Raw genomic sequence first — 67,614 nt, 5'->3', positions numbered from 1 at the left:
CCCAACAGCCATCCCTGCTCAACCACCTCCTCTGCACCACCACCACCACACCATTCCTCTAACCCTCCACATACAACCTCCCCCCACAACACCCACCACACCCACCCCAACACCTAACACACTCTCCCCATCACTCCCCTGCCACCACGCACCTGCGGCTGCTCCCTGCGCTTGACCGATCCATGCGCTGGGCTGTGCTGGCTGACGACACCCCAGCGCTCTTCACCACCTGCACAACACAAGCACCCATTTCACACAAAGGCACAAGCAAAGCCCCACCAACACACGCTGCCTCTTCCCTCCCATGTCCTGCCACACCACAACGCCAGCAAACACGTTCCCACACCTGCCCGCAACTAACACACTTCACACCTCCTACACTGCACAAATACACCGAATAGCCATCCCTGCTCAACCACCTCCTCTGCACCACTACCACACCATTCCTCTAACCCTCCACATACAACCTCCCCCTGCAACACCCACCGCACCCACCCCAACACCTAACACATTCTCCCCATCACTCCCCTGCCACCACGCACCTGCGAGCTGCTCCCTGCGCTCGACCAATCCATCGGCTGGGCTGTTCTAGATGACGACAGCCTAGCTCTCTTCGCCGCCTGCACAACACAAGCACCCATTTCCACACAAAGGCACATGCAAAGCCCCACCAACACACGCTGCCTCTTCCCTCCCACGTCCTGCCACACCACAACGCCAACAAACACATTCCCACACCTGCCCGCAACAAACCCTCTCCTCTTCTCCTCCACTCCATGCAACCAAAGGCACACAAGCCTCCACACACTACACCCTCCCCACCTCTCTCTCCCAACACCACCTCCCACCAGGGCCTCTTTCCTCACCCTCACACACCCTGCACCAGCCACCCTTCCCCGGGTCCTGCCCACCACAAAGCCCTCCTCCCACCTCCACCAGGCCTGCCCACGGGGCCCCCACCTCACCCCACCCACCTCTCACCCCATTGCCCTTCAGGCCTCCTACACTACCTAGCCTACACACACCTCCTCACCTCTCTTCTCCCTCCTCCTCCTCCTCCAACAACCAGGACCCACCCACCTTCCCGCATCCTCACCTGCTCTCCACCAACTCCGCACACAGACACTCCCCTTCCCACTCACCCTCCACACCCTCCAACACCCTCCCCCCACAAACCCTCCGCCCCACACCCCTCACAACCCGCCCCACACACCACCAGCACAACACCCAACAACAATCCCCACAGCCACAACAACAAAACACACCCCACTACACACACAGCCCCACTCCACAACACCCCCTCCAACCCTATCACCCTCCCATCACACCTTGCCCCACACACCCACACTCTTTCCTACACCTACACCTCCCCTTCCTCCACTCACACACCCTTCCCAGTCTCTACTCTCCCCTGACCCATGCACACACTCACCTCACAACCTCCCACACACTTCACACCTCCTACGCTGCACAAACACACCCAACAGCCATCCCTGCTCAACCACCTCCTCTGCACCACCACCACCACAACCTTCCTCTAACCCTCCACATACAACCTCCCCCCACAACATCCACTGCAGCCGCCTCAACACCTCACACACTCTCCACACCCCTCCCCAAACAAAACCCTCACACCACCCACCTGCCAGCTGCTCCCTGCGCTTGTCCACTCCATCGGCTGGGCTGTGCTGGCTGACGACACTCCAGCGCTCTTCGCCGCCTGCACAACACAAGCACCCATTTCCACACAAAGGCACATGCAAAGCCCCACCAACACACGCTGCCTCTTCCCTCCCATGTCCTGCCACACCACAATGCCAACAAACACATTCCCACACCTGCCCGCAACAGACACACTTCACACCTCCTATGCTGCACAAACACACCCAACAGCCATCCCTGCTCAACCACCTCCTCTGCACCACCACCACCACACTCTTCCTCTAACCCTCCACATACAACCTCCCCCCACAACATCCACTGCAGCCGCCTCAACACCTCACACACTCTCCACACCCCTCCCCAAACCAAACCCTCACACCACCCACCTGCGAGCTGCTGCCTGCGCTTGTCCACTCCATCGGCTGGGCTGTGCTGGCTGACGACAGCCTAGCTCTCTTTGCCGCCTGCACAACACAAGCACCCATTTCCACACCAAGGCACACGCAAAGCCCCACCAACACACGCTGCCTCTTCCCTCCCACGTCCTGCCACACCACAACACCAACAAACACATTCCCATGCCTTTCCCTTTATGGACTCATCAACTCTCATCCCAGTGTCTCTTACTGTCAGCAGACAAGGATCAGCACACGACACCTAGTCTCGCTTTCTCTTCTAATGTTCACTCCTCCTCAGGACTACACACTTTTATCACATCCCTCTAGATACATCACCTCTCTGCCACCATCCCTTCTCCCTCCTCTGCAATCTACTCCAACAAGTTTCAGGTCAGAAATGTTAGTAGCCACAGCCCAAATCCCTCCTTTTCCCCAGAAGCTCCTTTTTTGTGCATAGCTGCAAGCTTCAATAGCCCAACAGGAAAGCCGTTATTGCTTCTCACTTCTCGCAATGCCACTAACTGTTTCTTGTAGACACCAGCATTTCATCTAGCCCACAGCTTGCCCTCAGTGTAATGGCGTCCCCTGAAATAGCCGCTCTTGCAATTGGTCTTTTTGTGGAAATCTCCTCTGCAGTGTTGGCAGTGAAGGACAATGGAGAGAAGAGAGAGGTCACCAAGTTCCTCTCCCCACATGGTCACTTATGAGCTGTGTCCTCAGGCAGTCCTTCCCCTTCCCTCACTCCCCTCGCCCTTTGGCTGCATTGCAATAACTTCTGTACCAGGAACCTGAGCCCCTTCTCCAAAGCTCAGCCCAAGCTCTCTTGAAGGCCTGAGCCTAGCTGGTCTTACATGCTGCCCTGCTCTCCTCACCTTGACTAACTCTCCAGGACTCCCAGGACAGCCTTTCCCTGCTCTAGGCTCTCTCCTTTGTTTTGGTAGGCAACCGGACAAGGGGTTTACTGGGCCCCTTCATCTTTTCCTCTTGAGTGTAAGAAACAGGCTGCTTGTTCTCCTCATGCTCAGTTTTGCAGCCTGCACGCTCCTGGCTCTGGGGGTTCCTCCTAGGCAGTCCTCTCTAGTGTTTTACTAATTGCCTCTTCTTTACAGCGCTCCCTGTCTTGAAATGAGCTAGGTACAGCCCAGCTCTGGTTGCTTCCCACTCTGCTAGTCTCCTGTTAAGCCCAGCTGTGCTCACCACCCCAGAGTGACTCTCCCCACTACCTCTCCCACTAGAGCCTGTGCAACCATCCAGACCAAGGCCACCACTGTGTCTTTTCTCACTGCTTCCCCAACCACCTGGTGGAGGAAGCAGCCCTTTACAAGCGGCACACACACCACCTCTGAAGGCACCGGCTCCTGACAGGGCCTCTCGCCTACTAGCCAAGAATCACAAGACGTCAGTGCTGCCTCCGGGCCTCCTCCCCTCCGGCCTGCACAAGCCCTTTGCATTAGGCGGCCCAACTGGGACCTCAGCCAGCCCTGCCAGGCCCTGGTCAGGCTCTCCCCCTCCTCCTCAGCCCAGGAGGAAGGCCAGTGCACAAAAGCCTGCCGCCTGCCCTGTCTGCTGGCAAAGGGCAGAGAGGCACGCCTGCCTCTGCTTCGCTCAGCACCTACAACTGCGTCACCACTGAGCAATGCGCCCACACTCCCCTGTGTCTCTCCCTTCACCTGCAGGTCAGGCGTGGCTATCAGCCCACAGGCTTTGTCTCCCTTGGCCAGGGCAGTTGCAAGCAGTTCGGGATCGAATGCCAAGGTCTTTTGCCTCTGCATCTCCAAGAGCCCCTGCCCTAAGTACCTTCTCCCAAAACTCCCCCACACCAGCTGACCATCTGCAGTGCAGCCTCTCTCCAACACCCCCAGAACATCAGGCAACGGTTCACCTTCAGGATTTTAACCCACAAAAGACTCCAGGCTCTCACCCACACATTCCCCTCCAGGCTGGAGGCTCCCCGGGGGCCGGGACCAGCTCCCCAGCAGCCACAACCCCTCCCTAGTCCCATCCCCCAGGGTTCAGTGGAGACTGCCCAGGCCAGGCCAGCTCCTCCTTCGCCTCCACCACATCCACCCTGGGAGCTGCTCCCCAAGGCCGTGGGGAAAGTAGAAAGGTTCACAGGGAAACGAGCAGCCCAACCTCGGCTCTCCCCACCTCACCTCCATCACCCCCTGCCCCAACAGCCCCCTCTTGCGGGCCTGCCTCCCCTCTCACCCACCCCACAGGCCTCCCCCACGCCAGCCCCAGGCCTACCTGCCCGAGCTGGCCGGCCTTGCTGCGCACCCGGCCCCTTCTCCCCTGGCCAACGCCAGGGAGGCGACGGGCCTTCGCCTTCCCTCCTCGACGCCTGGGCATCCTGAGCAGCGCACACTGATAGCCACCGACCGCGGGGAGAACCGCTCTGGCACAGAGACCCAACGGCCAGAGCCCTGGGTGCATCTGTGTTCCCACGGCGATAACGGTCCCTCGGGATGGAAGCGGAAGGGGGAGCAGAAGGGGGCCGCCACGGGGGCTGGGGGAGATGGCCCTGCTGGACTCACCCCAGCACTGCCCACCCCACCTGCAGGCACCAACCCTGGTGGCAGCCAGCACTTGCTGGGAGGGCGTTCACGTCTCCCCCTTGTTTCCCCGCTGCTCTCCCAAACCTGTTTTCTTCTGGGTGCAGCGGTTTGGCCCTGAGTTCTGCAGGAGGACAGGGGTGCCCCCAGTGCTGCCCTCATGCTCAGACAGCAGGAGGCTGGGCTACAACGGGGCCCATCTTTCTCTCTCCCCACCAAAGCCCCCGGGCTGGGACCTCACCTGGGCACGTGTTGGCACTCCCGAACCAGCCTGGGTTACTGATACTGTGCACTGGAGCCACAGCTTTAAGGGGCACCGTGCAAGGCAGCTGGACGCTTGGTGCTGCCCGTGCAGGCAGGCCCCTCTGCGCTGCTCCCACCGGGCCTCCTGGGCAGCAGCGCTGCGCTCAAGCCCAGAGGCGGCAAAACAAGGCAGAGCCCCAGCACTGAGCCTGGCCACAGCTGGTCTCTGCTGGCCCCTCTCCTCAGCCCTGGCCCTCGGCTTTGCAGCAGCACAGTGCTGCCCCTCAGGCTCCTGCAGGGGCTGGGGACCCCCTGCCGCGGGCCAGGCCCCGGCTGCTGGAGCCAGCCTGCGGCCAGAGCCGGTCGGTGCCTCCTGGCCGGCAGGCAGGACCCTGGGCCAGCACGGCCACAGCCAAGGCCCGGCCCTGCCGGCCACAGCGGGAGGGCTGTCGAGCCTTGGGACAGCCACGGGGCCGGGGCAGAGGGCGCGAGAGGACGCTGCCCTGCCCTGGGCGCAGCAGGATGCTGCCGCCGGCTCCGGCACCCCGGCCGTCCCCAGGGCCCCCAGGCCGGCGCCAGGGCCGGCGCCAGCACAGGCCCCGGGGCTGCTCCCCCGCGCCCGACCCGGCCCCCGGGCGCAGGGCACCCAGGAGCCCCGGCCCCTGCGGCAGAGCCCAGCCCCTGCCGGCAGCCGCCCAGCCCCGCGGCCCCGCACTGCCCGGGCCCTCGGGGCCCCGGGCTGCCCCCAGGCCCACAACATGGCGCCCCAGAGGGGAACTGCCCAGGCCTCACATGGCCCAAGGGTTGCCACAGCAACGCGCCAGTGCTGCCCTCCTGGTGGCTGAGGAGAGCAGGAGGGCGGGGCTGGGTGTGACAGATGGCTCTGCCAGCCAATCCGAGTCCAGCACGGGGTGGGGGTGGGGGGGTCCTGCGGGGAGGGGAGGAAGCGGTGGGGCCTGGTGTGGGGGAGAGAAGAGGGAGGAGAGAGAGGGAGCGAGGGGGGCGAGAGGGAAGAAGGGTGCAAGAGAGAAGGGGAAGAGGCGAGGGAGAGCAGCAGGAGAGAGGGAGCGGGAGGGAGAGCGGGTGCGAGCGGGTCGGGGGGGTGGCGGGTGCATGGAAATGCCGGTGGGTGCCCTGGCGCTGGGGTGGGGGCAGTGGGGCTGGCGGCGGGGCTGCTTTGGCCCAGGAGCTGCCGACGGGGCTGGTGGGGCTGTGACCACGGGACCGAGCGGCCTGGGCCAGAGGGGAGCTGGCCGCCAGTCAGACCTGCCACCCTGCCCCAGCCCGGTCCGCTTGGGCGGCTCACTGGGGTGTTGGGTGCAGGAAACTTTGCCCCTGTGGCAGCTCTGAGACCCATTGGAAAGCATTTCCCTGAGCTGCTGCTGCCCCCGCAGCCCCCAGGTGCTGCCCAGAGCTGCGTTTGGGAGCTCCTGGGCAAAGGCTGACCGGGTGGCTGGTGTGCTCGCGAGGTGCCCTTCCCCATGTTCTCTTTTGTTTGGAAAATTGCATTTTGGCATGGCTCTGAGAGAGGCTGTCCCCATACGTCACGCCGTGCCCCAGCTGTTGTTCTTGCTCTATGCCTCTTGCTTTGCCCTGAGACCTGGGACGCTGGAAGCAGCCTGCAGGGTGTTTCCAGAACAGCTCTGTAGGTGAAAGCAGTTTTGGTTTTGGTGGGACAGGAGGCCCTGCTGCCTTCAGTTTCATGATCACTGCTCCCACACAGTCACAGAATCACTGAATCACAGAACTGCTGAGGCTGGCAGGGACCTCTGGAGACCATCTAGTCCAACCCCCCTGCTCAAGCAAGGTCATCTAGAGCCCGTTGCCCAGGATTGTGTCCAGATGGCTTTTGAGTATCTCCAGGGAAGGAGACTGCATAGCCTCTCTGGGCAACCTGTGCCAGTGCTCCGTCACCCTCCCAGCCCAGAAGGTTTTTCCTCCTGTGCACATGGAACTGCCTGTGGTTCAGTTTGTGCCCGTTGCCTCTTGTCCTGTTGCCGGGACCACTGAGAAGAGTCTGGCCCCATCCCCTCGACACCCTCCCTTCACATACTTGTACGCATTGATGAGATCCCCTCTCAGTCTTCTCTTCTCCAGGCTCTACAGGCCCGGCTCTCACAGCCTTTCTTCACAGGAGACGTGCTCCAGGCAGCCCCTCATCCTCTTTGTAGCCCTCCGCTGGACTCTCTCCAGTAGGGCCATGTCTCTCTTGTCCTGGGGAGCCCAGAATTGGACACAGTGCTCCAGGTGAGGCCTCCCCAGGGCTGAGGAGAGGGGGAGCACTTTGGTCATGGTGAAACCTGTTACCAAGAGGCAAGGACACCATGTGTGCACTTCAGACTAGAGACATGCTGGCATAGATAGCAGGGGGCAGTGCAATGGTGAAATGGGCTTCCCACTCACAGAGCAAACCCTGCAGAGCCCAGGGCCAGCAGGAACCAGAGGTGGGCTGTGCAGGAATGGCAGGAGAGGGCTTTGCTGAGCAAGTGACCTCTGCAGCACCTTGTTCCCTGTGAGAGACTTGAAGCGATCTCTGGGAAGGCCAAGGTGTGCCTGAGGAAGTCCCTGGGCCTGGACAGCCTGCAAGCCAGCTGCCCTGTGGATGTCATTAGCACAGTCCCTGATGATATCATCTGGGTCTGAGAAGAGGTTCAGGGGAAGGAAAGCTGGAAGATTTATTTAAGAGTGCAGGGACATGAGTTGGAGAGCTTGGTGTGCTGTGCTTTGCATTGATGAAGCACACTTGGCTGTAGATGGGGTGGACTTGGCCTAAAGGCAGAGGTGGGATTAAGTTGTTTGGGCCCAGGTAGGAAATCTGAGATGCCCTGGGCACTTCCCCAGCAGCCACTCCAAAAGGGCATGGTTTTTCTGTAGGTCCCACGCTGTATCTGCTCGAAACGTGTGGTTGTGCTGGACACCCCAGGCAGTCAACATGGCCCCTTCCAGCCTCTTTTTATGTCGTTAAGGCAAGTGTCTGCACTGAATTACATTAGCTGTTTGCTCTGTAGGGATCTGCATGTGTCTGAGCTTCATAGTAAGTGGCGAGAGCTCTCGCAGTAGTAGGCATCGAGGGTCATTTCAGATGAGCACCTAGCCCCCACTTGATGCTCTAGAAGGATGTGGTCTCACAGTTGCTCCATCAGAGCAAGCAGGCACCGGCACATGCCTTGGACCACCTCTGTCTCTTCTCATGTCACTAGGTGCTTGTGTGCGGGCAGTGAGACCCACTGCCCATTGCCATTGATTGTAAAGGGAGCTTAGACAAGGAGCGCGCCTGCAGACATCTCTGTTGTGCACATGTCAGCTTTGGCAGAGGGAATCTCACCTCCTGTGAATTTGTGGAGTTCATGGGACTACACACCTGCAGGTCGTGCCATGCAGCTTTGTCCGTGCCCCTGAGGTGCCCAAGTCCCTCTCTGTAACTTCTGGGGCTCTGGGCAATGCAGTGTCAGGGCTTGGAATGAGCCAAGCTGGGCTGCAAGCTGCTCTCCAGAAGGGCACAGGTCTCCCATTGCATCTCTGTATCATCTAGGAGCATCGTGGAAAAGCCACCTAGGTATTAAGGCCATGAAAATGCTGCTGGGCAGTGGGATGTGGGCAGCTGAAAGGAGCCCAGTGTCTCCCTGACTAGAAGGGGAACGTTGAGACTTGCCTCAGATGCTCGGAGGAAGGGTGCTGAGTGTGTTGATCTGCACTTTGGAAGGGGATTCCTCTGCTCTCAGCAGTGTCATTCCTTTTTAGGGCAACATGGGTGCAATTGTCCTCCACCTCAGAGGTGTGAGCACAGGACAGCTGGGAACAAGACAGATGGACAGGCCAGCTCTCCGCACTCTGCACTAAAGCCAGAGTGAATCCTTTTGCCTCTCAGGAATCCCAGCTGTTCGCTCTGAGTGCAGGAGCAATGCTGAGAATGTCTGTCTCCTCGTGGCAAACTCAGCTGGCACAAACTGGAGCTCAAGCCATGGAGCTCAATGACAGTCCTTCCGAGATGGGTGTGTTATAAAGGTCCGCAGGCATTCACCACTAAGCCAGAGTCAGACTCTTATACGATCGTTTGTTTCAGCTGGAGCTGGGTGCCTCCAAAGAGGGACCCAGAACAAAGACATTCTGGGCTAATTATACTCCTTCCAGTCTTATTTCCCCGCCTGCCAGTGACAGTCTCTTCCAGTCTTCTTTCCTGAGTTGCTGGTCTCTTTCCTTGTAAATGGATTGTGTCTACATCCCAGGACGGTTGCTGTGTTCCTGCTTCAAAGTGCCTTATCTTATCCGGAGGCTAACCGTGACCTCTGTCCATTGTGTTCTGTATGTTGGAGGGCTGATTCTGGCTGCTTCTGCAGTTGTTGCGTCAGCAGCAGCCCACAGGTTCGGTAAAAGCTTCGGCCTGCAGGCTTCAGGGCATTATTTTAAATAAAATAATTACTTATTTAAATGATTTTACAGCATAGAAACAGCTCGAAGTGGGTGCCTCTGGAGAAGGACACCGGACAAAGAGATATGGGGATAATTAGACCCCTTACAATTTTACTTTCCCATCGGCCAGTGAAGGCCTCCTCAAATCTTCTTTACTGAGTCGGTGGTCTCTCCCCTTCTGATTGGTGTCTCTCTCCTTCTGACAGCTCCTGGCCTACAGCCCAGGCTGGATGCCATGTCCTTGTTTCTCCCAGGCCCTTATCTCCTCCAAGGTCAACCCCAACCCACGTGCATCCCATCTTGTCTCCTGCAGTCTACTTTGTAGCCTCATGAGCTAGTTTTGTATCTTTGTCAGCTAGTTTTAACTGGTTTGGCAGTTACAGCACTGGCAACGTCACATCCTTCGCAATGTTTCTGGAGTTCAAGGACAGTTCAGCCTTGAGGCCTGCAGGCTTCATCTACTTTAGGCACTGATGCTAAGCAAGAGTGAGACTTATGCGAAGCGGAAGCTAAATCGGCTACAATTTCCTCCAACAGTCCTCCCTTGGTTTCTATGAGCACACCTGCTGGATACATATATTGGGGTAGAGTATTTGTGCACATCATAGAGGAGAATGTGAGGCACTTTTTCTCCTTTTTTTTTTTTTGTGAAGTTTACCTTAGATTAAATGATAGGTTTTTTGACCTCTGTTCATGGAGTGTGCGGGATCTTTCAACTTTAAGAGATGTCCCCAGTCGAGGGGAGATCGCGGTGTAGAGGCGCGTTGTTCCTCAGGAGAGTTCAAATGGCTGTCCTGAGTGATGTCTATTTATACTACGTCCATGATTTGTACCATTAGCCAAATCAGGTGTGATCTAGCCACGGTGTGTCATATTGGAAGTCACGTACCTTTCAAATTTCAGGAGGAAGTTTCTCGTTTGCTCCCCAGCGAGGACTTCTCAGCCGGGCTTTCTGCTAGTGACTTTACCACTAGTTGTTTGTATGTGCCGAGGTCATGGTCGATCACTTGGGAAAGTGGAGGGCGAAGGTCCTGCCACCTTCCCCCCCACAACTAGAGTCAAACCCTCCACCTCACAAAGTGGCCGTACAGGAGCCTCTTGCCTTGTGGTATAAATAGACCTCAGTGTCTACTGATCAGCATATATTAATTCAGTATATAACAGCAGGGCTTGTGTCTTTCGCAATAACTACCACACACACAGAGGTGTAGGAGGATTATGAGCAGTAAAGAGAACAATGTTGATGCTAGCAATATCACTACCGGGTGAAGGTTAAAAATTCCTGTTGCTGTTAGTGACCATTCAAAAAGAGTTGATGTTCTTTTGATTTTTCTTTTGTACTGGTTTAGTGTAGAATTGGACTGCAGCTGCTGTTGAGATGTAATAGGAGCTGAGGAATTCCAGTTGCATCCCAGGATCCCAGTAAAGTTACAGATAGAAATCTTTGGGTGATTGCTTGCAGCTACAGCAATAGTATTTATGATTATAAAATGACAAAGGGTTCTCATACAAACACATCAGACAAGGCAATCGAGTTAAATTACAAATTAATGATGTTTCAGAAAACCAAATAGAGAGAAGCAAAAGCTTTAATCATTATGCCACAAATCACAAGTCACTTGAAAAGGCGCCCAGGTGTTGCTGGGTTGTTAAGAAAGCCTTACTGCACGGATTTGGTTTGGAGACTCAAGAACAGAGATGCAGCTGTGCTTTTGCAGCCGGGCACTAATTCGTGAAGCACAAAGTATAGGCATTCCTCTTTTTCGATTGTAATCCCGTTCCCAATAGTGCATTATGACAAACAAGAAGTTATGTTACCATTTTTAGTTATTGAAGGCAGAACACTGAAGGAGATAAGCCCGCCTTAACTAGGATAATCCTTCTGTTAAGCAAACATGAAGATGGTACTGCTCTTTTGGAAGTTTGTCTGCAGCTCTTGAAAAAGCAGGTATCTCCCTAAGAGACAGCATCTCGAAGATGTACACAATATGCTAAACATTTCTCTCTCCTCAGAGTTTCTGGATTCCCCTGTCTCTAGTCATTGTGAATACTGTCCACCCTCCCAAGCTGATCCGCTTCCCTGGGGGCTCCTTACTCCTGGGGGCCTTCTTGGACAAAGGGGACATTCTCTCTGCATACGTCCTACATTGCCACAGAAATAACATTCCGGTCCCTCACTGTCTCCCCGTCTTCTCCTGTCCCCTTCTCGTCCTTGCCCTTGGCATTGCCCTAGCCTTCCTCGGCCTCCTCTGTCTCTTCCTCTACCCCTTCCTCTAATTTGCAAGTTCCGTCCTGAAGCTGCTGCTAAGAGATTAGCCTCTTCTTGGTTTTCCTTCTTCCGTTCCTTTGCTTGCTTCCCTTGCTGTTTCTCCTCTCTCCCGTCATAGACCAATACTGCCACGCTTAAAATCCTTTGTGAAGTTTCTCCTTGCCACCCTGGCATGTGCTCCTTCAACTCTTTTGGGCTATCCGGAGCGGCCTGATGGACAAAGACACTAATGGCTAGTGCATCATTCCAATTCTGGAAAGTCCTTCCCCCATAGTTCAACAAGGCTTGCCCTAGTCGTCCCCCAAAATCCCTGGCCTCTTTGTCCAAGCTCTGTCTACGCTCCTGCACTCTAGTCCAATCCACTCCTAGTTTGCTACATGCTCTAATAGCTTCTACCGAGTTCCGGAGTCCTGTCTGGCAAGCGACTCTGTCCCCTGCGTTATTGTAATCCCAATTTGGATCGTTTGCTGGCTAACGATTTGTGTTTCCCCCAGTCTGTTGTACAAACTTTGCCTCTTTATTAACTATTTTATCATCTCGCTCGTTTGGTCAGAACAACTCTCTCAAGAGTACTTGGGTATCCCGCCAGTTTGGTCAGAACAACTCTCTCAAGAGTACTTGGGTATCCCGCCAGTTTGGATTATACCCAGTGCATATATATTAGAAAACAGCTGAGCGCTCCTTTCCGCATCCTCCCTCAACCTGGGCATTTTGCTTGCCCACAATGCTCAATCACTCGGACTCCAGGGTTGGCCAGTAAATACATGCAGTACCACGTGAGGGGGGTTAGCTCCCCCAACCGCTGCACTCGGTTGTAATGCTGCTGCATTAGGTAAAACATTAGCAACCATAGGATGGAGTCCTGCCACGGGAGGAGGGGAAGTCTGAGTAAGAGGAGGAGAGGGACAGATAGACAGATCTTCAGGAGGCACCACCGGAGGAGTGTAAGGCGGAGCAGTAGCTCCTGGGGCGTTATTTGGGACACCTATATCTGCTGCAGCAAGAGTAGTTTTACAGAGGGTGCCGTTTGTCCTCCTTGGATCTCGCCGGTCCCACATCCAATTATCCCACACATACCAATAATCCATTCAGTGAGGCTTTTCATCTTCCAATATAAGCTGTAGCAGAGCACATTTCTTAGAATCGAAGGATCCTTCCTTGGGTTAACCCCCACATTAATTGTAAGATGGACAATCATCCTGACATAAAGGGACAGCTAACTAGCTAGGGATCGATTTGACTGTAACGGCTTTTTTCTCCTTTTTTTCCTCTTCCTTTTCTAAATTTGGATGTTTGGAGCCAAGAGGGTCCAATGGTGGTTGGCTACACTGCCATCTGGGGTGCCAAAGTGCTGTGCAAACACTTTGATCCTAGGTTTCCAAGAAGCAGAGCCTCACGCACATCTAGCAGCAAAATTTTATTTCTTTAAATGATGGTGCAGCATAGTAACTGCTGGAGCTGGGTGCCTCCAGGGAGGGACCTTGAACAAAGGAATTCTGGCCTAATTAGACCCTTTACAGTTTTATTTCCCACCTGCCAGGGAAGGTCTCCCCCAATCTTCTTTACTGAGTCTTCTTTACTCTCCTTCTGGTTGGTCTTGGCCTTCAGCCCACACTGGTTGCCACGTCCTTGTTTCCCACAGTCCCTTATCTCCTCCGAGGTCAACCCCAACCCAGGTGCATCCCATCTTGTCCCCTGCAGTCTACTTTTTAGCCCCATGAGCCAGCTGTGTATCTTTATTAGCTGCTTTTAATGGGTTTGGCCGTTACATGCTCAGCAATGATTCTGGAGTTCATGGACGGTTCGGCCTTGAGGCCTGCATGCGCAGGGTAGGCAGTGGCGATAGAAACAGAACTGCATGTCATACCCCAGCTCTGCCCTTCCACCTGAGATGCAAGCCCTGAAGACAGCAGGGGCCTGCTCTTGCCCTGGGGTGACTGGAGAGGGCAGGGGAGGCCAAAGCTTTTCTCCCCCTTTCCCTTGGCTATTGTGGGCCAGCAGAGCAGTTGACGCTTTGCAGCAAAACCAAAGTGTGTCAGGCCGCTCTACGCTGGCCTGGCATATTGGAACGAGTGGACACCCCGTCCCCCCCAGGACAAGCCAGATTCATGCAGGCAGCAAGTTTTGCCCCTTGCCTTTGGCTCCCTAAAAAAAGAACACTCACTCCGGCTGAGGAAACGGGGCTGTATCTTTGCGGGAAGCCCAACAAAGCCATGAAGCGGTAGCACAACAGGGGCTGTGCTTGAGGAGTCGAGCTGTCCTGGGGCTGCGGGAGATGCCAGCAATGAGCCAGACCTTCCAGCACACTTGCGTGTGTCCGTGGTGTGCAGCACCATGGCATTGGCACAGCTGCGTCAGCTCTGCTCAAACAGAGTCACGTCCTGGCGGGAGGGTGCCACCTCGCCCACGCTCTCGGGAGCCAGGGACACAGTGCTCCGAGGTGGAATCTTGATGTTCTCCTTGGCACCCTCAGGTTCATGATGGTCTGTGACACCAGGCAACGGACTAAAGGTTCCGCATCATTTTCCAGGGGCTGGAGGGCTGCGAGAGAAAGGCACCGAGCTGAGAACAGACTCCCACCTTTGCAGAGATCCCAGGAATCCCCCCCCAGGCAGGGCCAGCCCCACTCAGCTCTTCCCATGCGGAGGAGGCAGCAGGTAGGACAAATGGATCAGCTGGCACTTGCAGGTCGGCCAAGCCCCAGATGCGCCCCAAATACCCCCTGCTCTCCCCCACATAGGGACACAGAGCCTTCCTCACCTGGGGCAGGCCAGTGAACTGCAGCTCACTTCCCAGCCTCCTCCCTCCTCCCTGCCAGGGCTGCCTGACACAGCGCTGCTCTCACTCACCAGTGCACAGCTCCTGCACCTTCTCCTTCCTCCGCTTCTTCACTTGCTGCCCGATGAGCCCTAGGCAAACACCTCCGCTCACCCCTCATACTCCCCAGCAAGCCCCCAGCAGCACAGCTCCCATCTGGCCTTGCCAGCTTGGCCATGCAGCCTGCTCCCCTTGGGCAAGGCTGGCCCCAGCCCCGTCCCCACGGTGCAGGACCCAGGGACGGTGGGAGGGACTGAAGACCCTCCTGTGTGCCCGTCTGGGTGGGCAGGCATGGCCCTGGGCTTGTGGCTCACCAATGAACCTCACAGCTGCCTCCCGCAAGGATGCGTCCGGGTTCTCCAGGTATGGCAGGCTCTGGCGCAGGTGTTGCTCCGCTCTGCTCCTGTCCCTCAGCAGCTGCAGACAGCACAAGGACAGGGGGTTGGCACCGAGCCTCCCCAGAAGGCCAGGCCTGTCCCTCCTCCCAGCTCCGGCCTCCTCTTCCTTCCTGTCCACGCCTCCCAGCTAGAAGCTGGCTGGTAGACAGGTTCAGAGGGAGCAGAGGGCAGAGCGGGGCCTGCGGGTGCTGAGATCCCCGCCATGCTTCTGCCAAGGCCCAGCCAGGCCAGGGGCCCCTTCAGCACCCCAGCGGGCACTTAGAGTAGAGGGCTCTGGGCTGCAGCAGTGCGTGAGGGGCACAGCTGTGCACCCTGCCCACTGGCCATGGCGGCAGGCCTCATCCCGCCGCGGCCCCGGGGGCTTTGGCCACGTCCTTACCACGCACTCCCCGATCTTCCACGTCTCCGCTCTTCTGGCCAGCTGCTTGAGCTCCTCCCACTTGAGGAACTGTGCAGCGCTCACCAGGGCTTCCTGAGAGGCCTGCAGAGCAACAGAGACCAGGAGATGCCACCGCAGCCACGGCAGGACACCCTGGGTCCCCCTCGTCTTGGCAAGGCTCCCAGCCTTTCCCAGCCCCAAATGGCACGACGCAGCGTGCCACTAGGTCTGGCCCTCCCTGAAGGCAGAGGCAGCTCTGCCTTGTCCTTCGGCACACAGGAAGCTGCACCTCATGCTGCCATGCGTTCCAAGGCACACTTGGCAGCAGCCCTTGCCTTGCTGCTCACCTCCACCCACGGCATGTCAGCATTGCTTCCCCAAAACACTGCTCCCTACCTGGGCCACTCTCTGCACCTTGTCACTCATGTGGAGGAAGAGCGGCACCAGGCTCCTCTGTGCATGCTGCTTCAGGTTCCGTTTGTTCTTCCCCACCACAATCTCCAGCAGGTCTTTGAAGAGGAGCATGGAGAGCTCTCGCACTCTGCTGTCTTCCTGCAGGCAGGGAGGAGAGGAGGGGAGGCCTCAGCAACGACTCCAGGAACGGGGCCCGACAAGAGCGTTTGCCGTTGCAAGGCCTCGTCCTCTCCGGGCACAACTGTCCCCCAGCCCGGCCAGAGGTCGGAGCTGAGGACAAGCCTCTGCTGAGGCAGCCTGGACAATGAGGGTTGTCGGCAGCAGCACGACAAGCCTCCCTGGGCTCTGTCTCCCGCTCCCTCTGGAGGGAGCTTCTTGGATTTCCCGAGGCCTCCATCAGGGCCCCCGCACACAACAAGAGGACAGAAAGGGACAGCCCCGCGGCACGGCCTCTCCCTCGCTCTCTAGCCTGCTCCTACCTCTCTGCTCATCGCTGCCCCAGGCCACGGCAAGCGCCGCACGCAGTCAAGCACGAGACGCAGCAGCCGAGAGCAGACAGGGGGCTGGTTTGCTCTACTCCCACAGCCCTGGACACCAAGGCCAGCACAGGGCATGGGCTGAGAACCACAGGGCAAAAGGTTTCCTGACATACAGCAGGGCCTGTGCGGGGACGTGCCAACAGGCACGTATGCAGAGGGGCACACAGCACCCAGACCACGCATACGGACCCCCCGGACACACCAGCAGAGCCCCGGCTCTCCCATCAGCCTTACGTCATCAAAGCGAGGCAGAAGCTTCTCGGCCAGCTGCAGAACAATCGGGTTGGAGCCCTTCTGTTCCAGGTAGCTGAGGATGTTTCTCAGCAGCATCAGGCTTCCCACACGCACTTCCCTGCAAGCATCCTGCAGCCACTCCATGCTGTCTGGGAGCAGGCTCTGCATTCTCCTTTTCTGTGGGAAACACACAACTTTCTTTGTGGGAAGCAAGGCCAGACCCCCCCCCCCCACCGCCCGCCCAAAAGTGCTCTGCCTGCTCTTTTCCCATTAGGGCTCAGTGGCCAGGGCCAGGGCTCTGCACACACGCAGGCCTTGGGCACAGAGGCTGCAGTGCAGGGCACAGATCTCCAAGGGGGCCCTCAGCATGCACTGGCCTCTGTAGGGAGCAAAGCTGCTGCCTCAAGGCCCAGGAGCACCTGGCTGCCTTAGCCCGGCCCTGTGCTCATTGTCCCTCTCCCAGATCTTCCCGCTGGGCACTGGTGCCTTTCTCCTTGTGCAGCACGGCCAAGGGCCTGGCATGACACTCGGGGCAGATGAATGGGGCAGCGGAGACTTGGGAGCAGCTACCACACCTCCGGATTGCCAGCCAAGTCCAAGCCACTCTCTGACCCAGTGTCTCCTGTCAAGCCCCAGGCTGCCAGCATGGCTTCACCCGCCTGCCCCCCTCCTCACCATCTTGGGTCTATTCAACAGGGCCACGAGGCCTCTGAACGCCAGTCTGCGCATCTCCAGGCTCTCACTCTGCGCATAACCCTGGACGAGTGGCAGGACCTCCTCATCCATGTCGGCAAGGTCAGGGCATTCCAGCAGCTGAAATGGGCACAGCACTGAAAGACTGGCACAGCCGGCAGCACTGCCCGCAGCGTGCAGCTCTCCGTCCCACCCACCATCCACGGCAAGGGCACCAGGCCCTCACAAAGCTCAGCCCAAACACAGCAGGCATTGTGCAGACACCCCTGGGCCCTGCTCCCAGCCCTGCGCCTCACGGCACACTGCACACACTGCTCGCCTCCTCCTCCCGTCCCCTGAACCCTCCGCAGCCTCTTGTTCTCATCCCTTGGAGGAGCAATTGAACACAGAGAGCTGCCACAAAGCAGGCACGAAATACAAGTGCTTACGAGTGGTCGCCCAGCAGAAACGAGCCAAGGCCGGGGCTACTAACAGGAGCGTATGCATTGCCCCAGCTCCATTCACCAGCATCACCCCACACGCATGTGCACAAGCGAGCACAGCATTTAGAGGCCCCTCCAGAGAGGCACTGCTTGCCATGAGGCCCACCTCGACAAAGAAAGCCATGACGGGCAGCTGATGAAACTGGTCCTCCCTCCTCAGCAGCCTTGCCAGCTGGCGGAAGATCCAGCGACGCAGGTGACTGGCAGCCCCCCTCATTGCTCTGTCAGAGGCAAGAAGGCAGTGTTGGGCCTCAGCCGAGCAGGCAAACCTCCTCTGGCATCGCTCTGCTTGGCACGCAGCTCCTGCAGCCAGCGGCATTTGCTCATGGAGCACTGCTCTTGCCCTACCACACCTTGCCATTAGAAAGTCAGCGTCAGGCATCATTACGTTCCTTTTGGTGGGAGACCGGAGAAACAGCCTTCCTGCCCAGGCGGCATGGCCTGCCCACACATCCCCTCTCCTGCCCGCTTTGGATTCCTGTGCCCCTGGGCCCTCCCCAGGTTCTCCTGCACATGACCCTCTCCCACAGCTCCTAACACCACCTGCTCCCCCAGCAGCTCTCCAAGCTGGGCAGCATGGCAGCTCCCAGGGCCCTTCTGCTGGGCGAGCCCTTGCCACAAGGGCTGAGGCTGCAGCCTCTTTCTTGGAGAAGTGGCGTTCCCCCTGCCCCACCAAGAAGCACATGGGGTGGCACACCCCACAGCCAGGGAAGAGGTGCTGGGCCAGAGCAGGCCGGAAAGGGCTCTACCTGGCCAGCACCACCACTCCCTTCTGGGAGGTGTCCGCATGCAGAAATAGGTCCCAGCCGCCCTTCCTCTCAACAGCCACGGCTACGGTCTCATAGTGGGCGCAGCGCAGCAGACTTTTCATGGCCTGCACGGCGCACCTGCATGCAGAGCAAAGCCCAGGTCACACTGGCAGCCTGGCCCTGCCTCCAGGTGCAGTGCAGAGACAGGGCGAGCGGGATCGAGCACCTGACGTGGCTGGTGGGACGGGACTCATCCCGTTGGCATTCCCTCAAGAAGATATTTGCTTCCTGGTGGCTGAACTCTGCTGTGAAGACCATCTGCAAGAGCAGCGCCAGGAAGAGCTGGGGGAAAAACGCCTTCACCGCCTCTGGGCAGACGGGCTCCCGGATGATCTCACACAGTGCCCTCGTTGCCTGCAGAAAACACCCAGTCACACCTCTCACTCCCGAGCAGTCCCCGGCATGCTTCCACAGCCCTCCAGGTGGGAGGCTCGAGCACAGCCTTGGAGCATGGGAAATGCAGGTGGAGGCCTCAGCCTGGCTGCCTGACCAGGGCCAGCGCCCGCAGGCTCTTGGGCCTCAGCTCCTGGTTGTACACAGTGAGCCTTCCTGCCTCAGCATGACCATCACCTCGGCAGGCTTCGTGTAGCGTGCACGCTCGGCCAGGCTCCCTGTCCCAGGCCGTGCTGCCTGCCCAGGTTTTTCAGGAGCCCTACTCCTGCCCCTCACCTTGCCCCCAACCCGACCCTGGCTTTCCAGCCTGCTGAGCGAGGTCGGCGGATGCAGGGACAGCGTCGGATGGAGATTTCCTGGGCATGGCCAGCCTGGCTGTTGGTGTGCAGAGAGGCCAGGCAGCACTTGGCAGCCCTGTGTGCTGGCACAGTCGGAGGCCTGGCGCTGGCCATGTTGTAGCCATGGGCCCAGGAGAGGTCCCTGCTTGGGGGCACACGGGCAGCGGAGAGGGGGAGGGGGCCCAGGGAGGCAGGCACCAGCCTGGGGGCACGGGAGGCCTCGTCCCCTAACTCACGGCCAGCGGAAGGATGCAGTTGTTGTCCCTGTCGGAGCTGGACTGCTTGCGCAGTGGCCGCTCCTCCAGCAAGCTCAGCAGCTCCCGCAGCATGTCCGGCGCAAGCATCGGCTTATCCATCAGCACCTTCCACATGCTCACGGCAGTGCTGCAGGCCCAGAGCGCCTTGTCAGTGGCACTTCCTTGGCCGCAGCACCGTAGCCTGGGCCAGCCCTGGAGGTCCCCAGCTGTGTGCCAGCCCTGCCCCTGCCCACCCCCTCCTCCCTGGCAGCCCCAAGAGGGTCCTGCCCAGGCAGGCAGCACATGACCAAGCTGAAGCCCCTTGCGCGGCAGGGAGCGTGCAGAGCCGCTGCGCTCTGCGGCTCAAGGCAGGGACACTTGCTCAGCTCTGGCTCCTCAAGGCCTGCTTGAGGCACCAGGGCTGGGAAACGGTGGGCGAGACACAGGGCCCTGCCCCTCAGCCGTGTGCTGGCCATCTGCTTGCCTCTGGCCCTCTTTGGGCCCTTCTCCCCATGGCCAATGAGCCACTGGAGCCCGTCCAGGCTGACGGGCCCCATACCTGTTGCACAGTGGCGAGCAGTACAGCAGGCTCACGGTCACCTCGCTGGGCTCCAAGCAGGCCAGCTGGCAAAGGGTCTTGTTTAGGGTGACCCGGGCCGACAGCTCCCTCACATACTTGACGTTCCTGTAGAGGCACCTTATGATGCGTGGCACCTGGAAGACACAAGGCGGACGGTGAGGCTGCTCCCAGAGAGCAGCCAATACCCCAGCTCCCACTCACTTCTCCTTCCCTCTCCACCACTCCCACCGCTCCTTGCTGCCTTCCAAGGGGCTCCGCTGCCCAAGAACACTGGCTCTCGGCGGGGAAACAGCGCCCCAGAGGGTCGAGCCCCATGCACGCCAGCCCCAGGCTCCTTACATCTTCCAGCACAGAGAAAGCGTCCAGCAGGAACATGGTCAGCATGTGGGAAGCCACCTCCGTATTGTAGGTGCTGCAGTTCCTCATGCCCTCGATGGCTGTGACAATGACGTCTGTCCTTTCGGAAGGCTGCAGGTTTTTCACAAACAGCTGGGGCAGAAAGGACCCAGGAGAGAAGAAATGTCACGCTGCGTGCCGCACTACTGCTGCTTAGCTAAGCAGCGGATGTGGCTCTGGAGAGAGGTGCGGGGCAGTGCTGGCACCGTGGCCCAGGAGAGCCAGGAGCACGCGCTGTGCTGGGTAGCAGCAGCATGGGGCATGTGGCCAGAGGGCCACCAGGGCAAGGCAGGATGCTCGGGAGCAGGCTCACAGTGCACTGGCTCTGCAGGCAACCCTAGCTTGCCGGTGGCCAGCAGGCTGCAGCTGCTGCTGGGACTCTTGGAGCCAAGCCTCTGGCTAGTCCCCCCGCTCAGGGACAGCGGGAGACACAGCAGTGAGAGCAGGGCTGCTACCAGGCAGCAACCAGTACTCTAGGTGCCACTCAGAGCTGCTTCCTTCTCCACCACCACCTCTGCATCAACCCCAAGGCCCCCTCAGCCCCACTCGTTAGGCATCCCTTTGCTCATCCACGTCTCCTCAGGACCCCATGGCCAACAGTCCCAGCAAGGGAAGTGCTCCTCACCCTCATGATCACGCTCATGTTGCTCGTCCACGAAAGGCAGAGCTCATTGTCGGCTTCCCTCTCCTTCTGGGGCTCCACATACTCTGGATCATCCTGCAGCATCGCCCGGCCTGAACAGCAGCAGAAAGACACAGCGGTCAGCAGGAGTCATGCAGAGCTGCAGGTGGCAGACTCATGGCGTCAGAGAGAAACCAGCCTGGCAGAGACAAAGGGCATGCCAGGAATGGATGGGGAGCAGGATTCCCAGGGAGGGTCGGGGCCCATTCCAGGGCAGAGAAGGGCAACTGCTTCAAAGGGTACCAAAAGCCTCACGGGCTTTCCGGTGCGAAGCCCGACACAAGCCGTAGCCTCTGAGCAGGGGCTGCTGAGCGTTTTCCAGGCCAGTGGTATCCAGGACAGGTACTAACAGCCCGCTCCCCTGCTCCTACATCAGCCGCGCCTCCTGCTCCTTTGCCTCACTGAGCAGAGGGGCCGAGGCAGTGCGATGCCTTCCCCGGCCTTGCCAGCGTGGCCGCGTGCAGAAGCACACAGCCCAGCACAGCTTCTCTTACGTTTTCGCTGCACGACGAATCTGAAGAGGCAATGAAGAGCATCCAAGGCCCCGCCCTTGGTCTCCGCGTCCTCGTAAGCACAGCAAAGGATGAGACAGCCCACCAGCTGTCCCAGCATCGGCACGGGGATCTTCCCATAGCAGGCAGGGCTCTCATCCACTCCTCCAAAGGGGTGCCACACCTGGGCAAGGCGGGTGGGACAGGTAGAAGGGCTGACGGGAGGCAGTCGCCACCAAAGCCCTGAAGCCAAGACTCTGCCCAGGCATGGATCCCAGCGGAGCCAAAGCTCTCGAGGGCCCTGCAGGCCTTGCCTCCCAAAGCAGCAGCCCAGCAAAGGCAGCACTGCCAGGCTGCGGCTCACATCATGCTCCGCGCGCACTGCTCCCCTGCACAGGGCTGGGGGCACAGCTGGCTCCTGCGACAAAGGGACTGCAGAGAAAAGCCCATGGAGAGAGGGCCAAAGAGCTTTGCTTCAGGGCAGAGCCTTGCTCAGTGCCTTAACCTGTGCCCACGCTTCCCTCCGAGGGACCCCCTGAGCTGCACTGTGCTCTGGGCTGCTGCAAAGGGCCAAAGCGGGGGCTGCACGGTGCTTGGCTCCTTACCTCCAGCGAGGAATAGTTGGCCAGCAACTTGCTCAGCCTCCCAATCCTCCCCACGGCCCTCTCACGCACAGCTGCTCTCTCCGTCTTGGTGAAGGGCAGCAGCATCTGCAAGGAGAAAGGCTACTGCTCTGCCCGGGGAGCTGACGCCCACTCCAGCAGAAGCAGCTCTGCTAAGCGCCTGCCTGCAGTCCTACAGTGCACCAAGGCTTCCTCGGAGCTAGAGCCAAGCCTGGAATGGCCTTCCTGCCCCTACAGGCCCCAGCCTGCAAGGCCCACCTTGCCCTCAGGCAGCCAGCCACACCCAAGCCCCCTCCCAGCCTCTGCTCCTGGCCATGCACATGGCCCCGGGTGCCCTCTTCAGGATGGCAGGCCTTTCAGGCCACACCTTCCCTAGGGGTCTGCAGTGGGCAGCCTGGCCTCCGGCCTCCTGGCATGGCAGAAGAACCAAGCTTCCAGGCTCGGCTCCCCTTGCAGGACGGGCAGCTCCCAGTGGGTCTCTGCCCCATTCCGATCTGGCAAGGAAAGCACAAGGCACGCGGAGGCGGGGGGACAGCAGCACCAGCTGCCATCAGTGCAGTGCCTAGAGAAGAAGGGTGACATTCCTCCCACTGCTTTGGTGCAAGGAGAGCTTTGGGGGCAGAGGTGGCCCAGGAGTGCTCATGGGGGCAAGGTGTTCCCAAGAGCCTGGAGGATGTTTGGGGTGGGAAGGGACTTGGGCTGTAGCCAGGGGACACTGGGCTCACAGAAGAGCCCAGTGGGGAACCTCCGCTCACCCAAGCGAGAAACGCCCCCTGCCTGCAGCGTGCTGCCTGTACATGGCACTCGGGGGGGGGAATGTCCACTCGAGGGTGTCACTTCCCTCTGGGCTGAGGAACAGGCCCAATGCAGCCCACTCTTTGCAAATGCCACACCTGCAAGATCTTCTGCAGCTCCAGGAGGCTGGAAGTGGCCGACTTGAGCACCAGCACCTCCAACATGTTGTCCATGGCATCGAGGGTCTGCAAGGAGGACAGGGGGCTGTGGCATTCCTTCCCCACTGCCTCTGACCCACAGCAGACTCAGTTGAACCCCTGCTGCCCAGCGAGGACACCCGCTGCCCTGCACGGGCCAACGAGAGGCCTCAGGGCAGGAGACCTGCTGTGCACGGACCAGCCCCTGGGCACTGCCCATGGCCCAGCCCACGGGAAGGGCATGAAGGCAGGAGGGTGGGAAAACAAAGCTGAGATCCTGCCCAGCCTTGGAGCTGACAGTCACCTCTCAGCACAGCGGAGCCAGGGGCAAGCCCAGAGGGGCTGGCGGGCTCCCTGTAGCTCACCCAGCGCCTACCTTGGAGTAGAGGGACATGTCCACGGTCTCCATGTCTTCTCTTGGAGGAAGCAAGAAGACACTCTTGAAGCAGGCATGGAGAAGGCTGCTCTTTTTGCCCTCCAGAACCGGCTCCACTGCACTGCAAAGAGAGAGTGAGAGAGAGAGAGAGAGAGAGATGCCTGTTGGACACTGGTGCTGGGAGCAGTGCCTGGATGCCCTGGGGAGGTGGCTGTGGGCCGCTGGGGCAGGAGTCCCCCGGCTGCTACAGAGAGCACGTGAGGGAGCCCTGCAGGGAGGCACCTCCTCCCTCCATGAACTGGCCCAGGGGCAGAGGAGAGCCCAGGCAGCTAGGCCTCCCCCCTTCTCTACCACCTGCCTCCCCTTCTGCACTACAAGCCAAGGGGCCCTGGGGAGCTGCAGCAGGCAACCCTCTGCCCTCCCATCTGCCCTACTGACAAGCCTACTGACAAGCAAGGGGAGAGCAGAAGCGCAGCAGACAGCACCGCCAGCCTCCTCCCACCATGGTGCACACCTCCCAGCCAGGGACGGTGCCATCAGGCACATGCTGTGCACAGGTCCTGGCCAAACCAGGGGCTCTGCTAGCTACCTCATTGCCGTGATAGCAAGCATGGCTTGCTGGCGCACTGCTGTGCCCAGGCGCTCCAAGGGCTCCTCTTCCAGCAGCACCTGCACAGCACAACCGGCAGTCAGCGCGGCAACTGCCATCACCCAGCACCAGCAGACCCAGGGCCCAGCTGGCCTTGCCCCTGTCCTCACACCTGCTGCCTCTCCCCTCACCTCGATATGCTCGGCCAGCTCGTGTCGGCAGCAGAACACCTCCAGGCCCCAGGACAAGGTCTTGGCGCTGCTGCCTCCACAGAGGGTGCCGATGGACGCTAGAAACTTCAGCTTCTGCGCCTCTTGCTGACAGACGGGGAAGAGAGACAGAGTGAGCGCGAGAGGGGACAGGAAAGGCCAGCAGGACCAGAGCAGCCAGGGGGCTGCAGTGCTGGGCGGGACCCCGGACGGCAGCAGCTCTGCACAGCCAGCACCTCCCCAGCAGCCTGCCAGCAGACATGGGCGGACCCGCAGGGAGACCCAGGCACAGCCCCCATGGAAACGGCTGCACTTACCTGTTCTCGGCCACCCACAAAGGCCTGGATGAAGTCCAAGGCTTCCTCATCCTCTCTGGACAGCTCGGACCAGCTGCTGATGGAAAACCTTGCACCTGAGAAAGGAAGAGAGCCAGGAGCACTGCAGAGATGGAGGGCAGGCAGCAGAGAGCCGTGCAGTGAGCTCTGCCCGCCGGCCAGCCATGGGCCTGCTCCCGGGCACGCAGTCTCCCCCAGGCTGCTCAAGGCTGCACAGTGCCCAGCACATGGGCTGCCCTGCTGCAGCCAGCCAGGCAGGGCAAACCTCAACTGCACCAGGCTGAGGAACGTGCTGCCAGATGGGCAGCATCCCTCCTCCTGCCACGGAGCTGCCGCTCGCTGCCCGTCCCAGGCAGCAGGAGCTGCGTCCATCTGCGCTCTCCCTCCTGGGCGCATGCTGCGCTGGGGCCAGCTCCCAAGCCCCGAGCGGGCCCTGGCATCCGGGCACCGCTGTGCCACCACCCCGGGCACCCCGACACCACGTGCTGGGGAGATGGGAGCCCGGTGCAGAGCAGGGTGCGCTCCCCGGCCCTCACCCCAGCCCGGCCCAGCCCCACGGGGCCGCTCACTCACCTCTCCGCCACGCCTGGGACTCGAACCCCTCCAAGGGCCTCGAGGCAGAGCTGCTCTCCTCGGCAACCCTGTCCTGCTCCTGGGATGCCCGGCGCGGGCAGCCGTACTCCTGCTCCCAGGCCACCCGCGGGCGGCTGGGGGGTCTCTCCGCCATCCTGCGGCACGGAGCAGAGGCAGGAGGGGGACACTTGTTTAATGCAGAGCTGGGGAGGGTCCCCACGGGGGTGGGGGCAGCGCAGTCAAAGGTCCCCGCGCCCGTCCCGGCCCTGGAGCCAGCTCTCCTGCGCCTCAGCCCCTGCCGCAAGGTCCTGCCCCCGCCACGGCCGAGGGCCCCCGCAGCCCCGTGGCACTGCCGAGCCCGGCCCCGTCGCTCTCACCCGCAGCAGGAGCTGGCAAGGCCTCGGCAAACGCCTCGACTCCGCGGGGCTGCCGGGGCGGCAGGGAAAGACGCGGCTGCGCTCGGGGGCTCCTCCTCGAGCTCCACGCGCTCCTGCCCTCTCCCGTCGCCGTCCGCCCGGACACTGCCCGCACCTGACAGCGCTGCGGGTGTCACAACGGGGGGGGTCACAATGGCCCCGCCGGGGGCGGCTCTGAGGTCACCTCTGCTGCGCGAGCTGCTCCAGCAGCAGCAGCCGGCACCGCCAGGGGCTCCAGGGCCGCAGCGCGGCCGCCCCGGGCAGGAGGGAGCTGGGGCAGGGCAGGGCGAGGCAGCTCGAGGGGCCGCGCGCGGCTCCGCATGGCCAGCTCCCTCCTCTTTCATCCCCGGCTGCCCACGCCTGGCCGCACTCACCTGCTCACCACTAACCACCAGCACCACCTCAAAACCTGACGCCACCGTACCTCTTGCCCCAATCCCCTCCTCTCATCCCTCACCCCAAACTCTAACCCTCCAGCCACAACCCAGACCTCCAACCCCTTTCCCTAACTCTTGCTCCAGCCCTCACCGGCATCTCCAATCCTCAGCCCTAGCCAACAAATGCTAGCCTTCACCCCAGCCCTCACCCCTGCCATAGCCCACTCCCCCACAAAGCTAGCCAACACTCACAGCAAGCACCAGAAACCCGCAGCACAACCACCAAACCTCGCCCCACGCCTCACCCAACCCCTCACCCCATGCAGCCAGCTCTCGTCCCCAGCCCTGCCCTCAACACCAGCCCCCAAGCACCAACCCCAGGGAGATGCCCGAACCCCCACTGCCAGCCCCAACCCCTTCCCCAGCCACCCTCCCCCTCGCACCAGCCCCCTACCCTGCAGCCCCGCCGCTCACCCTCACGCTCCCGCCGGGCCCCCTCGCGCCCCACCCCGGCAGGCAGAGGAAGGGCAGGACCGGGCCGTGCTGGGGCAGCTGAGCGTGGCAGGCACCGCTGCAGATGCTCTGCTCCAGCCCCGCTCCAGCAGGGGCACCTACAGCACGTTGCCCCACACCAGCACAGGCGGCTTTGCAGCTTCTCCTGCAGCGGAGACTCCACAGCCTCTCGGGGGAACCTGCTCCACTGCTTAACCGCCCTCGCGGGGAAAAAGCGCTTTCCTGCGCTCAGGGGGAATTGCCTGCTTCGCCATTTTGGGCCATGGCAGCACCCAACTCCTGGGCCGGGGCCGGGGGCGGAGGGGCGGAGGGGCGGGGCCATGGCAGGGACGGGGCGCCAGCCGGGCCCCCCGCGCCGGCACAGGGAGCGCAGCAGGCTGCTGGGGCGCGGCCGTGGCGCAGACGCCCCCGCCGCACGCCCCTCGCCCACGGGCCCCGCCCGGGCCCTGCGCCCGGGCACGCAGCAGGCCGCCGCCGCCGGGCCCTGCGCCACGCTGGCCCCGGCCGCGGCCGCAGGGACAGCCCGCCGGGCGGCCGTTGGGCGGCCTGCGTGTCGCTCACGGCTCACCCCGCCCCTCCCGGGCACCCATTCGCTCGCTGCCTCCCCTCGCTCCCCGATTGGCCGGGCGGGGGGCGGGCTCTCCACCCGCCCGCGGCAGCTGCTGGCGCCAAGCAGAAGCTGCAGCTCCGCTCTGTGGAGAAGAGGCGGCTGCAGAGAGCCGCTCGCTCTGCCCGCAGCCCCGCCGCCTCCGGGCAGCGTTCTCCCGCCCGGCACCTGGCCCCTTCTCTGCACGGCACAGATTATTGGCCTTGCCAGTTCTGCTGGCACCCGGGGCCGTGGCCGGGCTCCCAAGTGGGCGGAAAACCACACGGACGTCGGGCAAAGAGCTGGTGAGCAGCCTGGACTGCTTCAGGCTGGAGCACGTTATACGGCGTAGAAATTATGCCCTCCACTCCTGCAAGTAGGAGGATGTTGGCCCGTTCAGCTGGCACGGTTGGAGCTGGAAAAGGATGCCTGCCCGTTGTCTAAAAGAAATTGTTGTAAAACCTAAAACCTTTTCCCTGTGTTTTACAAAAGCAAAACAGCTAACCTCGTGTGAACTCAAGGAGCAATTTCTCTGGGAGGACTGTATGAAAACTGAGGGGTTTTTTTTGTTTGTTTTGAGGAGAAAAGCACTCTTTCTTTTCCAAACCCTTGAGTTGGTGTTCTTTGACCTTCATACGTGAGTCGATTTCAGCCTAGAAGGCTCTTTTCCCACCGGTAGGTGTTGATGTTGACAGAGGCACCGCTGTGCTTTCTAGTGTGGCATGCTAGCACCTATTCCAAGAAGTGGAACTCTCTCTGCTTATTGCGTTGTGGCCAAGCAATACATCCGCACAATGGAAGAAGGTTGAGGGCAGAAGCCTGGCTGTGACTGACCACAGGTGTTGCCAAGAAAGCTGGATGAATCTCAGCACAAAGGGTGCCACAGGCTGGCCTTTGTTTTAAGGCATGCCCTGGACTCCTGCAAGCACCTGAAAGCTGGAAATCCATCCTTCCAGGAGCAGAAACGATGAGCAGTAGAGGGAATGTGCTGCGCAGGTGAGCTGCAGCTGGTGCAGCAAGCATCGCTGGTTTGAAGCGGTGGCTTGCTCCTTTGCCCTTTCCCAGAGAAATGCAATCTGATAATGGATGACATCTGTAAGAACAAAGAACTGCAAAGGTGGAGTTCTTCCCGTGGAGTCCAGTGGACTTTCCACCTACCGTGTCAAGCTCAATGCAATGGGGGAGGAGAAAGATGGAATGGATGAGAGAACGAACAGCAATGCAAGAGTGACTCTTCTCTCTTAGAATACTTCTAAGTGGGGATTGGATTTGTGGGAAGTCTGAAGTTGGCTAAGTAAGTGACACCCTCCCACCATGGGAAGTGTCAGAGAAGGACACTGTATCTGATTTAGCTTCAGCTTAGTCTCAGGGCCTAAAGTAGATGAAGCCTGCGGGCCTCAAGGCCGAACTGTGAATGAACTTGAGAAACATTGCTGGCAATGTAGCTGCAAAACCATTTAAGACCAGCTACTAAGGCTACAAAAGCAGCTAATGAGGATGTAAAATAGGATGCAGGAGACAAGATGGGATGCACGTGGGTTGGGGTTGACCTTGGAGGAGATAAGGGCCTGGGCTGTAGGCCAGGAGCTGTCCGAAGGAGAGAGAGACCAGTCAGAAGGGGAGAGACCAGTGACTCAGAAAAGAAGACTGGAGGAGACTGTCACTGGCAGGTGGGGAAATAAGACTGCAAAGGGTCTGATTAGCCCAGAATGTCTTTGTTCAGGGTCCCTGCGTGGAGGCAGCCAGCTCGAGCTGTTACTTCCTGTACTGTCATTTATTCTTGTAATTCATGTCAAAGAAATAATTAATGCCATGTCCTTGTTTCTCCCAGGCCCTTATCTCCTCCAAGGTCAACCCCAACCCACGTGCATCCCATCTTGTCTCCTGCAGTCTACTTTGTAGCCTCATGAGCTAGTTTTGTATCTTTGTCAGCTAGTTTTAACTGGTTTGGCAGTTACAGCACTGGCAACGTCACATCCTTCGCAATGTTTCTGGAGTTCAAGGACAGTTCAGCCTTGAGGCCTGCAGGCTTCATCTACTTTAGGCACTGATGCTAAGCAAGAGTGAGACTTATGCGAAGCGGAAGCTAAATCGGCTACAATTTCCTCCAACAGTCCTCCCTTGGTTTCTATGAGCACACCTGCTGGATACATATATTGGGGTAGAGTATTTGTGCACATCATAGAGGAGAATGTGAGGCACTTTTTCTCCTTTTTTTTTTTTTGTGAAGTTTACCTTAGATTAAATGATAGGTTTTTTGACCTCTGTTCATGGAGTGTGCGGGATCTTTCAACTTTAAGAGATGTCCCCAGTCGAGGGGAGATCGCGGTGTAGAGGCGCGTTGTTCCTCAGGAGAGTTCAAATGGCTGTCCTGAGTGATGTCTATTTATACTACGTCCATGATTTGTACCATTAGCCAAATCAGGTGTGATCTAGCCACGGTGTGTCATATTGGAAGTCACGTACCTTTCAAATTTCAGGAGGAAGTTTCTCGTTTGCTCCCCAGCGAGGACTTCTCAGCCGGGCTTTCTGCTAGTGACTTTACCACTAGTTGTTTGTATGTGCCGAGGTCATGGTCGATCACTTGGGAAAGTGGAGGGCGAAGGTCCTGCCACCTTCCCCCCCACAACTAGAGTCAAACCCTCCACCTCACAAAGTGGCCGTACAGGAGCCTCTTGCCTCGTGGTATAAATAGACCTCAGTGTCTACTGATCAGCATATATTAATTCAGTATATAACAGCAGGGCTTGTGTCTTTCGCAATAACTACCACACACACAGAGGTGTAGGAGGATTATGAGCAGTAAAGAGAACAATGTTGATGCTAGCAATATCACTACCGGGTGAAGGTTAAAAATTCCTGTTGCTGTTAGTGACCATTCAAAAAGAGTTGATGTTCTTTTGATTTTTCTTTTGTACTGGTTTAGTGTAGAATTGGACTGCAGCTGCTGTTGAGATGTAATAGGAGCTGAGGAATTCCAGTTGCATCCCAGGATCCCAGTAAAGTTACAGATAGAAATCTTTGGGTGATTGCTTGCAGCTACAGCAATAGTATTTATGATTATAAAATGACAAAGGGTTCTCATACAAACACATCAGACAAGGCAATCGAGTTAAATTACAAATTAATGATGTTTCAGAAAACCAAATAGAGAGAAGCAAAAGCTTTAATCATTATGCCACAAATCACAAGTCACTTGAAAAGGCGCCCAGGTGTTGCTGGGTTGTTAAGAAAGCCTTACTGCACGGATTTGGTTTGGAGACTCAAGAACAGAGATGCAGCTGTGCTTTTGCAGCCGGGCACTAATTCGTGAAGCACAAAGTATAGGCATTCCTCTTTTTCGATTGTAATCCCGTTCCCAATAGTGCATTATGACAAACAAGAAGTTATGTTACCATTTTTAGTTATTGAAGGCAGAACACTGAAGGAGATAAGCCCGCCTTAACTAGGATAATCCTTCTGTTAAGCAAACATGAAGATGGTACTGCTCTTTTGGAAGTTTGTCTGCAGCTCTTGAAAAAGCAGGTATCTCCCTAAGAGACAGCATCTCGAAGATGTACACAATATGCTAAACATTTCTCTCTCCTCAGAGTTTCTGGATTCCCCTGTCTCTAGTCATTGTGAATACTGTCCACCCTCCCAAGCTGATCCGCTTCCCTGGGGGCTCCTTACTCCTGGGGGCCTTCTTGGACAAAGGGGACATTCTCTCTGCATACGTCCTACATTGCCACAGAAATAACATTCCGGTCCCTCACTGTCTCCCCGTCTTCTCCTGTCCCCTTCTCGTCCTTGCCCTTGGCATTGCCCTAGCCTTCCTCGGCCTCCTCTGTCTCTTCCTCTACCCCTTCCTCTAATTTGCAAGTTCCGTCCTGAAGCTGCTGCTAAGAGATTAGCCTCTTCTTGGTTTTCCTTCTTCCGTTCCTTTGCTTGCTTCCCTTGCTGTTTCTCCTCTCTCCCGTCATAGACCAATACTGCCACGCTTAAAATCCTTTGTGAAGTTTCTCCTTGCCACCCTGGCATGTGCTCCTTCAACTCTTTTGGGCTATCCGGAGCGGCCTGATGGACAAAGACACTAATGGCTAGTGCATCATTCCAATTCTGGAAAGTCCTTCCCCCATAGTTCAACAAGGCTTGCCCTAGTCGTCCCCCAAAATCCCTGGCCTCTTTGTCCAAGCTCTGTCTACGCTCCTGCACTCTAGTCCAATCCACTCCTAGTTTGCTACATGCTCTAATAGCTTCTACCGAGTTCCGGAGTCCTGTCTGGCAAGCGACTCTGTCCCCTGCGTTATTGTAATCCCAATTTGGATCGTTTGCTGGCTAACGATTTGTGTTTCCCCCAGTCTGTTGTACAAACTTTGCCTCTTTATTAACTATTTTATCATCTCGCTCGTTTGGTCAGAACAACTCTCTCAAGAGTACTTGGGTATCCCGCCAGTTTGGTCAGAACAACTCTCTCAAGAGTACTTGGGTATCCCGCCAGTTTGGATTATACCCAGTGCATATATATTAGAAAACAGCTGAGCGCTCCTTTCCGCATCCTCCCTCAACCTGGGCATTTTGCTTGCCCACAATGCTCAATCACTCGGACTCCAGGGTTGGCCAGTAAATACATGCAGTACCACGTGAGGGGGGTTAGCTCCCCCAACCGCTGCACTCGGTTGTAATGCTGCTGCATTAGGTAAAACATTAGCAACCATAGGATGGAGTCCTGCCACGGGAGGAGGGGAAGTCTGAGTAAGAGGAGGAGAGGGACAGATAGACAGATCTTCAGGAGGCACCACCGGAGGAGTGTAAGGCGGAGCAGTAGCTCCTGGGGCGTTATTTGGGACACCTATATCTGCTGCAGCAAGAGTAGTTTTACAGAGGGTGCCGTTTGTCCTCCTTGGATCTCGCCGGTCCCACATCCAATTATCCCACACATACCAATAATCCATTCAGTGAGGCTTTTCATCTTCCAATATAAGCTGTAGCAGAGCACATTTCTTAGAATCGAAGGATCCTTCCTTGGGTTAACCCCCACATTAATTGTAAGATGGACAATCATCCTGACATAAAGGGACAGCTAACTAGCTAGGGATCGATTTGACTGTAACGGCTTTTTTCTCCTTTTTTTCCTCTTCCTTTTCTAAATTTGGATGTTTGGAGCCAAGAGGGTCCAATGGTGGTTGGCTACACTGCCATCTGGGGTGCCAAAGTGCTGTGCAAACACTTTGATCCTAGGTTTCCAAGAAGCAGAGCCTCACGCACATCTAGCAGCAAAATTTTATTTCTTTAAATGATGGTGCAGCATAGTAACTGCTGGAGCTGGGTGCCTCCAGGGAGGGACCTTGAACAAAGGAATTCTGGCCTAATTAGACCCTTTACAGTTTTATTTCCCACCTGCCAGGGAAGGTCTCCCCCAATCTTCTTTACTGAGTCTTCTTTACTCTCCTTCTGGTTGGTCTTGGCCTTCAGCCCACACTGGTTGCCACGTCCTTGTTTCCCACAGTCCCTTATCTCCTCCGAGGTCAACCCCAACCCAGGTGCATCCCATCTTGTCCCCTGCAGTCTACTTTTTAGCCCCATGAGCCAGCTGTGTATCTTTATTAGCTGCTTTTAATGGGTTTGGCCGTTACATGCTCAGCAATGATTCTGGAGTTCATGGACGGTTCGGCCTTGAGGCCTGCATGCGCAGGGTAGGCAGTGGCGATAGAAACAGAACTGCATGTCATACCCCAGCTCTGCCCTTCCACCTGAGATGCAAGCCCTGAAGACAGCAGGGGCCTGCTCTTGCCCTGGGGTGACTGGAGAGGGCAGGGGAGGCCAAAGCTTTTCTCCCCCTTTCCCTTGGCTATTGTGGGCCAGCAGAGCAGTTGACGCTTTGCAGCAAAACCAAAGTGTGTCAGGCCGCTCTACGCTGGCCTGGCATATTGGAACGAGTGGACACCCCGTCCCCCCCAGGACAAGCCAGATTCATGCAGGCAGCAAGTTTTGCCCCTTGCCTTTGGCTCCCTAAAAAAAGAACACTCACTCCGGCTGAGGAAACGGGGCTGTATCTTTGCGGGAAGCCCAACAAAGCCATGAAGCGGTAGCACAACAGGGGCTGTGCTTGAGGAGTCGAGCTGTCCTGGGGCTGCGGGAGATGCCAGCAATGAGCCAGACCTTCCAGCACACTTGCGTGTGTCCGTGGTGTGCAGCACCATGGCATTGGCACAGCTGCGTCAGCTCTGCTCAAACAGAGTCACGTCCTGGCGGGAGGGTGCCACCTCGCCCACGCTCTCGGGAGCCAGGGACACAGTGCTCCGAGGTGGAATCTTGATGTTCTCCTTGGCACCCTCAGGTTCATGATGGTCTGTGACACCAGGCAACGGACTAAAGGTTCCGCATCATTTTCCAGGGGCTGGAGGGCTGCGAGAGAAAGGCACCGAGCTGAGAACAGACTCCCACCTTTGCAGAGATCCCAGGAATCCCCCCCCAGGCAGGGCCAGCCCCACTCAGCTCTTCCCATGCGGAGGAGGCAGCAGGTAGGACAAATGGATCAGCTGGCACTTGCAAGTCGGCCAAGCCCCAGATGCGCCCCAAATACCCCCTGCTCTCCCCCACATAGGGACACAGAGCCTTCCTCACCTGGGGCAGGCCAGTGAACTGCAGCTCACTTCCCAGCCTCCTCCCTCCTCCCTGCCAGGGCTGCCTGACACAGCGCTGCTCTCACTCACCAGTGCACAGCTCCTGCACCTTCTCCTTCCTCCGCTTCTTCACTTGCTGCCCGATGAGCCCTAGGCAAACACCTCCGCTCACCCCTCATACTCCCCAGCAAGCCCCCAGCAGCACAGCTCCCATCTGGCCTTGCCAGCTTGGCCATGCAGCCTGCTCCCCTTGGGCAAGGCTGGCCCCAGCCCCGTCCCCACGGTGCAGGACCCAGGGACGGTGGGAGGGACTGAAGACCCTCCTGTGTGCCCGTCTGGGTGGGCAGGCATGGCCCTGGGCTTGTGGCTCACCAATGAACCTCACAGCTGCCTCCCGCAAGGATGCGTCCGGGTTCTCCAGGTATGGCAGGCTCTGGCGCAGGTGTTGCTCCGCTCTGCTCCTGTCCCTCAGCAGCTGCAGACAGCACAAGGACAGGGGGTTGGCACCGAGCCTCCCCAGAAGGCCAGGCCTGTCCCTCCTCCCAGCTCCGGCCTCCTCTTCCTTCCTGTCCACGCCTCCCAGCTAGAAGCTGGCTGGTAGACAGGTTCAGAGGGAGCAGAGGGCAGAGCGGGGCCTGCGGGTGCTGAGATCCCCGCCATGCTTCTGCCAAGGCCCAGCCAGGCCAGGGGCCCCTTCAGCACCCCAGCGGGCACTTAGAGTAGAGGGCTCTGGGCTGCAGCAGTGCGTGAGGGGCACAGCTGTGCACCCTGCCCACTGGCCATGGCGGCAGGCCTCATCCCGCCGCGGCCCCGGGGGCTTTGGCCACGTCCTTACCACGCACTCCCCGATCTTCCACGTCTCCGCTCTTCTGGCCAGCTGCTTGAGCTCCTCCCACTTGAGGAACTGTGCAGCGCTCACCAGGGCTTCCTGAGAGGCCTGCAGAGCAACAGAGACCAGGAGATGCCACCGCAGCCACGGCAGGACACCCTGGGTCCCCCTCGTCTTGGCAAGGCTCCCAGCCTTTCCCAGCCCCAAATGGCACGACGCAGCGTGCCACTAGGTCTGGCCCTCCCTGAAGGCAGAGGCAGCTCTGCCTTGTCCTTCGGCACACAGGAAGCTGCACCTCATGCTGCCATGCGTTCCAAGGCACACTTGGCAGCAGCCCTTGCCTTGCTGCTCACCTCCACCCACGGCATGTCAGCATTGCTTCCCCAAAACACTGCTCCCTACCTGGGCCACTCTCTGCACCTTGTCACTCATGTGGAGGAAGAGCGGCACCAGGCTCCTCTGTGCATGCTGCTTCAGGTTCCGTTTGTTCTTCCCCACCACAATCTCCAGCAGGTCTTTGAAGAGGAGCATGGAGAGCTCTCGCACTCTGCTGTCTTCCTGCAGGCAGGGAGGAGAGGAGGGGAGGCCTCAGCAACGACTCCAGGAACGGGGCCCGACAAGAGCGTTTGCCGTTGCAAGGCCTCGTCCTCTCCGGGCACAACTGTCCCCCAGCCCGGCCAGAGGTCGGAGCTGAGGACAAGCCTCTGCTGAGGCAGCCTGGACAATGAGGGTTGTCGGCAGCAGCACGACAAGCCTCCCTGGGCTCTGTCTCCCGCTCCCTCTGGAGGGAGCTTCTTGGATTTCCCGAGGCCTCCATCAGGGCCCCCGCACACAACAAGAGGACAGAAAGGGACAGCCCCGCGGCACGGCCTCTCCCTCGCTCTCTAGCCTGCTCCTACCTCTCTGCTCATCGCTGCCCCAGGCCACGGCAAGCGCCGCACGCAGTCAAGCACGAGACGCAGCAGCCGAGAGCAGACAGGGGGCTGGTTTGCTCTACTCCCACAGCCCTGGACACCAAGGCCAGCACAGGGCATGGGCTGAGAACCACAGGGCAAAAGGTTTCCTGACATACAGCAGGGCCTGTGCGGGGACGTGCCAACAGGCACGTATGCAGAGGGGCACACAGCACCCAGACCACGCATACGGACCCCCCGGACACACCAGCAGAGCCCCGGCTCTCCCATCAGCCTTACGTCATCAAAGCGAGGCAGAAGCTTCTCGGCCAGCTGCAGAACAATCGGGTTGGAGCCCTTCTGTTCCAGGTAGCTGAGGATGTTTCTCAGCAGCATCAGGCTTCCCACACGCACTTCCCTGCAAGCATCCTGCAGCCACTCCATGCTGTCTGGGAGCAGGCTCTGCATTCTCCTTTTCTGTGGGAAACACACAACTTTCTTTGTGGGAAGCAAGGCCAGACCCCCCCCCCCCACCGCCCGCCCAAAAGTGCTCTGCCTGCTCTTTTCCCATTAGGGCTCAGTGGCCAGGGCCAGGGCTCTGCACACACGCAGGCCTTGGGCACAGAGGCTGCAGTGCAGGGCACAGATCTCCAAGGGGGCCCTCAGCATGCACTGGCCTCTGTAGGGAGCAAAGCTGCTGCCTCAAGGCCCAGGAGCACCTGGCTGCCTTAGCCCGGCCCTGTGCTCATTGTCCCTCTCCCAGATCTTCCCGCTGGGCACTGGTGCCTTTCTCCTTGTGCAGCACGGCCAAGGGCCTGGCATGACACTCGGGGCAGATGAATGGGGCAGCGGAGACTTGGGAGCAGCTACCACACCTCCGGATTGCCAGCCAAGTCCAAGCCACTCTCTGACCCAGTGTCTCCTGTCAAGCCCCAGGCTGCCAGCATGGCTTCACCCGCCTGCCCCCCTCCTCACCATCTTGGGTCTATTCAACAGGGCCACGAGGCCTCTGAACGCCAGTCTGCGCATCTCCAGGCTCTCACTCTGCGCATAACCCTGGACGAGTGGCAGGACCTCCTCATCCATGTCGGCAAGGTCAGGGCATTCCAGCAGCTGAAATGGGCACAGCACTGAAAGACTGGCACAGCCGGCAGCACTGCCCGCAGCGTGCAGCTCTCCGTCCCACCCACCATCCACGGCAAGGGCACCAGGCCCTCACAAAGCTCAGCCCAAACACAGCAGGCATTGTGCAGACACCCCTGGGCCCTGCTCCCAGCCCTGCGCCTCACGGCACACTGCACACACTGCTCGCCTCCTCCTCCCGTCCCCTGAACCCTCCGCAGCCTCTTGTTCTCATCCCTTGGAGGAGCAATTGAACACAGAGAGCTGCCACAAAGCAGGCACGAAATACAAGTGCTTACGAGTGGTCGCCCAGCAGAAACGAGCCAAGGCCGGGGCTACTAACAGGAGCGTATGCATTGCCCCAGCTCCATTCACCAGCATCACCCCACACGCATGTGCACAAGCGAGCACAGCATTTAGAGGCCCCTCCAGAGAGGCACTGCTTGCCATGAGGCCCACCTCGACAAAGAAAGCCATGACGGGCAGCTGATGAAACTGGTCCTCCCTCCTCAGCAGCCTTGCCAGCTGGCGGAAGATCCAGCGACGCAGGTGACTGGCAGCCCCCCTCATTGCTCTGTCAGAGGCAAGAAGGCAGTGTTGGGCCTCAGCCGAGCAGGCAAACCTCCTCTGGCATCGCTCTGCTTGGCACGCAGCTCCTGCAGCCAGCGGCATTTGCTCATGGAGCACTGCTCTTGCCCTACCACACCTTGCCATTAGAAAGTCAGCGTCAGGCATCATTACGTTCCTTTTGGTGGGAGACCGGAGAAACAGCCTTCCTGCCCAGGCGGCATGGCCTGCCCACACATCCCCTCTCCTGCCCGCTTTGGATTCCTGTGCCCCTGGGCCCTCCCCAGGTTCTCCTGCACATGACCCTCTCCCACAGCTCCTAACACCACCTGCTCCCCCAGCAGCTCTCCAAGCTGGGCAGCATGGCAGCTCCCAGGGCCCTTCTGCTGGGCGAGCCCTTGCCACAAGGGCTGAGGCTGCAGCCTCTTTCTTGGAGAAGTGGCGTTCCCCCTGCCCCACCAAGAAGCACATGGGGTGGCACACCCCACAGCCAGGGAAGAGGTGCTGGGCCAGAGCAGGCCGGAAAGGGCTCTACCTGGCCAGCACCACCACTCCCTTCTGGGAGGTGTCCGCATGCAGAAATAGGTCCCAGCCGCCCTTCCTCTCAACAGCCACGGCTACGGTCTCATAGTGGGCGCAGCGCAGCAGACTTTTCATGGCCTGCACGGCGCACCTGCATGCAGAGCAAAGCCCAGGTCACACTGGCAGCCTGGCCCTGCCTCCAGGTGCAGTGCAGAGACAGGGCGAGCGGGATCGAGCACCTGACGTGGCTGGTGGGACGGGACTCATCCCGTTGGCATTCCCTCAAGAAGATATTTGCTTCCTGGTGGCTGAACTCTGCTGTGAAGACCATCTGCAAGAGCAGCGCCAGGAAGAGCTGGGGGAAAAACGCCTTCACCGCCTCTGGGCAGACGGGCTCCCGGATGATCTCACACAGTGCCCTCGTTGCCTGCAGAAAACACCCAGTCACACCTCTCACTCCCGAGCAGTCCCCGGCATGCTTCCACAGCCCTCCAGGTGGGAGGCTCGAGCACAGCCTTGGAGCATGGGAAATGCAGGTGGAGGCCTCAGCCTGGCTGCCTGACCAGGGCCAGCGCCCGCAGGCTCTTGGGCCTCAGCTCCTGGTTGTACACAGTGAGCCTTCCTGCCTCAGCATGACCATCACCTCGGCAGGCTTCGTGTAGCGTGCACGCTCGGCCAGGCTCCCTGTCCCAGGCCGTGCTGCCTGCCCAGGTTTTTCAGGAGCCCTACTCCTGCCCCTCACCTTGCCCCCAACCCGACCCTGGCTTTCCAGCCTGCTGAGCGAGGTCGGCGGATGCAGGGACAGCGTCGGATGGAGATTTCCTGGGCATGGCCAGCCTGGCTGTTGGTGTGCAGAGAGGCCAGGCAGCACTTGGCAGCCCTGTGTGCTGGCACAGTCGGAGGCCTGGCGCTGGCCATGTTGTAGCCATGGGCCCAGGAGAGGTCCCTGCTTGGGGGCACACGGGCAGCGGAGAGGGGGAGGGGGCCCAGGGAGGCAGGCACCAGCCTGGGGGCACGGGAGGCCTCGTCCCCTAACTCACGGCCAGCGGAAGGATGCAGTTGTTGTCCCTGTCGGAGCTGGACTGCTTGCGCAGTGGCCGCTCCTCCAGCAAGCTCAGCAGCTCCCGCAGCATGTCCGGCGCAAGCATCGGCTTATCCATCAGCACCTTCCACATGCTCACGGCAGTGCTGCAGGCCCAGAGCGCCTTGTCAGTGGCACTTCCTTGGCCGCAGCACCGTAGCCTGGGCCAGCCCTGGAGGTCCCCAGCTGTGTGCCAGCCCTGCCCCTGCCCACCCCCTCCTCCCTGGCAGCCCCAAGAGGGTCCTGCCCAGGCAGGCAGCACATGACCAAGCTGAAGCCCCTTGCGCGGCAGGGAGCGTGCAGAGCCGCTGCGCTCTGCGGCTCAAGGCAGGGACACTTGCTCAGCTCTGGCTCCTCAAGGCCTGCTTGAGGCACCAGGGCTGGGAAACGGTGGGCGAGACACAGGGCCCTGCCCCTCAGCCGTGTGCTGGCCATCTGCTTGCCTCTGGCCCTCTTTGGGCCCTTCTCCCCATGGCCAATGAGCCACTGGAGCCCGTCCAGGCTGACGGGCCCCATACCTGTTGCACAGTGGCGAGCAGTACAGCAGGCTCACGGTCACCTCGCTGGGCTCCAAGCAGGCCAGCTGGCAAAGGGTCTTGTTTAGGGTGACCCGGGCCGACAGCTCCCTCACATACTTGACGTTCCTGTAGAGGCACCTTATGATGCGTGGCACCTGGAAGACACAAGGCGGACGGTGAGGCTGCTCCCAGAGAGCAGCCAATACCCCAGCTCCCACTCACTTCTCCTTCCCTCTCCACCACTCCCACCGCTCCTTGCTGCCTTCCAAGGGGCTCCGCTGCCCAAGAACACTGGCTCTCGGCGGGGAAACAGCGCCCCAGAGGGTCGAGCCCCATGCACGCCAGCCCCAGGCTCCTTACATCTTCCAGCACAGAGAAAGCGTCCAGCAGGAACATGGTCAGCATGTGGGAAGCCACCTCCGTATTGTAGGTGCTGCAGTTCCTCATGCCCTCGATGGCTGTGACAATGACGTCTGTCCTTTCGGAAGGCTGCAGGTTTTTCACAAACAGCTGGGGCAGAAAGGACCCAGGAGAGAAGAAATGTCACGCTGCGTGCCGCACTACTGCTGCTTAGCTAAGCAGCGGATGTGGCTCTGGAGAGAGGTGCGGGGCAGTGCTGGCACCGTGGCCCAGGAGAGCCAGGAGCACGCGCTGTGCTGGGTAGCAGCAGCATGGGGCATGTGGCCAGAGGGCCACCAGGGCAAGGCAGGATGCTCGGGAGCAGGCTCACAGTGCACTGGCTCTGCAGGCAACCCTAGCTTGCCGGTGGCCAGCAGGCTGCAGCTGCTGCTGGGACTCTTGGAGCCAAGCCTCTGGCTAGTCCCCCCGCTCAGGGACAGCGGGAGACACAGCAGTGAGAGCAGGGCTGCTACCAGGCAGCAACCAGTACTCTAGGTGCCACTCAGAGCTGCTTCCTTCTCCACCACCACCTCTGCATCAACCCCAAGGCCCCCTCAGCCCCACTCGTTAGGCATCCCTTTGCTCATCCACGTCTCCTCAGGACCCCATGGCCAACAGTCCCAGCAAGGGAAGTGCTCCTCACCCTCATGATCACGCTCATGTTGCTCGTCCACGAAAGGCAGAGCTCATTGTCGGCTTCCCTCTCCTTCTGGGGCTCCACATACTCTGGATCATCCTGCAGCATCGCCCGGCCTGAACAGCAGCAGAAAGACACAGCGGTCAGCAGGAGTCATGCAGAGCTGCAGGTGGCAGACTCATGGCGTCAGAGAGAAACCAGCCTGGCAGAGACAAAGGGCATGCCAGGAATGGATGGGGAGCAGGATTCCCAGGGAGGGTCGGGGCCCATTCCAGGGCAGAGAAGGGCAACTGCTTCAAAGGGTACCAAAAGCCTCACGGGCTTTCCGGTGCGAAGCCCGACACAAGCCGTAGCCTCTGAGCAGGGGCTGCTGAGCGTTTTCCAGGCCAGTGGTATCCAGGACAGGTACTAACAGCCCGCTCCCCTGCTCCTACATCAGCCGCGCCTCCTGCTCCTTTGCCTCACTGAGCAGAGGGGCCGAGGCAGTGCGATGCCTTCCCCGGCCTTGCCAGCGTGGCCGCGTGCAGAAGCACACAGCCCAGCACAGCTTCTCTTACGTTTTCGCTGCACGACGAATCTGAAGAGGCAATGAAGAGCATCCAAGGCCCCGCCCTTGGTCTCCGCGTCCTCGTAAGCACAGCAAAGGATGAGACAGCCCACCAGCTGTCCCAGCATCGGCACGGGGATCTTCCCATAGCAGGCAGGGCTCTCATCCACTCCTCCAAAGGGGTGCCACACCTGGGCAAGGCGGGTGGGACAGGTAGAAGGGCTGACGGGAGGCAGTCGCCACCAAAGCCCTGAAGCCAAGACTCTGCCCAGGCATGGATCCCAGCGGAGCCAAAGCTCTCGAGGGCCCTGCAGGCCTTGCCTCCCAAAGCAGCAGCCCAGCAAAGGCAGCACTGCCAGGCTGCGGCTCACATCATGCTCCGCGCGCACTGCTCCCCTGCACAGGGCTGGGGGCACAGCTGGCTCCTGCGACAAAGGGACTGCAGAGAAAAGCCCATGGAGAGAGGGCCAAAGAGCTTTGCTTCAGGGCAGAGCCTTGCTCAGTGCCTTAACCTGTGCCCACGCTTCCCTCCGAGGGACCCCCTGAGCTGCACTGTGCTCTGGGCTGCTGCAAAGGGCCAAAGCGGGGGCTGCACGGTGCTTGGCTCCTTACCTCCAGCGAGGAATAGTTGGCCAGCAACTTGCTCAGCCTCCCAATCCTCCCCACGGCCCTCTCACGCACAGCTGCTCTCTCCGTCTTGGTGAAGGGCAGCAGCATCTGCAAGGAGAAAGGCTACTGCTCTGCCCGGGGAGCTGACGCCCACTCCAGCAGAAGCAGCTCTGCTAAGCGCCTGCCTGCAGTCCTACAGTGCACCAAGGCTTCCTCGGAGCTAGAGCCAAGCCTGGAATGGCCTTCCTGCCCCTACAGGCCCCAGCCTGCAAGGCCCACCTTGCCCTCAGGCAGCCAGCCACACCCAAGCCCCCTCCCAGCCTCTGCTCCTGGCCATGCACATGGCCCCGGGTGCCCTCTTCAGGATGGCAGGCCTTTCAGGCCACACCTTCCCTAGGGGTCTGCAGTGGGCAGCCTGGCCTCCGGCCTCCTGGCATGGCAGAAGAACCAAGCTTCCAGGCTCGGCTCCCCTTGCAGGACGGGCAGCTCCCAGTGGGTCTCTGCCCCATTCCGATCTGGCAAGGAAAGCACAAGGCACGCGGAGGCGGGGGGACAGCAGCACCAGCTGCCATCAGTGCAGTGCCTAGAGAAGAAGGGTGACATTCCTCCCACTGCTTTGGTGCAAGGAGAGCTTTGGGGGCAGAGGTGGCCCAGGAGTGCTCATGGGGGCAAGGTGTTCCCAAGAGCCTGGAGGATGTTTGGGGTGGGAAGGGACTTGGGCTGTAGCCAGGGGACACTGGGCTCACAGAAGAGCCCAGTGGGGAACCTCCGCTCACCCAAGCGAGAAACGCCCCCTGCCTGCAGCGTGCTGCCTGTACATGGCACTCGGGGGGGGGAATGTCCACTCGAGGGTGTCACTTCCCTCTGGGCTGAGGAACAGGCCCAATGCAGCCCACTCTTTGCAAATGCCACACCTGCAAGATCTTCTGCAGCTCCAGGAGGCTGGAAGTGGCCGACTTGAGCACCAGCACCTCCAACATGTTGTCCATGGCATCGAGGGTCTGCAAGGAGGACAGGGGGCTGTGGCATTCCTTCCCCACTGCCTCTGACCCACAGCAGACTCAGTTGAACCCCTGCTGCCCAGCGAGGACACCCGCTGCCCTGCACGGGCCAACGAGAGGCCTCAGGGCAGGAGACCTGCTGTGCACGGACCAGCCCCTGGGCACTGCCCATGGCCCAGCCCACGGGAAGGGCATGAAGGCAGGAGGGTGGGAAAACAAAGCTGAGATCCTGCCCAGCCTTGGAGCTGACAGTCACCTCTCAGCACAGCGGAGCCAGGGGCAAGCCCAGAGGGGCTGGCGGGCTCCCTGTAGCTCACCCAGCGCCTACCTTGGAGTAGAGGGACATGTCCACGGTCTCCATGTCTTCTCTTGGAGGAAGCAAGAAGACACTCTTGAAGCAGGCATGGAGAAGGCTGCTCTTTTTGCCCTCCAGAACCGGCTCCACTGCACTGCAAAGAGAGAGTGAGAGAGAGAGAGAGAGAGAGAGATGCCTGTTGGACACTGGTGCTGGGAGCAGTGCCTGGATGCCCTGGGGAGGTGGCTGTGGGCCGCTGGGGCAGGAGTCCCCCGGCTGCTACAGAGAGCACGTGAGGGAGCCCTGCAGGGAGGCACCTCCTCCCTCCATGAACTGGCCCAGGGGCAGAGGAGAGCCCAGGCAGCTAGGCCTCCCCCCTTCTCTACCACCTGCCTCCCCTTCTGCACTACAAGCCAAGGGGCCCTGGGGAGCTGCAGCAGGCAACCCTCTGCCCTCCCATCTGCCCTACTGACAAGCCTACTGACAAGCAAGGGGAGAGCAGAAGCGCAGCAGACAGCACCGCCAGCCTCCTCCCACCATGGTGCACACCTCCCAGCCAGGGACGGTGCCATCAGGCACATGCTGTGCACAGGTCCTGGCCAAACCAGGGGCTCTGCTAGCTACCTCATTGCCGTGATAGCAAGCATGGCTTGCTGGCGCACTGCTGTGCCCAGGCGCTCCAAGGGCTCCTCTTCCAGCAGCACCTGCACAGCACAACCGGCAGTCAGCGCGGCAACTGCCATCACCCAGCACCAGCAGACCCAGGGCCCAGCTGGCCTTGCCCCTGTCCTCACACCTGCTGCCTCTCCCCTCACCTCGATATGCTCGGCCAGCTCGTGTCGGCAGCAGAACACCTCCAGGCCCCAGGACAAGGTCTTGGCGCTGCTGCCTCCACAGAGGGTGCCGATGGACGCTAGAAACTTCAGCTTCTGCGCCTCTTGCTGACAGACGGGGAAGAGAGACAGAGTGAGCGCGAGAGGGGACAGGAAAGGCCAGCAGGACCAGAGCAGCCAGGGGGCTGCAGTGCTGGGCGGGACCCCGGACGGCAGCAGCTCTGCACAGCCAGCACCTCCCCAGCAGCCTGCCAGCAGACATGGGCGGACCCGCAGGGAGACCCAGGCACAGCCCCCATGGAAACGGCTGCACTTACCTGTTCTCGGCCACCCACAAAGGCCTGGATGAAGTCCAAGGCTTCCTCATCCTCTCTGGACAGCTCGGACCAGCTGCTGATGGAAAACCTTGCACCTGAGAAAGGAAGAGAGCCAGGAGCACTGCAGAGATGGAGGGCAGGCAGCAGAGAGCCGTGCAGTGAGCTCTGCCCGCCGGCCAGCCATGGGCCTGCTCCCGGGCACGCAGTCTCCCCCAGGCTGCTCAAGGCTGCACAGTGCCCAGCACATGGGCTGCCCTGCTGCAGCCAGCCAGGCAGGGCAAACCTCAACTGCACCAGGCTGAGGAACGTGCTGCCAGATGGGCAGCATCCCTCCTCCTGCCACGGAGCTGCCGCTCGCTGCCCGTCCCAGGCAGCAGGAGCTGCGTCCATCTGCGCTCTCCCTCCTGGGCGCATGCTGCGCTGGGGCCAGCTCCCAAGCCCCGAGCGGGCCCTGGCATCCGGGCACCGCTGTGCCACCACCCCGGGCACCCCGACACCACGTGCTGGGGAGATGGGAGCCCGGTGCAGAGCAGGGTGCGCTCCCCGGCCCTCACCCCAGCCCGGCCCAGCCCCACGGGGCCGCTCACTCACCTCTCCGCCACGCCTGGGACTCGAACCCCTCCAAGGGCCTCGAGGCAGAGCTGCTCTCCTCGGCAACCCTGTCCTGCTCCTGGGATGCCCGGCGCGGGCAGCCGTACTCCTGCTCCCAGGCCACCCGCGGGCGGCTGGGGGGTCTCTCCGCCATCCTGCGGCACGGAGCAGAGGCAGGAGGGGGACACTTGTTTAATGCAGAGCTGGGGAGGGTCCCCACGGGGGTGGGGGCAGCGCAGTCAAAGGTCCCCGCGCCCGTCCCGGCCCTGGAGCCAGCTCTCCTGCGCCTCAGCCCCTGCCGCAAGGTCCTGCCCCCGCCACGGCCGAGGGCCCCCGCAGCCCCGTGGCACTGCCGAGCCCGGCCCCGTCGCTCTCACCCGCAGCAGGAGCTGGCAAGGCCTCGGCAAACGCCTCGACTCCGCGGGGCTGCCGGGGCGGCAGGGAAAGACGCGGCTGCGCTCGGGGGCTCCTCCTCGAGCTCCACGCACTCCTGCCCTCTCCCGTCGCCGTCCGCCCGGACACTGCCCGCACCTGACAGCGCTGCGGGTGTCACAACGGGGGGGGTCACAATGGCCCCGCCGGGGGCGGCTCTGAGGTCACCTCTGCTGCGCGAGCTGCTCCAGCAGCAGCAGCCGGCACCGCCAGGGGCTCCAGGGCCGCAGCGCGGCCGCCCCGGGCAGGAGGGAGCTGGGGCAGGGCAGGGCGAGGCAGCTCGAGGGGCCGCGCGCGGCTCCGCATGGCCAGCTCCCTCCTCTTTCATCCCCGGCTGCCCACGCCTGGCCGCACTCACCTGCTCACCACTAACCACCAGCACCACCTCAAAACCTGACGCCACCGTACCTCTTGCCCCAATCCCCTCCTCTCATCCCTCACCCCAAACTCTAACCCTCCAGCCACAACCCAGACCTCCAACCCCTTTCCCTAACTCTTGCTCCAGCCCTCACCGGCATCTCCAATCCTCAGCCCTAGCCAACAAATGCTAGCCTTCACCCCAGCCCTCACCCCTGCCATAGCCCACTCCCCCACAAAGCTAGCCAACACTCACAGCAAGCACCAGAAACCCGCAGCACAACCACCAAACCTCGCCCCACGCCTCACCCAACCCCTCACCCCATGCAGCCAGCTCTCGTCCCCAGCCCTGCCCTCAACACCAGCCCCCAAGCACCAACCCCAGGGAGATGCCCGAACCCCCACTGCCAGCCCCAACCCCTTCCCCAGCCACCCTCCCCCTCGCACCAGCCCCCTACCCTGCAGCCCCGCCGCTCACCCTCACGCTCCCGCCGGGCCCCCTCGCGCCCCACCCCGGCAGGCAGAGGAAGGGCAGGACCGGGCCGTGCTGGGGCAGCTGAGCGTGGCAGGCACCGCTGCAGATGCTCTGCTCCAGCCCCGCTCCAGCAGGGGCACCTACAGCACGTTGCCCCACACCAGCACAGGCGGCTTTGCAGCTTCTCCTGCAGCGGAGACTCCACAGCCTCTCGGGGGAACCTGCTCCACTGCTTAACCGCCCTCGCGGGGAAAAAGCGCTTTCCTGCGCTCAGGGGGAATTGCCTGCTTCGCCATTTTGGGCCACGGCAGCACCCAACTCCTGGGCCGGGGCCGGGGGCGGAGGGGCGGAGGGGCGGGGCCATGGCAGGGACGGGGCGCCAGCCGGGCCCCCCGCGCCGGCACAGGGAGCGCAGCAGGCTGCTGGGGCGCGGCCGTGGCGCAGACGCCCCCGCCGCACGCCCCTCGCCCACGGGCCCCGCCCGGGCCCTGCGCCCGGGCACGCAGCAGGCCGCCGCCGCCGGGCCCTGCGCCACGCTGGCCCCGGCCGCGGCCGCAGGGACAGCCCGCCGGGCGGCCGTTGGGCGGCCTGCGTGTCGCTCACGGCTCACCCCGCCCCTCCCGGGCACCCATTCGCTCGCTGCCTCCCCTCGCTCCCCGATTGGCCGGGCGGGGGGCGGGCTCTCCACCCGCCCGCGGCAGCTGCTGGCGCCAAGCAGAAGCTGCAGCTCCGCTCTGTGGAGAAGAGGCGGCTGCAGAGAGCCGCTCGCTCTGCCCGCAGCCCCGCCGCCTCCGGGCAGCGTTCTCCCGCCCGGCACCTGGCCCCTTCTCTGCACGGCACAGATTATTGGCCTTGCCAGTTCTGCTGGCACCCGGGGCCGTGGCCGGGCTCCCAAGTGGGCGGAAAACCACACGGACGTCGGGCAAAGAGCTGGTGAGCAGCCTGGACTGCTTCAGGCTGGAGCACGTTATACGGCGTAGAAATTATGCCCTCCACTCCTGCAAGTAGGAGGATGTTGGCCCGTTCAGCTGGCACGGTTGGAGCTGGAAAAGGATGCCTGCCCGTTGTCTAAAAGAAATTGTTGTAAAACCTAAAACCTTTTCCCTGTGTTTTACAAAAGCAAAACAGCTAACCTCGTGTGAACTCAAGGAGCAATTTCTCTGGGAGGACTGTATGAAAACTGAGGGGTTTTTTTTGTTTGTTTTGAGGAGAAAAGCACTCTTTCTTTTCCAAACCCTTGAGTTGGTGTTCTTTGACCTTCATACGTGAGTCGATTTCAGCCTAGAAGGCTCTTTTCCCACCGGTAGGTGTTGATGTTGACAGAGGCACCGCTGTGCTTTCTAGTGTGGCATGCTAGCACCTATTCCAAGAAGTGGAACTCTCTCTGCTTATTGCGTTGTGGCCAAGCAATACATCCGCACAATGGAAGAAGGTTGAGGGCAGAAGCCTGGCTGTGACTGACCACAGGTGTTGCCAAGAAAGCTGGATGAATCTCAGCACAAAGGGTGCCACAGGCTGGCCTTTGTTTTAAGGCATGCCCTGGACTCCTGCAAGCACCTGAAAGCTGGAAATCCATCCTTCCAGGAGCAGAAACGATGAGCAGTAGAGGGAATGTGCTGCGCAGGTGAGCTGCAGCTGGTGCAGCAAGCATCGCTGGTTTGAAGCGGTGGCTTGCTCCTTTGCCCTTTCCCAGAGAAATGCAATCTGATAATGGATGACATCTGTAAGAACAAAGAACTGCAAAGGTGGAGTTCTTCCCGTGGAGTCCAGTGGACTTTCCACCTACCGTGTCAAGCTCAATGCAATGGGGGAGGAGAAAGATGGAATGGATGAGAGAACGAACAGCAATGCAAGAGTGACTCTTCTCTCTTAGAATACTTCTAAGTGGGGATTGGATTTGTGGGAAGTCTGAAGTTGGCTAAGTAAGTGACACCCTCCCACCATGGGAAGTGTCAGAGAAGGACACTGTATCTGATTTAGCTTCAGCTTAGTCTCAGGGCCTAAAGTAGATGAAGCCTGCGGGCCTCAAGGCCGAACTGTGAATGAACTTGAGAAACATTGCTGGCAATGTAGCTGCAAAACCATTTAAGACCAGCTACTAAGGCTACAAAAGCAGCTAATGAGGATGTAAAATAGGATGCAGGAGACAAGATGGGATGCACGTGGGTTGGGGTTGACCTTGGAGGAGATAAGGGCCTGGGCTGTAGGCCAGGAGCTGTCCGAAGGAGAGAGAGACCAGTCAGAAGGGGAGAGACCAGTGACTCAGAAAAGAAGACTGGAGGAGACTGTCACTGGCAGGTGGGGAAATAAGACTGCAAAGGGTCTGATTAGCCCAGAATGTCTTTGTTCAGGGTCCCTGCGTGGAGGCAGCCAGCTCGAGCTGTTACTTCCTGTACTGTCATTTATTCTTGTAATTCATGTCAAAGAAATAATTAATGCCATGTCCTTGTTTCTCCCAGGCCCTTATCTCCTCCAAGGTCAACCCCAACCCACGTGCATCCCATCTTGTCTCCTGCAGTCTACTTTGTAGCCTCATGAGCTAGTTTTGTATCTTTGTCAGCTAGTTTTAACTGGTTTGGCAGTTACAGCACTGGCAACGTCACATCCTTCGCAATGTTTCTGGAGTTCAAGGACAGTTCAGCCTTGAGGCCTGCAGGCTTCATCTACTTTAGGCACTGATGCTAAGCAAGAGTGAGACTTATGCGAAGCGGAAGCTAAATCGGCTACAATTTCCTCCAACAGTCCTCCCTTGGTTTCTATGAGCACACCTGCTGGATACATATATTGGGGTAGAGTATTTGTGCACATCATAGAGGAGAATGTGAGGCACTTTTTCTCCTTTTTTTTTTTTTGTGAAGTTTACCTTAGATTAAATGATAGGTTTTTTGACCTCTGTTCATGGAGTGTGCGGGATCTTTCAACTTTAAGAGATGTCCCCAGTCGAGGGGAGATCGCGGTGTAGAGGCGCGTTGTTCCTCAGGAGAGTTCAAATGGCTGTCCTGAGTGATGTCTATTTATACTACGTCCATGATTTGTACCATTAGCCAAATCAGGTGTGATCTAGCCACGGTGTGTCATATTGGAAGTCACGTACCTTTCAAATTTCAGGAGGAAGTTTCTCGTTTGCTCCCCAGCGAGGACTTCTCAGCCGGGCTTTCTGCTAGTGACTTTACCACTAGTTGTTTGTATGTGCCGAGGTCATGGTCGATCACTTGGGAAAGTGGAGGGCGAAGGTCCTGCCACCTTCCCCCCCACAACTAGAGTCAAACCCTCCACCTCACAAAGTGGCCGTACAGGAGCCTCTTGCCTCGTGGTATAAATAGACCTCAGTGTCTACTGATCAGCATATATTAATTCAGTATATAACAGCAGGGCTTGTGTCTTTCGCAATAACTACCACACACACAGAGGTGTAGGAGGATTATGAGCAGTAAAGAGAACAATGTTGATGCTAGCAATATCACTACCGGGTGAAGGTTAAAAATTCCTGTTGCTGTTAGTGACCATTCAAAAAGAGTTGATGTTCTTTTGATTTTTCTTTTGTACTGGTTTAGTGTAGAATTGGACTGCAGCTGCTGTTGAGATGTAATAGGAGCTGAGGAATTCCAGTTGCATCCCAGGATCCCAGTAAAGTTACAGATAGAAATCTTTGGGTGATTGCTTGCAGCTACAGCAATAGTATTTATGATTATAAAATGACAAAGGGTTCTCATACAAACACATCAGACAAGGCAATCGAGTTAAATTACAAATTAATGATGTTTCAGAAAACCAAATAGAGAGAAGCAAAAGCTTTAATCATTATGCCACAAATCACAAGTCACTTGAAAAGGCGCCCAGGTGTTGCTGGGTTGTTAAGAAAGCCTTACTGCACGGATTTGGTTTGGAGACTCAAGAACAGAGATGCAGCTGTGCTTTTGCAGCCGGGCACTAATTCGTGAAGCACAAAGTATAGGCATTCCTCTTTTTCGATTGTAATCCCGTTCCCAATAGTGCATTATGACAAACAAGAAGTTATGTTACCATTTTTAGTTATTGAAGGCAGAACACTGAAGGAGATAAGCCCGCCTTAACTAGGATAATCCTTCTGTTAAGCAAACATGAAGATGGTACTGCTCTTTTGGAAGTTTGTCTGCAGCTCTTGAAAAAGCAGGTATCTCCCTAAGAGACAGCATCTCGAAGATGTACACAATATGCTAAACATTTCTCTCTCCTCAGAGTTTCTGGATTCCCCTGTCTCTAGTCATTGTGAATACTGTCCACCCTCCCAAGCTGATCCGCTTCCCTGGGGGCTCCTTACTCCTGGGGGCCTTCTTGGACAAAGGGGACATTCTCTCTGCATACGTCCTACATTGCCACAGAAATAACATTCCGGTCCCTCACTGTCTCCCCGTCTTCTCCTGTCCCCTTCTCGTCCTTGCCCTTGGCATTGCCCTAGCCTTCCTCGGCCTCCTCTGTCTCTTCCTCTACCCCTTCCTCTAATTTGCAAGTTCCGTCCTGAAGCTGCTGCTAAGAGATTAGCCTCTTCTTGGTTTTCCTTCTTCCGTTCCTTTGCTTGCTTCCCTTGCTGTTTCTCCTCTCTCCCGTCATAGACCAATACTGCCACGCTTAAAATCCTTTGTGAAGTTTCTCCTTGCCACCCTGGCATGTGCTCCTTCAACTCTTTTGGGCTATCCGGAGCGGCCTGATGGACAAAGACACTAATGGCTAGTGCATCATTCCAATTCTGGAAAGTCCTTCCCCCATAGTTCAACAAGGCTTGCCCTAGTCGTCCCCCAAAATCCCTGGCCTCTTTGTCCAAGCTCTGTCTACGCTCCTGCACTCTAGTCCAATCCACTCCTAGTTTGCTACATGCTCTAATAGCTTCTACCGAGTTCCGGAGTCCTGTCTGGCAAGCGACTCTGTCCCCTGCGTTATTGTAATCCCAATTTGGATCGTTTGCTGGCTAACGATTTGTGTTTCCCCCAGTCTGTTGTACAAACTTTGCCTCTTTATTAACTATTTTATCATCTCGCTCGTTTGGTCAGAACAACTCTCTCAAGAGTACTTGGGTATCCCGCCAGTTTGGTCAGAACAACTCTCTCAAGAGTACTTGGGTATCCCGCCAGTTTGGATTATACCCAGTGCATATATATTAGAAAACAGCTGAGCGCTCCTTTCCGCATCCTCCCTCAACCTGGGCATTTTGCTTGCCCACAATGCTCAATCACTCGGACTCCAGGGTTGGCCAGTAAATACATGCAGTACCACGTGAGGGGGGTTAGCTCCCCCAACCGCTGCACTCGGTTGTAATGCTGCTGCATTAGGTAAAACATTAGCAACCATAGGATGGAGTCCTGCCACGGGAGGAGGGGAAGTCTGAGTAAGAGGAGGAGAGGGACAGATAGACAGATCTTCAGGAGGCACCACCGGAGGAGTGTAAGGCGGAGCAGTAGCTCCTGGGGCGTTATTTGGGACACCTATATCTGCTGCAGCAAGAGTAGTTTTACAGAGGGTGCCGTTTGTCCTCCTTGGATCTCGCCGGTCCCACATCCAATTATCCCACACATACCAATAATCCATTCAGTGAGGCTTTTCATCTTCCAATATAAGCTGTAGCAGAGCACATTTCTTAGAATCGAAGGATCCTTCCTTGGGTTAACCCCCACATTAATTGTAAGATGGACAATCATCCTGACATAAAGGGACAGCTAACTAGCTAGGGATCGATTTGACTGTAACGGCTTTTTTCTCCTTTTTTTCCTCTTCCTTTTCTAAATTTGGATGTTTGGAGCCAAGAGGGTCCAATGGTGGTTGGCTACACTGCCATCTGGGGTGCCAAAGTGCTGTGCAAACACTTTGATCCTAGGTTTCCAAGAAGCAGAGCCTCACGCACATCTAGCAGCAAAATTTTATTTCTTTAAATGATGGTGCAGCATAGTAACTGCTGGAGCTGGGTGCCTCCAGGGAGGGACCTTGAACAAAGGAATTCTGGCCTAATTAGACCCTTTACAGTTTTATTTCCCACCTGCCAGGGAAGGTCTCCCCCAATCTTCTTTACTGAGTCTTCTTTACTCTCCTTCTGGTTGGTCTTGGCCTTCAGCCCACACTGGTTGCCACGTCCTTGTTTCCCACAGTCCCTTATCTCCTCCGAGGTCAACCCCAACCCAGGTGCATCCCATCTTGTCCCCTGCAGTCTACTTTTTAGCCCCATGAGCCAGCTGTGTATCTTTATTAGCTGCTTTTAATGGGTTTGGCCGTTACATGCTCAGCAATGATTCTGGAGTTCATGGACGGTTCGGCCTTGAGGCCTGCATGCGCAGGGTAGGCAGTGGCGATAGAAACAGAACTGCATGTCATACCCCAGCTCTGCCCTTCCACCTGAGATGCAAGCCCTGAAGACAGCAGGGGCCTGCTCTTGCCCTGGGGTGACTGGAGAGGGCAGGGGAGGCCAAAGCTTTTCTCCCCCTTTCCCTTGGCTATTGTGGGCCAGCAGAGCAGTTGACGCTTTGCAGCAAAACCAAAGTGTGTCAGGCCGCTCTACGCTGGCCTGGCATATTGGAACGAGTGGACACCCCGTCCCCCCCAGGACAAGCCAGATTCATGCAGGCAGCAAGTTTTGCCCCTTGCCTTTGGCTCCCTAAAAAAAGAACACTCACTCCGGCTGAGGAAACGGGGCTGTATCTTTGCGGGAAGCCCAACAAAGCCATGAAGCGGTAGCACAACAGGGGCTGTGCTTGAGGAGTCGAGCTGTCCTGGGGCTGCGGGAGATGCCAGCAATGAGCCAGACCTTCCAGCACACTTGCGTGTGTCCGTGGTGTGCAGCACCATGGCATTGGCACAGCTGCGTCAGCTCTGCTCAAACAGAGTCACGTCCTGGCGGGAGGGTGCCACCTCGCCCACGCTCTCGGGAGCCAGGGACACAGTGCTCCGAGGTGGAATCTTGATGTTCTCCTTGGCACCCTCAGGTTCATGATGGTCTGTGACACCAGGCAACGGACTAAAGGTTCCGCATCATTTTCCAGGGGCTGGAGGGCTGCGAGAGAAAGGCACCGAGCTGAGAACAGACTCCCACCTTTGCAGAGATCCCAGGAATCCCCCCCCAGGCAGGGCCAGCCCCACTCAGCTCTTCCCATGCGGAGGAGGCAGCAGGTAGGACAAATGGATCAGCTGGCACTTGCAAGTCGGCCAAGCCCCAGATGCGCCCCAAATACCCCCTGCTCTCCCCCACATAGGGACACAGAGCCTTCCTCACCTGGGGCAGGCCAGTGAACTGCAGCTCACTTCCCAGCCTCCTCCCTCCTCCCTGCCAGGGCTGCCTGACACAGCGCTGCTCTCACTCACCAGTGCACAGCTCCTGCACCTTCTCCTTCCTCCGCTTCTTCACTTGCTGCCCGATGAGCCCTAGGCAAACACCTCCGCTCACCCCTCATACTCCCCAGCAAGCCCCCAGCAGCACAGCTCCCATCTGGCCTTGCCAGCTTGGCCATGCAGCCTGCTCCCCTTGGGCAAGGCTGGCCCCAGCCCCGTCCCCACGGTGCAGGACCCAGGGACGGTGGGAGGGACTGAAGACCCTCCTGTGTGCCCGTCTGGGTGGGCAGGCATGGCCCTGGGCTTGTGGCTCACCAATGAACCTCACAGCTGCCTCCCGCAAGGATGCGTCCGGGTTCTCCAGGTATGGCAGGCTCTGGCGCAGGTGTTGCTCCGCTCTGCTCCTGTCCCTCAGCAGCTGCAGACAGCACAAGGACAGGGGGTTGGCACCGAGCCTCCCCAGAAGGCCAGGCCTGTCCCTCCTCCCAGCTCCGGCCTCCTCTTCCTTCCTGTCCACGCCTCCCAGCTAGAAGCTGGCTGGTAGACAGGTTCAGAGGGAGCAGAGGGCAGAGCGGGGCCTGCGGGTGCTGAGATCCCCGCCATGCTTCTGCCAAGGCCCAGCCAGGCCAGGGGCCCCTTCAGCACCCCAGCGGGCACTTAGAGTAGAGGGCTCTGGGCTGCAGCAGTGCGTGAGGGGCACAGCTGTGCACCCTGCCCACTGGCCATGGCGGCAGGCCTCATCCCGCCGCGGCCCCGGGGGCTTTGGCCACGTCCTTACCACGCACTCCCCGATCTTCCACGTCTCCGCTCTTCTGGCCAGCTGCTTGAGCTCCTCCCACTTGAGGAACTGTGCAGCGCTCACCAGGGCTTCCTGAGAGGCCTGCAGAGCAACAGAGACCAGGAGATGCCACCGCAGCCACGGCAGGACACCCTGGGTCCCCCTCGTCTTGGCAAGGCTCCCAGCCTTTCCCAGCCCCAAATGGCACGACGCAGCGTGCCACTAGGTCTGGCCCTCCCTGAAGGCAGAGGCAGCTCTGCCTTGTCCTTCGGCACACAGGAAGCTGCACCTCATGCTGCCATGCGTTCCAAGGCACACTTGGCAGCAGCCCTTGCCTTGCTGCTCACCTCCACCCACGGCATGTCAGCATTGCTTCCCCAAAACACTGCTCCCTACCTGGGCCACTCTCTGCACCTTGTCACTCATGTGGAGGAAGAGCGGCACCAGGCTCCTCTGTGCATGCTGCTTCAGGTTCCGTTTGTTCTTCCCCACCACAATCTCCAGCAGGTCTTTGAAGAGGAGCATGGAGAGCTCTCGCACTCTGCTGTCTTCCTGCAGGCAGGGAGGAGAGGAGGGGAGGCCTCAGCAACGACTCCAGGAACGGGGCCCGACAAGAGCGTTTGCCGTTGCAAGGCCTCGTCCTCTCCGGGCACAACTGTCCCCCAGCCCGGCCAGAGGTCGGAGCTGAGGACAAGCCTCTGCTGAGGCAGCCTGGACAATGAGGGTTGTCGGCAGCAGCACGACAAGCCTCCCTGGGCTCTGTCTCCCGCTCCCTCTGGAGGGAGCTTCTTGGATTTCCCGAGGCCTCCATCAGGGCCCCCGCACACAACAAGAGGACAGAAAGGGACAGCCCCGCGGCACGGCCTCTCCCTCGCTCTCTAGCCTGCTCCTACCTCTCTGCTCATCGCTGCCCCAGGCCACGGCAAGCGCCGCACGCAGTCAAGCACGAGACGCAGCAGCCGAGAGCAGACAGGGGGCTGGTTTGCTCTACTCCCACAGCCCTGGACACCAAGGCCAGCACAGGGCATGGGCTGAGAACCACAGGGCAAAAGGTTTCCTGACATACAGCAGGGCCTGTGCGGGGACGTGCCAACAGGCACGTATGCAGAGGGGCACACAGCACCCAGACCACGCATACGGACCCCCCGGACACACCAGCAGAGCCCCGGCTCTCCCATCAGCCTTACGTCATCAAAGCGAGGCAGAAGCTTCTCGGCCAGCTGCAGAACAATCGGGTTGGAGCCCTTCTGTTCCAGGTAGCTGAGGATGTTTCTCAGCAGCATCAGGCTTCCCACACGCACTTCCCTGCAAGCATCCTGCAGCCACTCCATGCTGTCTGGGAGCAGGCTCTGCATTCTCCTTTTCTGTGGGAAACACACAACTTTCTTTGTGGGAAGCAAGGCCAGACCCCCCCCCCCCACCGCCCGCCCAAAAGTGCTCTGCCTGCTCTTTTCCCATTAGGGCTCAGTGGCCAGGGCCAGGGCTCTGCACACACGCAGGCCTTGGGCACAGAGGCTGCAGTGCAGGGCACAGATCTCCAAGGGGGCCCTCAGCATGCACTGGCCTCTGTAGGGAGCAAAGCTGCTGCCTCAAGGCCCAGGAGCACCTGGCTGCCTTAGCCCGGCCCTGTGCTCATTGTCCCTCTCCCAGATCTTCCCGCTGGGCACTGGTGCCTTTCTCCTTGTGCAGCACGGCCAAGGGCCTGGCATGACACTCGGGGCAGATGAATGGGGCAGCGGAGACTTGGGAGCAGCTACCACACCTCCGGATTGCCAGCCAAGTCCAAGCCACTCTCTGACCCAGTGTCTCCTGTCAAGCCCCAGGCTGCCAGCATGGCTTCACCCGCCTGCCCCCCTCCTCACCATCTTGGGTCTATTCAACAGGGCCACGAGGCCTCTGAACGCCAGTCTGCGCATCTCCAGGCTCTCACTCTGCGCATAACCCTGGACGAGTGGCAGGACCTCCTCATCCATGTCGGCAAGGTCAGGGCATTCCAGCAGCTGAAATGGGCACAGCACTGAAAGACTGGCACAGCCGGCAGCACTGCCCGCAGCGTGCAGCTCTCCGTCCCACCCACCATCCACGGCAAGGGCACCAGGCCCTCACAAAGCTCAGCCCAAACACAGCAGGCATTGTGCAGACACCCCTGGGCCCTGCTCCCAGCCCTGCGCCTCACGGCACACTGCACACACTGCTCGCCTCCTCCTCCCGTCCCCTGAACCCTCCGCAGCCTCTTGTTCTCATCCCTTGGAGGAGCAATTGAACACAGAGAGCTGCCACAAAGCAGGCACGAAATACAAGTGCTTACGAGTGGTCGCCCAGCAGAAACGAGCCAAGGCCGGGGCTACTAACAGGAGCGTATGCATTGCCCCAGCTCCATTCACCAGCATCACCCCACACGCATGTGCACAAGCGAGCACAGCATTTAGAGGCCCCTCCAGAGAGGCACTGCTTGCCATGAGGCCCACCTCGACAAAGAAAGCCATGACGGGCAGCTGATGAAACTGGTCCTCCCTCCTCAGCAGCCTTGCCAGCTGGCGGAAGATCCAGCGACGCAGGTGACTGGCAGCCCCCCTCATTGCTCTGTCAGAGGCAAGAAGGCAGTGTTGGGCCTCAGCCGAGCAGGCAAACCTCCTCTGGCATCGCTCTGCTTGGCACGCAGCTCCTGCAGCCAGCGGCATTTGCTCATGGAGCACTGCTCTTGCCCTACCACACCTTGCCATTAGAAAGTCAGCGTCAGGCATCATTACGTTCCTTTTGGTGGGAGACCGGAGAAACAGCCTTCCTGCCCAGGCGGCATGGCCTGCCCACACATCCCCTCTCCTGCCCGCTTTGGATTCCTGTGCCCCTGGGCCCTCCCCAGGTTCTCCTGCACATGACCCTCTCCCACAGCTCCTAACACCACCTGCTCCCCCAGCAGCTCTCCAAGCTGGGCAGCATGGCAGCTCCCAGGGCCCTTCTGCTGGGCGAGCCCTTGCCACAAGGGCTGAGGCTGCAGCCTCTTTCTTGGAGAAGTGGCGTTCCCCCTGCCCCACCAAGAAGCACATGGGGTGGCACACCCCACAGCCAGGGAAGAGGTGCTGGGCCAGAGCAGGCCGGAAAGGGCTCTACCTGGCCAGCACCACCACTCCCTTCTGGGAGGTGTCCGCATGCAGAAATAGGTCCCAGCCGCCCTTCCTCTCAACAGCCACGGCTACGGTCTCATAGTGGGCGCAGCGCAGCAGACTTTTCATGGCCTGCACGGCGCACCTGCATGCAGAGCAAAGCCCAGGTCACACTGGCAGCCTGGCCCTGCCTCCAGGTGCAGTGCAGAGACAGGGCGAGCGGGATCGAGCACCTGACGTGGCTGGTGGGACGGGACTCATCCCGTTGGCATTCCCTCAAGAAGATATTTGCTTCCTGGTGGCTGAACTCTGCTGTGAAGACCATCTGCAAGAGCAGCGCCAGGAAGAGCTGGGGGAAAAACGCCTTCACCGCCTCTGGGCAGACGGGCTCCCGGATGATCTCACACAGTGCCCTCGTTGCCTGCAGAAAACACCCAGTCACACCTCTCACTCCCGAGCAGTCCCCGGCATGCTTCCACAGCCCTCCAGGTGGGAGGCTCGAGCACAGCCTTGGAGCATGGGAAATGCAGGTGGAGGCCTCAGCCTGGCTGCCTGACCAGGGCCAGCGCCCGCAGGCTCTTGGGCCTCAGCTCCTGGTTGTACACAGTGAGCCTTCCTGCCTCAGCATGACCATCACCTCGGCAGGCTTCGTGTAGCGTGCACGCTCGGCCAGGCTCCCTGTCCCAGGCCGTGCTGCCTGCCCAGGTTTTTCAGGAGCCCTACTCCTGCCCCTCACCTTGCCCCCAACCCGACCCTGGCTTTCCAGCCTGCTGAGCGAGGTCGGCGGATGCAGGGACAGCGTCGGATGGAGATTTCCTGGGCATGGCCAGCCTGGCTGTTGGTGTGCAGAGAGGCCAGGCAGCACTTGGCAGCCCTGTGTGCTGGCACAGTCGGAGGCCTGGCGCTGGCCATGTTGTAGCCATGGGCCCAGGAGAGGTCCCTGCTTGGGGGCACACGGGCAGCGGAGAGGGGGAGGGGGCCCAGGGAGGCAGGCACCAGCCTGGGGGCACGGGAGGCCTCGTCCCCTAACTCACGGCCAGCGGAAGGATGCAGTTGTTGTCCCTGTCGGAGCTGGACTGCTTGCGCAGTGGCCGCTCCTCCAGCAAGCTCAGCAGCTCCCGCAGCATGTCCGGCGCAAGCATCGGCTTATCCATCAGCACCTTCCACATGCTCACGGCAGTGCTGCAGGCCCAGAGCGCCTTGTCAGTGGCACTTCCTTGGCCGCAGCACCGTAGCCTGGGCCAGCCCTGGAGGTCCCCAGCTGTGTGCCAGCCCTGCCCCTGCCCACCCCCTCCTCCCTGGCAGCCCCAAGAGGGTCCTGCCCAGGCAGGCAGCACATGACCAAGCTGAAGCCCCTTGCGCGGCAGGGAGCGTGCAGAGCCGCTGCGCTCTGCGGCTCAAGGCAGGGACACTTGCTCAGCTCTGGCTCCTCAAGGCCTGCTTGAGGCACCAGGGCTGGGAAACGGTGGGCGAGACACAGGGCCCTGCCCCTCAGCCGTGTGCTGGCCATCTGCTTGCCTCTGGCCCTCTTTGGGCCCTTCTCCCCATGGCCAATGAGCCACTGGAGCCCGTCCAGGCTGACGGGCCCCATACCTGTTGCACAGTGGCGAGCAGTACAGCAGGCTCACGGTCACCTCGCTGGGCTCCAAGCAGGCCAGCTGGCAAAGGGTCTTGTTTAGGGTGACCCGGGCCGACAGCTCCCTCACATACTTGACGTTCCTGTAGAGGCACCTTATGATGCGTGGCACCTGGAAGACACAAGGCGGACGGTGAGGCTGCTCCCAGAGAGCAGCCAATACCCCAGCTCCCACTCACTTCTCCTTCCCTCTCCACCACTCCCACCGCTCCTTGCTGCCTTCCAAGGGGCTCCGCTGCCCAAGAACACTGGCTCTCGGCGGGGAAACAGCGCCCCAGAGGGTCGAGCCCCATGCACGCCAGCCCCAGGCTCCTTACATCTTCCAGCACAGAGAAAGCGTCCAGCAGGAACATGGTCAGCATGTGGGAAGCCACCTCCGTATTGTAGGTGCTGCAGTTCCTCATGCCCTCGATGGCTGTGACAATGACGTCTGTCCTTTCGGAAGGCTGCAGGTTTTTCACAAACAGCTGGGGCAGAAAGGACCCAGGAGAGAAGAAATGTCACGCTGCGTGCCGCACTACTGCTGCTTAGCTAAGCAGCGGATGTGGCTCTGGAGAGAGGTGCGGGGCAGTGCTGGCACCGTGGCCCAGGAGAGCCAGGAGCACGCGCTGTGCTGGGTAGCAGCAGCATGGGGCATGTGGCCAGAGGGCCACCAGGGCAAGGCAGGATGCTCGGGAGCAGGCTCACAGTGCACTGGCTCTGCAGGCAACCCTAGCTTGCCGGTGGCCAGCAGGCTGCAGCTGCTGCTGGGACTCTTGGAGCCAAGCCTCTGGCTAGTCCCCCCGCTCAGGGACAGCGGGAGACACAGCAGTGAGAGCAGGGCTGCTACCAGGCAGCAACCAGTACTCTAGGTGCCACTCAGAGCTGCTTCCTTCTCCACCACCACCTCTGCATCAACCCCAAGGCCCCCTCAGCCCCACTCGTTAGGCATCCCTTTGCTCATCCACGTCTCCTCAGGACCCCATGGCCAACAGTCCCAGCAAGGGAAGTGCTCCTCACCCTCATGATCACGCTCATGTTGCTCGTCCACGAAAGGCAGAGCTCATTGTCGGCTTCCCTCTCCTTCTGGGGCTCCACATACTCTGGATCATCCTGCAGCATCGCCCGGCCTGAACAGCAGCAGAAAGACACAGCGGTCAGCAGGAGTCATGCAGAGCTGCAGGTGGCAGACTCATGGCGTCAGAGAGAAACCAGCCTGGCAGAGACAAAGGGCATGCCAGGAATGGATGGGGAGCAGGATTCCCAGGGAGGGTCGGGGCCCATTCCAGGGCAGAGAAGGGCAACTGCTTCAAAGGGTACCAAAAGCCTCACGGGCTTTCCGGTGCGAAGCCCGACACAAGCCGTAGCCTCTGAGCAGGGGCTGCTGAGCGTTTTCCAGGCCAGTGGTATCCAGGACAGGTACTAACAGCCCGCTCCCCTGCTCCTACATCAGCCGCGCCTCCTGCTCCTTTGCCTCACTGAGCAGAGGGGCCGAGGCAGTGCGATGCCTTCCCCGGCCTTGCCAGCGTGGCCGCGTGCAGAAGCACACAGCCCAGCACAGCTTCTCTTACGTTTTCGCTGCACGACGAATCTGAAGAGGCAATGAAGAGCATCCAAGGCCCCGCCCTTGGTCTCCGCGTCCTCGTAAGCACAGCAAAGGATGAGACAGCCCACCAGCTGTCCCAGCATCGGCACGGGGATCTTCCCATAGCAGGCAGGGCTCTCATCCACTCCTCCAAAGGGGTGCCACACCTGGGCAAGGCGGGTGGGACAGGTAGAAGGGCTGACGGGAGGCAGTCGCCACCAAAGCCCTGAAGCCAAGACTCTGCCCAGGCATGGATCCCAGCGGAGCCAAAGCTCTCGAGGGCCCTGCAGGCCTTGCCTCCCAAAGCAGCAGCCCAGCAAAGGCAGCACTGCCAGGCTGCGGCTCACATCATGCTCCGCGCGCACTGCTCCCCTGCACAGGGCTGGGGGCACAGCTGGCTCCTGCGACAAAGGGACTGCAGAGAAAAGCCCATGGAGAGAGGGCCAAAGAGCTTTGCTTCAGGGCAGAGCCTTGCTCAGTGCCTTAACCTGTGCCCACGCTTCCCTCCGAGGGACCCCCTGAGCTGCACTGTGCTCTGGGCTGCTGCAAAGGGCCAAAGCGGGGGCTGCACGGTGCTTGGCTCCTTACCTCCAGCGAGGAATAGTTGGCCAGCAACTTGCTCAGCCTCCCAATCCTCCCCACGGCCCTCTCACGCACAGCTGCTCTCTCCGTCTTGGTGAAGGGCAGCAGCATCTGCAAGGAGAAAGGCTACTGCTCTGCCCGGGGAGCTGACGCCCACTCCAGCAGAAGCAGCTCTGCTAAGCGCCTGCCTGCAGTCCTACAGTGCACCAAGGCTTCCTCGGAGCTAGAGCCAAGCCTGGAATGGCCTTCCTGCCCCTACAGGCCCCAGCCTGCAAGGCCCACCTTGCCCTCAGGCAGCCAGCCACACCCAAGCCCCCTCCCAGCCTCTGCTCCTGGCCATGCACATGGCCCCGGGTGCCCTCTTCAGGATGGCAGGCCTTTCAGGCCACACCTTCCCTAGGGGTCTGCAGTGGGCAGCCTGGCCTCCGGCCTCCTGGCATGGCAGAAGAACCAAGCTTCCAGGCTCGGCTCCCCTTGCAGGACGGGCAGCTCCCAGTGGGTCTCTGCCCCATTCCGATCTGGCAAGGAAAGCACAAGGCACGCGGAGGCGGGGGGACAGCAGCACCAGCTGCCATCAGTGCAGTGCCTAGAGAAGAAGGGTGACATTCCTCCCACTGCTTTGGTGCAAGGAGAGCTTTGGGGGCAGAGGTGGCCCAGGAGTGCTCATGGGGGCAAGGTGTTCCCAAGAGCCTGGAGGATGTTTGGGGTGGGAAGGGACTTGGGCTGTAGCCAGGGGACACTGGGCTCACAGAAGAGCCCAGTGGGGAACCTCCGCTCACCCAAGCGAGAAACGCCCCCTGCCTGCAGCGTGCTGCCTGTACATGGCACTCGGGGGGGGGAATGTCCACTCGAGGGTGTCACTTCCCTCTGGGCTGAGGAACAGGCCCAATGCAGCCCACTCTTTGCAAATGCCACACCTGCAAGATCTTCTGCAGCTCCAGGAGGCTGGAAGTGGCCGACTTGAGCACCAGCACCTCCAACATGTTGTCCATGGCATCGAGGGTCTGCAAGGAGGACAGGGGGCTGTGGCATTCCTTCCCCACTGCCTCTGACCCACAGCAGACTCAGTTGAACCCCTGCTGCCCAGCGAGGACACCCGCTGCCCTGCACGGGCCAACGAGAGGCCTCAGGGCAGGAGACCTGCTGTGCACGGACCAGCCCCTGGGCACTGCCCATGGCCCAGCCCACGGGAAGGGCATGAAGGCAGGAGGGTGGGAAAACAAAGCTGAGATCCTGCCCAGCCTTGGAGCTGACAGTCACCTCTCAGCACAGCGGAGCCAGGGGCAAGCCCAGAGGGGCTGGCGGGCTCCCTGTAGCTCACCCAGCGCCTACCTTGGAGTAGAGGGACATGTCCACGGTCTCCATGTCTTCTCTTGGAGGAAGCAAGAAGACACTCTTGAAGCAGGCATGGAGAAGGCTGCTCTTTTTGCCCTCCAGAACCGGCTCCACTGCACTGCAAAGAGAGAGTGAGAGAGAGAGAGAGAGAGAGATGCCTGTTGGACACTGGTGCTGGGAGCAGTGCCTGGATGCCCTGGGGAGGTGGCTGTGGGCCGCTGGGGCAGGAGTCCCCCGGCTGCTACAGAGAGCACGTGAGGGAGCCCTGCAGGGAGGCACCTCCTCCCTCCATGAACTGGCCCAGGGGCAGAGGAGAGCCCAGGCAGCTAGGCCTCCCCCCTTCTCTACCACCTGCCTCCCCTTCTGCACTACAAGCCAAGGGGCCCTGGGGAGCTGCAGCAGGCAACCCTCTGCCCTCCCATCTGCCCTACTGACAAGCCTACTGACAAGCAAGGGGAGAGCAGAAGCGCAGCAGACAGCACCGCCAGCCTCCTCCCACCATGGTGCACACCTCCCAGCCAGGGACGGTGCCATCAGGCACATGCTGTGCACAGGTCCTGGCCAAACCAGGGGCTCTGCTAGCTACCTCATTGCCGTGATAGCAAGCATGGCTTGCTGGCGCACTGCTGTGCCCAGGCGCTCCAAGGGCTCCTCTTCCAGCAGCACCTGCACAGCACAACCGGCAGTCAGCGCGGCAACTGCCATCACCCAGCACCAGCAGACCCAGGGCCCAGCTGGCCTTGCCCCTGTCCTCACACCTGCTGCCTCTCCCCTCACCTCGATATGCTCGGCCAGCTCGTGTCGGCAGCAGAACACCTCCAGGCCCCAGGACAAGGTCTTGGCGCTGCTGCCTCCACAGAGGGTGCCGATGGACGCTAGAAACTTCAGCTTCTGCGCCTCTTGCTGACAGACGGGGAAGAGAGACAGAGTGAGCGCGAGAGGGGACAGGAAAGGCCAGCAGGACCAGAGCAGCCAGGGGGCTGCAGTGCTGGGCGGGACCCCGGACGGCAGCAGCTCTGCACAGCCAGCACCTCCCCAGCAGCCTGCCAGCAGACATGGGCGGACCCGCAGGGAGACCCAGGCACAGCCCCCATGGAAACGGCTGCACTTACCTGTTCTCGGCCACCCACAAAGGCCTGGATGAAGTCCAAGGCTTCCTCATCCTCTCTGGACAGCTCGGACCAGCTGCTGATGGAAAACCTTGCACCTGAGAAAGGAAGAGAGCCAGGAGCACTGCAGAGATGGAGGGCAGGCAGCAGAGAGCCGTGCAGTGAGCTCTGCCCGCCGGCCAGCCATGGGCCTGCTCCCGGGCACGCAGTCTCCCCCAGGCTGCTCAAGGCTGCACAGTGCCCAGCACATGGGCTGCCCTGCTGCAGCCAGCCAGGCAGGGCAAACCTCAACTGCACCAGGCTGAGGAACGTGCTGCCAGATGGGCAGCATCCCTCCTCCTGCCACGGAGCTGCCGCTCGCTGCCCGTCCCAGGCAGCAGGAGCTGCGTCCATCTGCGCTCTCCCTCCTGGGCGCATGCTGCGCTGGGGCCAGCTCCCAAGCCCCGAGCGGGCCCTGGCATCCGGGCACCGCTGTGCCACCACCCCGGGCACCCCGACACCACGTGCTGGGGAGATGGGAGCCCGGTGCAGAGCAGGGTGCGCTCCCCGGCCCTCACCCCAGCCCGGCCCAGCCCCACGGGGCCGCTCACTCACCTCTCCGCCACGCCTGGGACTCGAACCCCTCCAAGGGCCTCGAGGCAGAGCTGCTCTCCTCGGCAACCCTGTCCTGCTCCTGGGATGCCCGGCGCGGGCAGCCGTACTCCTGCTCCCAGGCCACCCGCGGGCGGCTGGGGGGTCTCTCCGCCATCCTGCGGCACGGAGCAGAGGCAGGAGGGGGACACTTGTTTAATGCAGAGCTGGGGAGGGTCCCCACGGGGGTGGGGGCAGCGCAGTCAAAGGTCCCCGCGCCCGTCCCGGCCCTGGAGCCAGCTCTCCTGCGCCTCAGCCCCTGCCGCAAGGTCCTGCCCCCGCCACGGCCGAGGGCCCCCGCAGCCCCGTGGCACTGCCGAGCCCGGCCCCGTCGCTCTCACCCGCAGCAGGAGCTGGCAAGGCCTCGGCAAACGCCTCGACTCCGCGGGGCTGCCGGGGCGGCAGGGAAAGACGCGGCTGCGCTCGGGGGCTCCTCCTCGAGCTCCACGCGCTCCTGCCCTCTCCCGTCGCCGTCCGCCCGGACACTGCCCGCACCTGACAGCGCTGCGGGTGTCACAACGGGGGGGGTCACAATGGCCCCGCCGGGGGCGGCTCTGAGGTCACCTCTGCTGCGCGAGCTGCTCCAGCAGCAGCAGCCGGCACCGCCAGGGGCTCCAGGGCCGCAGCGCGGCCGCCCCGGGCAGGAGGGAGCTGGGGCAGGGCAGGGCGAGGCAGCTCGAGGGGCCGCGCGCGGCTCCGCATGGCCAGCTCCCTCCTCTTTCATCCCCGGCTGCCCACGCCTGGCCGCACTCACCTGCTCACCACTAACCACCAGCACCACCTCAAAACCTGACGCCACCGTACCTCTTGCCCCAATCCCCTCCTCTCATCCCTCACCCCAAACTCTAACCCTCCAGCCACAACCCAGACCTCCAACCCCTTTCCCTAACTCTTGCTCCAGCCCTCACCGGCATCTCCAATCCTCAGCCCTAGCCAACAAATGCTAGCCTTCACCCCAGCCCTCACCCCTGCCATAGCCCACTCCCCCACAAAGCTAGCCAACACTCACAGCAAGCACCAGAAACCCGCAGCACAACCACCAAACCTCGCCCCACGCCTCACCCAACCCCTCACCCCATGCAGCCAGCTCTCGTCCCCAGCCCTGCCCTCAACACCAGCCCCCAAGCACCAACCCCAGGGAGATGCCCGAACCCCCACTGCCAGCCCCAACCCCTTCCCCAGCCACCCTCCCCCTCGCACCAGCCCCCTACCCTGCAGCCCCGCCGCTCACCCTCACGCTCCCGCCGGGCCCCCTCGCGCCCCACCCCGGCAGGCAGAGGAAGGGCAGGACCGGGCCGTGCTGGGGCAGCTGAGCGTGGCAGGCACCGCTGCAGATGCTCTGCTCCAGCCCCGCTCAAGCAGGGGCACCTACAGCACGTTGCCCCACACCAGCACAGGCGGCTTTGCAGCTTCTCCTGCAGCGGAGACTCCACAGCCTCTCGGGGGAACCTGCTCCACTGCTTAACCGCCCTCGCGGGGAAAAAGCGCTTTCCTGCGCTCAGGGGGAATTGCCTGCTTCGCCATTTTGGGCCACGGCAGCACCCAACTCCTGGGCCGGGGCCGGGGGCGGAGGGGCGGAGGGGCGGGGCCATGGCAGGGACGGGGCGCCAGCCGGGCCCCCCGCGCCGGCACAGGGAGCGCAGCAGGCTGCTGGGGCGCGGCCGTGGCGCAGACGCCCCCGCCGCACGCCCCTCGCCCACGGGCCCCGCCCGGGCCCTGCGCCCGGGCACGCAGCAGGCCGCCGCCGCCGGGCCCTGCGCCACGCTGGCCCCGGCCGCGGCCGCAGGGACAGCCCGCCGGGCGGCCGTTGGGCGGCCTGCGTGTCGCTCACGGCTCACCCCGCCCCTCCCGGGCACCCATTCGCTCGCTGCCTCCCCTCGCTCCCCGATTGGCCGGGCGGGGGGCGGGCTCTCCACCCGCCCGCGGCAGCTGCTGGCGCCAAGCAGAAGCTGCAGCTCCGCTCTGTGGAGAAGAGGCGGCTGCAGAGAGCCGCTCGCTCTGCCCGCAGCCCCGCCGCCTCCGGGCAGCGTTCTCCCGCCCGGCACCTGGCCCCTTCTCTGCACGGCACAGATTATTGGCCTTGCCAGTTCTGCTGGCACCCGGGGCCGTGGCCGGGCTCCCAAGTGGGCGGAAAACCACACGGACGTCGGGCAAAGAGCTGGTGAGCAGCCTGGACTGCTTCAGGCTGGAGCACGTTATACGGCGTAGAAATTATGCCCTCCACTCCTGCAAGTAGGAGGATGTTGGCCCGTTCAGCTGGCACGGTTGGAGCTGGAAAAGGATGCCTGCCCGTTGTCTAAAAGAAATTGTTGTAAAACCTAAAACCTTTTCCCTGTGTTTTACAAAAGCAAAACAGCTAACCTCGTGTGAACTCAAGGAGCAATTTCTCTGGGAGGACTGTATGAAAACTGAGGGGTTTTTTTTGTTTGTTTTGAGGAGAAAAGCACTCTTTCTTTTCCAAACCCTTGAGTTGGTGTTCTTTGACCTTCATACGTGAGTCGATTTCAGCCTAGAAGGCTCTTTTCCCACCGGTAGGTGTTGATGTTGACAGAGGCACCGCTGTGCTTTCTAGTGTGGCATGCTAGCACCTATTCCAAGAAGTGGAACTCTCTCTGCTTATTGCGTTGTGGCCAAGCAATACATCCGCACAATGGAAGAAGGTTGAGGGCAGAAGCCTGGCTGTGACTGACCACAGGTGTTGCCAAGAAAGCTGGATGAATCTCAGCACAAAGGGTGCCACAGGCTGGCCTTTGTTTTAAGGCATGCCCTGGACTCCTGCAAGCACCTGAAGGCTGGAAATCCATCCTTCCAGGAGCAGAAACGATGAGCAGTAGAGGGAATGTGCTGCGCAGGTGAGCTGCAGCTGGTGCAGCAAGCATCGCTGGTTTGAAGCGGTGGCTTGCTCCTTTGCCCTTTCCCAGAGAAATGCAATCTGATAATGGATGACATCTGTAAGAACAAAGAACTGCAAAGGTGGAGTTCTTCCCGTGGAGTCCAGTGGACTTTCCACCTACCGTGTCAAGCTCAATGCAATGGGGGAGGAGAAAGATGGAATGGATGAGAGAACGAACAGCAATGCAAGAGTGACTCTTCTCTCTTAGAATACTTCTAAGTGGGGATTGGATTTGTGGGAAGTCTGAAGTTGGCTAAGTAAGTGACACCCTCCCACCATGGGAAGTGTCAGAGAAGGACACTGTATCTGATTTAGCTTCAGCTTAGTCTCAGGGCCTAAAGTAGATGAAGCCTGCGGGCCTCAAGGCCGAACTGTGAATGAACTTGAGAAACATTGCTGGCAATGTAGCTGCAAAACCATTTAAGACCAGCTACTAAGGCTACAAAAGCAGCTAATGAGGATGTAAAATAGGATGCAGGAGACAAGATGGGATGCACGTGGGTTGGGGTTGACCTTGGAGGAGATAAGGGCCTGGGCTGTAGGCCAGGAGCTGTCCGAAGGAGAGAGAGACCAGTCAGAAGGGGAGAGACCAGTGACTCAGAAAAGAAGACTGGAGGAGACTGTCACTGGCAGGTGGGGAAATAAGACTGCAAAGGGTCTGATTAGCCCAGAATGTCTTTGTTCAGGGTCCCTGCGTGGAGGCAGCCAGCTCGAGCTGTTACTTCCTGTACTGTCATTTATTCTTGTAATTCATGTCAAAGAAATAATTAATGCCATGTCCTTGTTTCTCCCAGGCCCTTATCTCCTCCAAGGTCAACCCCAACCCACGTGCATCCCATCTTGTCTCCTGCAGTCTACTTTGTAGCCTCATGAGCTAGTTTTGTATCTTTGTCAGCTAGTTTTAACTGGTTTGGCAGTTACAGCACTGGCAACGTCACATCCTTCGCAATGTTTCTGGAGTTCAAGGACAGTTCAGCCTTGAGGCCTGCAGGCTTCATCTACTTTAGGCACTGATGCTAAGCAAGAGTGAGACTTATGCGAAGCGGAAGCTAAATCGGCTACAATTTCCTCCAACAGTCCTCCCTTGGTTTCTATGAGCACACCTGCTGGATACATATA

The 67,614-nt window shown here is 59.9% G+C and overlaps 3 protein-coding genes across 3 annotated transcripts; all 3 read right to left on the bottom strand.

The window, feature by feature from the left end:
- Nucleotides 1–12,940: 12,940 nt before the first annotated feature.
- LOC138064890 (maestro heat-like repeat-containing protein family member 7) lies at nt 12,941–22,111 on the bottom strand. The gene is made up of 15 exons (XM_068929155.1): nt 22,021–22,111; nt 21,419–21,599; nt 20,868–20,977; nt 20,186–20,335; nt 19,826–19,980; nt 19,267–19,414; nt 18,466–18,653; nt 18,240–18,377; nt 17,597–17,711; nt 16,991–17,128; nt 16,316–16,492; nt 15,525–15,680; nt 15,129–15,230; nt 14,666–14,768; nt 12,941–14,075 (listed from the first exon to the last, which is right to left on the bottom strand). Exons 2-15 carry the CDS (start codon nt 21,534–21,536, stop codon nt 13,909–13,911), a joined length of 1,965 nt encoding a protein of 654 aa, XP_068785256.1. The 5' UTR covers nt 21,537–21,599; nt 22,021–22,111; the 3' UTR covers nt 12,941–13,908.
- A 10,085-nt stretch (nt 22,112–32,196) lies between these two features.
- LOC138064886 (maestro heat-like repeat-containing protein family member 7) lies at nt 32,197–41,367 on the bottom strand. Its single transcript, XM_068929151.1, has 15 exons — nt 41,277–41,367; nt 40,675–40,855; nt 40,124–40,233; nt 39,442–39,591; nt 39,082–39,236; nt 38,523–38,670; nt 37,722–37,909; nt 37,496–37,633; nt 36,853–36,967; nt 36,247–36,384; nt 35,572–35,748; nt 34,781–34,936; nt 34,385–34,486; nt 33,922–34,024; nt 32,197–33,331 (listed from the first exon to the last, which is right to left on the bottom strand). The coding sequence occupies exons 2-15, from the start codon at nt 40,790–40,792 to the stop codon at nt 33,165–33,167; spliced, it is 1,965 nt and encodes a 654-aa protein (XP_068785252.1). The 5' UTR covers nt 40,793–40,855; nt 41,277–41,367; the 3' UTR covers nt 32,197–33,164.
- A 10,087-nt stretch (nt 41,368–51,454) lies between these two features.
- On the bottom strand, nt 51,455–60,625 carry LOC138064887 (maestro heat-like repeat-containing protein family member 7). The gene is made up of 15 exons (XM_068929152.1): nt 60,535–60,625; nt 59,933–60,113; nt 59,382–59,491; nt 58,700–58,849; nt 58,340–58,494; nt 57,781–57,928; nt 56,980–57,167; nt 56,754–56,891; nt 56,111–56,225; nt 55,505–55,642; nt 54,830–55,006; nt 54,039–54,194; nt 53,643–53,744; nt 53,180–53,282; nt 51,455–52,589 (listed from the first exon to the last, which is right to left on the bottom strand). The coding sequence occupies exons 2-15, from the start codon at nt 60,048–60,050 to the stop codon at nt 52,423–52,425; spliced, it is 1,965 nt and encodes a 654-aa protein (XP_068785253.1). The 5' UTR covers nt 60,051–60,113; nt 60,535–60,625; the 3' UTR covers nt 51,455–52,422.
- Between the last annotated feature and the right edge of the window lie 6,989 nt (nt 60,626–67,614).

This window comes from Struthio camelus, unplaced genomic scaffold (genome assembly GCF_040807025.1).
Source record: "Struthio camelus isolate bStrCam1 unplaced genomic scaffold, bStrCam1.hap1 HAP1_SCAFFOLD_33, whole genome shotgun sequence".
NCBI classification, from domain to species: domain Eukaryota; kingdom Metazoa; phylum Chordata; class Aves; order Struthioniformes; family Struthionidae; genus Struthio; species Struthio camelus.
The sequence above is the reverse complement of the archived record's forward strand: the minus strand, read 5'-3'. Positions and strand labels throughout refer to the sequence as shown.

What these genes read in the sequence shown, in the direction of transcription:
- LOC138064890 (XM_068929155.1), bottom strand. Translation starts at nt 21,536, where the DNA reads ATGCTGGGACAGCTGGTGGGCTGTCTCATCCTTTGCTGTGCTTACGAG. An exon ending in ATTCGTCGTGCAGCGAAAAC is followed by an intron (nt 20,978 to 21,418) that starts GTAAGAGAAGCT and finishes GCTGCTGTTCAG; the next exon opens with GCCGGGCGATGCTGCAGGAT. An exon ending in AGGTGCAGAGAGTGGCCCAG is followed by an intron (nt 15,231 to 15,524) that starts GTAGGGAGCAGT and finishes GTTGCTCTGCAG; the next exon opens with GCCTCTCAGGAAGCCCTGGT.
- LOC138064887 (XM_068929152.1), bottom strand. Translation starts at nt 60,050, where the DNA reads ATGCTGGGACAGCTGGTGGGCTGTCTCATCCTTTGCTGTGCTTACGAG. An exon ending in ATTCGTCGTGCAGCGAAAAC is followed by an intron (nt 59,492 to 59,932) that starts GTAAGAGAAGCT and finishes GCTGCTGTTCAG; the next exon opens with GCCGGGCGATGCTGCAGGAT. An exon ending in TTCTGCCTCGCTTTGATGAC is followed by an intron (nt 54,195 to 54,829) that starts GTAAGGCTGATG and finishes CCCTGCCTGCAG; the next exon opens with GAAGACAGCAGAGTGCGAGA.
- LOC138064886 (XM_068929151.1), bottom strand. Translation starts at nt 40,792, where the DNA reads ATGCTGGGACAGCTGGTGGGCTGTCTCATCCTTTGCTGTGCTTACGAG. An exon ending in ATTCGTCGTGCAGCGAAAAC is followed by an intron (nt 40,234 to 40,674) that starts GTAAGAGAAGCT and finishes GCTGCTGTTCAG; the next exon opens with GCCGGGCGATGCTGCAGGAT. An exon ending in GGAAGATCGGGGAGTGCGTG is followed by an intron (nt 34,025 to 34,384) that starts GTAAGGACGTGG and finishes TGCTGTCTGCAG; the next exon opens with CTGCTGAGGGACAGGAGCAG.